The following is a 71145-nucleotide window of genomic DNA, read 5'->3' as shown; positions in this document are numbered from 1 at the left end:
CTAGGGCTAAGGGAGGTATTGGGATAAGGGGGGTATAGGGATAAGGGGGTATTGGGATAAGGGGGTATTGGGATAAGGGGGGTATTGGGATAAGGGGGGTATTGGGATAAGGGGGTATTGGGATAAGGGGGTATTGGGATATGGGGGTATTGGGATAAGGGGGTATTGGGATAAGGGGGGTATTGGGATAAGGGGGTATTGGGATTCTGTGCTGCCTGCTCTCTGTAGCCTACGGGATCCGTTGGGTAAAATGGATTAATAAAAATTTAAAAAGCTATTAATTTGCGTTAATTTAATTAACACATTAAATTTAGCATTACTTATTTATTTAATTAAACATGTTAAATTGGCCAGCCCAATATCACGAGGAAAACTTCGAATAGATAAGTATAGGCACTTGTTGTAACGGCTTAGATTCACGTTTTAGCCATGCTTAAATGTAGAATTCACACGTTTTTCAAATGTGAAATAGCAGCAGAAATCAGAGTTATATCAGTCCAGCTAGACCTTTCTCCAGCACCAGCACAGCGTAAAAGAAGTGTGGAGAAATATTACATCTATATTATAAAGCTATGCAGTAATGTTAACATTTGCACTACATCATTTAGCTAACATCAGTCAGTCAGATGAATGTGGAGGCTACATGTAACCTAGTTGTAGGCCTACCTGTGTGTGGAGACATCGCGATATTAGGCTACACGTTACACAACGAAAGTAGATGTATAACGGCCAGAGCACCGATGCAGGGGTGTCAAATTCAAACTTACTTAACTTACTTTTCTTTTCTTTTTGCCTCTGCTTTTTATTAAATCAAATAATTATTAATTCATACTGTACACTGCACTGTAACTGTTTTATTTTTCCTGCATTTTGTTTTAAATGTCCTTTTTTGCATTTCGTTTTATATGTTCTTTTATGTGTTGCACTTTGTCTTGATGCTTTTAATGTCTCATGTAAAGCACTTTGAATTGCCTTGTTGCTGAAATGTGCTCTACAAATAAACTAGCCTTGCCTTGCCATGCTGATGGAATAAAATCCAGGCCAGAGGCCAGACATTTATTACAATGACTCTTTTTATTGAAGAAATATATGCAGGATAGTAACTGTGTTAAATAAAAAGATTGCATGTATGCAATTCATATTTTTTATTTATTTTTCCATGTTTGGATGGACTCCTGGGAGAGAAAGGTGTGACACAGCAGGGGGCTTCACCGTCCCAAGTGTGCTTTGCGTTTCAATCAATCAAAGCTTTATTTGCATAGCGCATTTCATACCCAGAGGCAACGCAACACGTTTCAAGTGTGCTGCCCAGACAGAGAGAAGTGTGTGTAGCGAGCCTTTCATGCTAGCTGCCCCCGGCGCCCTCTCCACAGCAGGCTTCAGCTGCCCCCGGCGCCCTCTCCACAGCAGGCTTCAGCTGCCCCCGGCGCCCTCTCCACAGCAGGCTTCAGCTGCCCCCGGCGCCCTCTCCACAGCAGGCTTCAGCTGCCCCCGGCGCCCTCTCCACAGCAGGCTTCAGCTGCCCCCGGCGCCCTCTCCACAGCAGGCTTCAGACACAGGTGAGATCAACATTCTGGTGCGGCGTCCCGGAGTAGCTGGGCTGCAGGACACGACACAGACAGCTGGGCTTCCACAGGACCACAACACATCCAGCTCAACTCTGTCATGGCAGCTTTGCTCTAATGTCCTCCTGGTTTTTGTTCTAAGGCTGTGCCCTTGACTTGAGGAGGATTTCACACACACACACACACACACACACACACACTCACGCTCACACTCACACTCACACTCACACTCTCTCTCTCTCTCTCTCTCTCTCTCTCTCTTTTGCTCTCTTCCTCCCCACCACACACACACATAAACACAAACAGACGCGCACACACACACACACTAGCTCTCTTCCACCCACTTCTCACTCACACACACACAAACACACACACTAAACCAATCATAACACCTGCACCTAAATTTCACATTTTCAACACGAAACGTTGTAAGCCTTTACTGTTGGCTAGATTTTATGATATTTCATACATGTATAACATTTTAACCCTTGCTTTCTTTTCTTATTTTTTCTACCCATATTGTGTGCTTATGAAACAGTGCTCCAGTCACAATAGGTGGTACGTGAGACCTACACAGCAGCCAGCTGCATCTCAGGCCTCTGAAAGAGCTGAGAGGAGATAGGATCCCATCTACTGAACACAAACCCATTTTCAATTACATAAAAATCCTCGCCGTGTGTATGTGAAGGATCACTCTAAAATGCAATTCCGGGGCGTCACGAATTCTTGTCCAATCTTTCGACAAATGGGAAAAGTACTCCTCAAGTTTTTATAACAGATTATGTTTACTGTAAGTGGTGTAAGAGTTGATTGGTGCTTTATTTTGATCAAGGAAAGCGGCATATAAGGTTAATGTTCTATGTCTAGCACATTTTAGTAATATTTAGTGAAAGAAATCGGAGGGCTTGGGAGCTACTGTATATGAATTCACTTTCAGAGTGGCATCTTAATACCAATCACAATTTTTTTTTTTACACAACTGCACTTTAACTAAGGCATGGTCGCAAGTGAGTCAATGCAGTCTTTATGGGTAGATTTAATATATCCGTTAAATTGTTTAATCCAGTCAAATCACAGTCATGTCAAAAGATGTGTAATTCTGAAAACAAAAGAAACGGTTTTAAAAGCATTAACAATCCTCTTTCAAGCCAGACCAATCATGACATTTGAGGTGGTGAGAAATCAATCTGGCTCGTCCTAGTGATGAATGTAGGCTGTGTGTCCTCTACAATGGAGCTCTCCATCATGGCACACATATGCAAATCGAGTTAGAGCGAACACATGCTGACTTTCAAACCGGATAATCCGACTAACACACACCATCACACATGCCTCCGTCAGTCCTGGCTGCTAGTTAGCAACACATCCATCAAGACATCCGACACTAGCCTCTTCCTGTACATCCGACGCTAGCCTCTTCCTGTACATCCATCACTAGCCTCTTCCTGTACATCCAACACTAGCCTCTTCCTGTACATCCATCACTAGCCTCTTCCTGTACATTCATCACTAGCCTCTTCCTGTACATCCATCACTAGCCTCTTCCTGTACATCCGACGCTAGCCTCTTCCTGTACATCCAACACTACAGTAGCCTCTTCCTGTACATCCAACCCTAGCCTCTTCCTGTACATCCAACACTACAGTAGCCTCTTCCTGTACATCCAACACTACAGTAGCCTCTTCCTGTACATCCAACACTACAGTAGCCTCTTCCTGTACATCCAACACTACAGTAGCCTCTTCCTGTACATCCGACCCTAGCCTCTTCCTGTACATCCAACACTACACTAGCCTCTTCCTGTACATCCAACCCTAGCCTCTTCCTCTGTGCCACTGTCCATCCAGCCAGCCAGCACACCAAGCACTCTCCTCAGAGAATTGCACACAACATGAATAGAAGCTGTCCAGCACTTACAGGCCTTGGGGGACGTGTGTGTATCTTATCCCAGGCTTGATAAACACAAATCAAAGCTCCATTAGTTCACACTCCCCAGGGGCCAGCATGACTGGATGCTTTGTCCATCCTGTCTGACCTGTCTGGGTGATATGAGGCCTTGAGCTCCATCTGCTTTCTGCACTGTGAAGAGTGAGGTGGCAACGTCACTACAGGATAGATTGTGTGTGTGTGTGTGTGTGTGTGTGTGTGTGTGTGTGTGTGTGTGTGTGTGTGTGTGTGTGTGTGTGTGTGTGTGTGTGTGTGTGTGTGTGTGTGTGTGCGTGTGTGTGTGTGTGTTCATGTGTGTATGTGTGTGTACTGCATGTGTAGCGTAAATTAGTTCCATGTTGTACACATGCTCCAGAGCAGATTGTGTGATAAGGGTGTAAAGCTTTACTACAGACAGACAGATAAACACGCAGAAACTAGACCCTGAGGGGAGATATCAGCAGAGATATCAGCAGAGGCAGTCGGTCTGACCTATCAGAAGGCTCTGAGAAGGCTAATCCTTCGGTCTACACCGGCTCAATGCTTCAGCTCTTCACAAACTGCTTCTACAGTTATATCCTCAGAGAACTGGTTGGGAACAGAAAAATCCTCATTTGCTACTTTATGCTCTTGCTTAAATAAGTCTGCTACAATGTGAATTGTAGTGTATTAATTATCAACAATGTTGTTTTAGAAATGCAGGGGACTGCACAGCTTGTTTCTTTTCCATGAGGGGAAGAATGAGGGGCCACTACAGTTTTGGGGGCTGGAGGCCATTTCTCCGGCTGCTCTGAGTCTGGTGGGACATCATACTGGGATTAGCTCCAATCAAAACTTCAAATCCATCCTTAGTCTTTAGTTTAATTTGGTTTAATTAGCTTTTCGTTTAATTAGTGCTCAGCAGATGCTGAGGCCTAAAGACAGAGAGAGGAGAAGGAGAGGTGACGGAGGTGTGAGAGGGAAACACGGCCTCTCATGAGCGAGCGGGATAATAACCGTTCTTCTGCCTCCCGCTTTAGATTTTTCAGGTGAGCGGCTTACGTCGATGCCGCATGACTTGAATGTGGGTTGGGCTGATCTGAGTTAAACTCTTAATAAGCCCTGTTTCGTGGCGCGCAGCCGCGAGATTAGATCTGACAGGCGAGGCGTGAGTCAGCAGCGAGACAGCGGCTCCCGGGGCTTCGGAAAAGTTTCAAAAGCCCCACTAACCTATCAGAGGTGGGGGGGTGGCGAGGGGAAGGGGGTCCTGAAACGTGGATCGAGGTAGCGACGTCTCCTGAATTGCCTATCGACCCCCTTTAACCCCCCCCCCCCCCCCCCCCCCCCCCCGGCAGACGTCATGGTCAGAGAGGATCAGAGAGGGGGGGGTCTGGTGGAATACCCACAGCTCCATTTTGACTTCCGACTGGCTTGGCGGAATACATTTTGGCCATATTTGGCAATCCTCCTACCCAGTCCTGTCAGATTAACAGAGGAGCCATGGCGGAGGGTACGCGTCAGACAGCTGATTTGGGACTCGGGATGAGTCATCACGTCCCGATGAGGCCTGAGAGGAGATCGGCGGGTGGAGAGGAGGCCAGGGAGGCGGGGCAGGAAATGCAAGGGAAGGTGAGCTCTCTTGGCTGACATATGGCTTCCAGGGGGCTTATTAGGCTCTGAGCTGGACCAGCACCACTGGGGAAGTCACTGACATTATGGATGTTGGTGATTTTTTACCAGTAATAGCAAGACCCGGAACAAGCCGGAACGAAGGAAGCTCTATAGCAGCTCTCGTTGGCATCCATGAATCTAAAAAGGAAAAATAAAACAAAAAGACTTATTGGCTCTAACGTTAATGTCAACATGGTGACTTCCGGCCCGTAGGCAGGAGGGGATCGGAGGGTGCGAACGAACCCGCCCCCACGGCCAAAGGTCCAGAATTTAAGTCTTTTTTTCTTTTCTTTTTAAAAGAGTGTCCCCTATTAAATACCGATTCCCAATCATTCTAAAATAATCCAAAATAAAAAATCTAAACCAAATCGAAGCCCGAATCTTGTTATTGATTGTGTTAGGAATTGGCACGTGAGATGTGACAACGCACTGTAGGCCTCGCAAACGCAACTCGCAAACGGAGACAAACAGCGGCCTCTTTCTCTCAAAATATTGAACAAATGTTCAGAAAAAGAGCCAAATAGGGTAAGGTTGTTATATTTAGTACCTAGCTAGTTGAGATAGCTAACGTTAGCTACATTATTAGCATGCTAGTGCTAACGTTAGCTAGCTAGCTGCCGTGTGTCTCCTAAAGTTTTCATGTTACACGGACATATTGTACATCAAAATGTTCACATGATTGTGCTGATTTGCAATGATTTCCTTTCATCATGATGATGAAAGGAAATGAGACGGCAGAATACAAAGAGAGGAGGAGTGAAATAGGGAGGAGCTGAGAGAGAACAGAGCTGTGTGTATAGCCTACAGATGAGTAAAAATACTGTAACTTAAATGAAATAGAACAATGTGGACATTGTAGTTTTAAAAAATTATAAATATAAATACAAATGAGTGAGAATTGCAAACAATACAAAAATGTACAAATGTATTTAAATGTACAGTATCTGTTTTATTTGTACAGATCGTGCAGAGGTACAAATGGCTGACCATCTTTATGGTTGTTGTGTTCCATTGGACATCCTTTCCCTGTCACAACTACTCACAACTGCTCGCTGGGTTTGCACCTTGCTGTAATTAACCCAGCAGATATGAACGTTTTTTGTTATTAGCTATGTTTTCAAAATCTTTTTGGGTGTTTGTATCAGTGGGAAGTATGTGTCTGATGTCCTGGTACAGGTGGCAGGTAGTTAAAATGTGTAGCTCTTTTTGTGTGCAGTGGGTGCACGGCTCCTCACGCGGGCTGTGCTCGCTGAGGCTGTACACCTAACTTCTTTAGTTTTGGGTCGGTCACGCTCGTATTCTGCCACTGTGTATTCTGTGTTTTTCTGGTGATTTTTTTTCCAATGTGTCAGATATGTAGTTTTCTTTTTGTTGACTTATAATTTGCTTTAGTCTAGTGGGGTTTCTGTCTGGGGGCTGTGCTTGTGTTTGAGTCCCAGATCCAGCTGTCTGAGCAGGCATCTCTCTGTAGGTGAGGGGCTTTGTTATGGAGCGTGACCGGGTCCCTTTCTTTTAGGCGATTATAACATTTAAATGCTCTCTTTTGAATTTTGAATGTTAATGAGTCTTCTCTCTCTCCCTCCCTCCCTTTTCAACGGTGCATGCACAATGAATAATCTGGTTTTCTACATAAGGAATAAACCAATGCAGTTACAGTATGTCTCAATACAACTCAATACTCAGCTAAACCATTACATCTGAATACTTGTATCAACTCTGTTTTAGCTCTAACACATCATGGGCCAACATCTAATCGGTTTATACATCTATCTCATTACACTGTTTTCCAGAGAGACCCTTACTTTCATTTAAATCATACACAATTTAAAGTTTTGTAGCTGACCAGAGAAAAAACATTTCCCACATTGTGGATAATAAAGTCAATCTAATCTAATCTCAGTGGATTTGCCCAAATCCCCCATTTCCCCACATATCAACCATGTTGAATGATGATTTCAGACCACTACTGCTAGTGCACAAGTCAACATAAGTGACAAATACATTTAAAGTGTGATTTGTGGTCTCCACAGTGCCCCGATGCAGATTAACCATGTGTATATATTGCCCCCATGTGGTTGTATAAGGTAACTGCACACAACTGACCGTATAGGACGTACTGTAATTGATCAGAATCAGGTTTATTTAGCCAGGTAGGATTTTAGAGGAATTTGCTTTGGACTGGTGTATAAATACACAACAATAGACAAGGTAAAAGGACAAGACAGGATAGTGCAAAATATAATAGCACAAAAAGCATTAGGGCAAATACAATATGATCCTATATGCAACGTTATCTGCACCAGGACAGCAGATGGTCAATCTCCCACCTGTAGGTGGACTCATCCCCCTCAGAAATGAGCCCAATGAGGGTGGTGTCGACTGCAAACTTCAGGAACTTCACAGATTTTACTGTATTCATTGCACTGGCATTGATTGATTTATTCAGATGTGCATTGTACATGTAGAAGAAAATGTCTGAACACCAAGGTGAAAGATGAATATCCATAAAGAAACATTCTGCTGTGTTATTTCATCTCAACCCATGTGTCTGTCCAGGACCGGGGAGTTGACCACAGCTGTATCCCCTGCTGTTTGCTCCTCTGAAGACCTGTACTGAAGGAACAGTCAGAACTCTAGTTCCCATCCTCTCTGGGGCCTCTAGGCCTCTCTAGCAGCAGTCCAGTTCCCATTCTCCTTGGGCGTATGGGCTGCTCCAGCAGCTGTCTAGTTCCCATCATCTCTGGGGCCCCCCAAGCCCCTCTAGCAGCAGTCTAGATCCCATCCTCTCTGGGGCCTACCAACGCTGTAAGAGCAGCAACGCTTCATTACCTCACGCGCTGCAGCAGTGAAAAGTGTGTGTAGCACAGCAGTCCCCTCAGGCTGTGAGCTGAGTGTAAGTGAGAGGTCGAGGCCTCAGAGGGGAGCCAGGGGCACTCAGGAGGAGTGTGTTTTCCTGACTCTACGCACTCTCCGGTCTGTGAGAATCACAGTGAAACAACCCGCCGACTCATTCAACATCCCACTCTGATGTAACTGAAGAATTACAGATTTCTAAGGCCCTTTGAATAAGGGGTAATTAAAATGGTCTGACATAAAAAATAAAAACATAAAAAATAAAAGCTTTTCACCCGAGCATTCAAGGTGAACCACACAACTTTTTTTTTTATTCATTTTTATTTTATTCTGAGAAATGGTGTTTGGGGGTGAATTATCATGTGTTTGGACTCTGCTGCTGAGGTACTCTCGAAGTGAGAAGATAATCTCACATAATCTCCCACATGGCCGCTGGCATTGGCAGACTAAGCGATCGCATCCTACGAGGTACCGTGTGAGCGAATAGCAAGAACAGGTAGGCGGGACATGCATGCACATTTGGGGGCGTGGCTAGTGCTTGGCCTACATGGAATACACTTACCAGATCTTGGAGTAAAATCCAAAATATTGGTCATCAATATTAAAAAAAAGTCACCCAAAGTGCCAGAACTGGGCCTGGTCAAGCATAGGCTACATGCTGCAATTTAGGCTAGGCTGGTTCCACCAGGCGAGGTTTGACTGCACTGATCTTGAGGTTAACATGAGAAAACGGTCTGCCTGTTCCGGATGGAGAAAGAAGGTGAGAGAAGATATCCCAGTGCAAATATTTAGACTCCATAAATCACATGACAGTCGAACGTCAAGAGCGGAATTTAGCTCCAAAGGCACTTTTGAGGTCACAAGTAATATGGTTAAATAGAATCTTCTATTTGAATAGAATATTTTCATTCGTATGGTATTTTCATATGTATGTTATTTGTTTGGTAAAAATGAATCCTCTGTGAGTCTCACGTTATATTTTTTTTGTATTTTCCTCATGGTTGTTGATTAGTAATAATACTGAATAGATTATTGATTTGCTCATGCATCATCGCTGCAGGAAAAGGTTGTTAGAAAACATTCTCCATGTCTTTCTATGGTAGTACGTTGGGCTGTTAGTAATCCCTTCCACTAGGCTCGGATAGTGTCACCAAGAAAATAATTACACTTTACAATTACAAAGCTGTTCAGAAACAACACAGAGACCGAACACAGACCGACCAAATCATTCTGAAATGCAGCAGTCTTTCCTTCAGTGTATTAATCTTTACGGCATCACCGATAAAGAGAACAGGCTTTACATCTTAGTTTTCATCTGGATAAACAGTAGAAGCGAACAGATCACAGTTGGTTGAATCCCCCCGGGATCTCTTACATCTACCGTAGGCCACCGTCACTTGACCCAAATTGATGTCCTTGTGTAGCTAACAATCCCTGCTCTGAGAAATAGGCCTACACCGTAACAACAAGAGGAGGGGGGATGGGGGGGGTCGTCCTCCTGGTCTTCATCATGCTCATTGATACATGCTCATTGATACCTACTCAAGAGGCACAAAGGTTTCAACAGGCAGCCATCATTAGACAGGTATCTGTTAATGAGCTGATAAATTAAAAGAGTCAAACATTTTTTCAACTTAAAGATTTGTCACTCAGCATGTCCCAATTCAGATCAATTCAGAAGAAGAACATTTAGCAAGCAAGTCAGCTAAGCTTGTGAGGGATTCAATAATGGCAGATGGAGGCCTATAGCGGCCAATAATAGCATAGGAGCATTTGCAACAACTATCTGTTCAACTAAAAACGCAAACTGACATGGAATAGAGACACAATGGAGAACAGACCCTTGAAATCTGTCAGCAACATATATCGCAACACCCCCCAGCCCTGCCCTTGTGATCGCTTCCAAACACATTATAACCAAGAATACAAATGACATCATTTGGGATAGACGGTTTTAGCTAGATCTCAGAAACCACAACAAACTCGTGCATACATGCGACCGGGTCCTGCACGCACTGCTCATTTCTCGCCTCCATTTTGTCCCACGTTCCACATGCTTCCTCTCGGCTTCGTTTAGGTCGGCCAGGGCGTTGGGAGCCGCCCGGATCTGGCCCACAATTGTTCACATTTCTGGAGTGCACCAGCAGCTGCTTCTCATTCTGGAGGATGGAGAGCAAGACACACTTCATTTTGCACACTTCATGTGTCACAGGCCATAGTGGAGTAAGGGTTGCCTGTGACGGACTGAATAATGTTAGTACAAAGGGAGATGACCTGATCAGCAGGGAGTGCTGTCAGCATTGGCCAGACGTCAGGCAGCCAACCGTCCACACCTGTTGTTGTCGTACAGTATGCTATGATCCATGACAGCACGGTGTGCAGAGAGCTGATATACTCATCCCAGCTGCAGATATGGACTGGATTCTTGGGAGAGACTGGTATCTTTCAGAATCTCAATCCTGCTGTAACACAACATAATGCAAGGCCCAAATGGTGTAAAAAAATAAAATAAAATATATATATATATATGGCTGTCAGCCACATGAAATCGCTATCCCAAACGGACTTCAGTGTGGCCCCTTATGTTCAGAGATGTTACCTTGCCTGGCTGTAAATCAGAATATCAGTTTCTAACCCTTTAAGCCAGGGGTTTTGTCCCCCCCCCCCCCCCCTCCCATCAGGTGTTCAGTAAGTTATGGTACAATGAAGTGGTTCGCCAGTGTAGCAGTAATATTAATGTTGACATGATTCATAGTCTCAGATTAATTTGTTGAATTTATATGTTATTCTAGTGTCATAAATATTGAAGGTTTTTTGGCCCCTCATCAGACATAATTATGTATTTAGTTTAAATTGCTGTGTGAATGTCAATAACATGATTCTTTGACAAATATTTGTCTAGCTAATATATAGGCCTCAAATTGTCTGAGGCCTGGCGCCCCCCTTGCGATCGTTGGCTCCCCCCTAAGGGGGGCCCGGACCCCAGGTTGGGAAACCCTGCTTTAAGCTATAGTGAACTCATCAGCCTTTGATACATAATTATGTAGTTCCGTTTCCCCACATCATTTTCTGCTGAATCATCTGAAAATGTCTTCAAAGACAGGCAGGGATTCCCACGACACCTCATTAACAGTCCCACTAGATTTAATCCTGCTAAGATCGGTAGTGATACCCTAGTGATAGACATGCTCCCTTGAAAAAAGTTAGAATAAAAAATAGGGCTAATCCTTGGTTCTCCAGTGACTTAGCTGAAGCTCTTTTTGCCCGCAATAAACAATGGGCCAGAAAGTTGTTGACTTTCACGTGACAAGTCAACAGCTAGCCAAGTACTCAACGTCACTCAGTACATTGAGGACAGCTATGAGGAAGGGATGGTAACTGGTGTGGTGGTTGTTGACCTTTCAGCTGCTTATGACAGAGTCAACCACAGACGTCTCCTTAGTAAGATCCTGGAGATAACGAAAGACACCTGTCTGACAGAGCTGTTTGAAAGCATGCTTGAAAACAGCCACTTTTTTGTTGAGCTAGGAGGAAAGAAAAGCAGATGGCAAAGACTCAAGAATGGCCTCCCACAAGGAAGTGTGCTTGCACCACTTCTCTTTAATCTCACACAATCTAACATCTACACCAACGACCAACCAAAAAGTGCAGACACCCGTTGCTTCATCTATGCAGACGATCTTGGTATAGGTGCACAAGCTACCCATTTCAAAGTTGTGGTAAACAGACTCTCCAACGCTCTGGAAGAGCTAACACCTTACTATGAATAGAACCACCTACGTGCAAATCCATCCAAGACACAGGTGTGTGTGTGTGTGCATATATATATATATATATATATATATATATATATATATAAACTAATTAGACGTGGGTGCCCCGTGCACAGCTCGCTCAGTCCTTGGTGCAGGTGAAATCAGGATAATCCGATAATTCAAGTAGGAAGGAGTCACCGCGACACAAGGCTGGTAATTCCGTACTTTTATTAATAAAAGTACGGAATTACCAGCCTTGTGTCGCGGTGACTCCTTCCTACTTGAATATATATATATATATATATATATACACACAATAGATAGATAGATAGATAGATAGATAGATAGATAGATAGATAGATAGATAGATAGATAGATAGATAGATAGATAGATAGTTAGATTATTTTGAAGTATAATTAGTTCTTTTCATACATTCAATTATTTTATTGTAAAAGATCCTTATGGAGGTTATTTGTTTAAAGTACAGCAGTACTAAGGTAAATGGGTTTTGACATTAACATATTCTCAGTGTACATAATTATGAAATGATCCCCAAAACATAAATTGTCATTACTAAACCATTCATATTTGGTAGGCGTAATTATAATAGCTATAGATCCTTCCTTACATACAATTGTAAAAATGGCAAAGGCCAAACACCACATCTTCCTGTTAAAAGTTATGTTTTTTTTCTACTGGATGGTGGCTGTCTTAGATTTCTGTGTCAAAATTATGTCATAACGTCAAACATGTCACAATCAGAATCCTCGTGGTTTTGTGACTTACAGCACATGAAAAAGTGTCTTCATACATGATTATAGGTGCTCTGGTTCAAAGGTTAAGTTTTAAAGATGGGTGCCAGCTGGTATTTTGGATATGGCCCACTGGAAAAAAGATGCTGGGATTTTGGAAAGTGACCTGGGAGCTACATTTTTAATAAAAGGTTAATAGAATCAATCATCAAAACATCTTAGCCAGAGAATGGTCACGGAATTGAGGTTCTGGGCTCTACTACTAGGTAGCTGGTCGGGGTCCAGACATTCGAATTTGCCTACTCCACCGAGGCGTCTTGATTCTTGAAGATCTCAAAGGAGTGTAACGAGTTGACATTCTGTCTGATATCGGCTGTTAGGTAGGTAGGTAGGTAGGTAGGTCCCTATTGCTCCCCTGGGTAAAAAACAAGATCCAATAAGGTCTCTGAGTTCCACTGAAGAGCTAATCAGATCCCTCTAGAGACTCTCTACACGGTCATCCTGACCTAGTTGCCTGGCGACCTAATCATTGCTATCAAAACAAACGCTCCTGACCTATTTTACCCTAATCCTCACTGTGCTGATCGTGGTCGATTCTCCATCACCTGAATAAGCAGGAACAGAAAGACACATTTCTTGCTTCAGAAAATGTAGACTTTCTACAAGATCTGAATATGCTTTCTGTCAGCTAAGGGAGGGGAATGAATGTGTGGAGATTCTCCACAGCTCAGTGCATCCTACGAGAGGGTCCTGAGGAGGGTTGGATAACTCATGATGTCAGGTTCCATCCCTGAGATGTGGCCAGTTAGGGGAAAGGGCTTGGCAGGAGTCTGGGTATTGGAGTGGACAGAGGCCCAGTGGGACTCTAACACAGCAGCCAGCTTTTCACACGGGGTTGGATACACCTCACACCCTGCATCCTGCCAAGACAGGGACACTCTGTGTGGGATAGGCTACCAAGTACATAAATAAATGAATGAATGAATGAATGAATGAATGAATGAATGAATGAATGAATGAATGAATGAATGAATGAATGAACAATGATTTTAGTGAATTCTGCTTTGACATGAGCTTGAACAGATGATTCAGACACAAATAAATAGGTATCTCAGTGTATGGTTGTCATTGTTTTATAATAATGAGTTTCTTAAGTTCAACAGATAAGAGTAGATTTTTGACTAATCAAAATGCCTCTTAGCAATATAAGGCACACATGTTGCATGAAACCTGACCCCGTGGTGAAACCACAGATATCCATTACTGGCTAGGGCTAGGCCAAGAAACAACCAGATGCATCAAACAGTTACCATGGAAATGCTCTGTGCATAAGGACACTTCAACAGCGTCATCAAAATGAGATGAAATTGTCTTGAGTCTAAGTGAGGCTAAAGTGTTGATCTACCGACATGTCTTTCAAAGATCATCACATCTCCGATGTGTGAGAATACAATACTTTCATAGGCCTAGTGGGGTCAATGAGGTACTATATGTGCAGGACGTGACAAGAAGGTGGAATAAAAGCATCCCTGAATTCTATGATCTCCTCACCTCACTCTGCTCCACCTCAACCAACATTATTATCCTCAACCAACATTATTATCTGCAGGGATTTCAACATTCATGTCGACTCTCCTTCAGGTGATTTTGTTGCAGACTTTCTGAGCTCGCTAAATGACCTTGGTGTTTCTGACTAAAAGGCTGTTAAAATTTACCTGACTTTCCTGCCTCCGCTGGAGTCCAATCATTATATGCATTTCCGTACCTGGAAAAACATCCGCCCAGCCAGCCTGTTAGAGCTCTCCCCACCAGCCTTCTCATTAGTAGATGAAACTATTATATTCTACAATGAATCCCTGAGTGGCGACCTTCGGAGTGCTGTAGCTGTGCGTTGTCCCTGGTGTTTCCTGCGCCATCTTGTAAGTTTGTAAGCTTCGTCTTTTGTTCTCCACTTGTTGAGTATGTACCTTGGTTAAATTGTTAATGACTTTGTGATTGTTTCAGCACTTGATTGTTTTCACAATTAAATTAAAAGTGTTTTATAACTAAAACTATATTATTATTATTATCATTATTGTTTTTGTTGTTATTATTGTTGTTGTTGTTTTTTGTTGTTGCCACCCAATGCATACTATACTTATTTGGAATTCTGTAGAAGAATGAAGGAGAAATGGACAAAGCCTACCCTTGTCCCAGGCTGTTTCAATCTTCTAATACTGTTTAACATTAATATCGCCTATTACAGCAGCCTATGGTTTTGTGTATTTTGTGAAAGGGACATTATCTTCTCAGTAGCTATGTCGTGCAGCGCGCCATCTAGCGTCTCCCGTGTTCATTACGTGTCACGTGACAGCTCTGACCCATGGCTCACTGACGTCGTAAAAACTGAAACTCAGCAGTGAGCAGTCATACCGGTGATGTTTGCTTCCATTCCATACGATATATTGTAGTTAATACGTCGTATAATGTATGCATTAACTTGTCTAAAAGTCAGTGCGTCCCTAAGGTTTTTTATACCCTACACCCTAATCAAGGGAATTACATTCAGCTGTGAGGGGACTTCAAAACGGAGTGCACTAGGTGATTGAGTGCGGGGGGGGGGGGGGGGGGAGGGAGAGAGAGAGAGAGAGAGAGAGAGAGAGAGAGAGAGAGAGAGAGAGAGAGAGAGAGAGACTGGATTCAGAAAGGGGCGTGACCGAGCTGCAGCTTGCTTTCACGCGAGATTCGTGTGTTTACTTTTCCGGGGTTGCTAGGAAACTGCCTCGTAGGTAGTTAGCTAGCTAAGTAGGTCAGCTGCAACCATATAACGTCCCCTCATCCGTCACTTGAGATTTGTTTCTCGGTTAATTTTTGAGGGTGTTTCTGAGGTATCATGGATGGCGGACGCTGTCGAATGAATGGCGGAGACGGTGGGGATAGTATCGGGGGTGAACCTGAACCCAGACCCGGAATGATCACACTGGAAGACTTGGAATCGTGGGATCCGGAGGAGGATCTGGACGGAGGACCAGATGGGGAGAACGAGGCTACGGAGGATGATCAAGATCAAGACCGACTCTTGAGTTATTGGCAGGATATCGGCAGAGGACATCGGGTTGATGTACCCCCGGGTAAGAAAGGGGATTGTTATTCTGTGGCTGTTGGTTTAGAAAGGCCATATGACAACTGTGCCTAGGCCTACAATGGGCACCCCAATTCAGGGTTGCTGCTAGCTTTAGTTGACAGCACTGCTCTAAAGAAAAGAAGCCGTAACCCAGGCATCAATTTAGTGTTTGTTCAAGTTAACTGTACATGTTTGGATAATGTTCGCCTCATTTGAGCGTACAATTGTGTCTGTACTCAGTGGCTACTAGTAGTACACTCTACGGGTAAATATGACAAGACACTGACAACCTGTGGAGGTTGGAAAAAAGGTGTGTTGTCCTATAGCCTACAGTAGAAAGGTATTTCACTTGTATTATTTGTATTTCCTTTAACTTTGCTGAAAGTTGTGCAAAGTAGTAAATGAGGACAAGTCATTGCACCATACAGATCTATAGTGTCTAATCAGACAGATTTGCCTAAATACTTGATACTTCATCTTAAGTAGTCTCGCTAGTAGGCTACTTACCATTTGTCCTGTCTAGCCTACATGTAGTCAAAACATCAATCAATCAATCAATCAATCAAAGCTTTATTTATATAGCGCATTTCATACCCAGAGGCAACACAATGCGCTTTACAGAGAACAAGGGAGGTGGGCAGACATCCCACCCCTACATATTCCAGAGGGAAGCAAAAAAACAGTAATCACCCGGGGGCCAGATAAGTGAGCTGTAAAAATTCTTCCCTGACCCCTCTCAACGAGGCGATCGAGCAAGCTCCTGGAGTATGTTTGTCTACCAAAACATGGGCTCATAATGGCAAATTCTTGCTTTATCCGATTTGCGTTTATCCATTCTGTATTTTCCCAACAAGAACAATCCCTCTCTGTGTCATTTTTAAGTTGTTAAAAGACCAGAGAGATTGGTCGAGTTGTAGAAGATGAATCTCAACATTATATTGTGCACCATGCGCTCACTATTGCCCTAGATTCCACATCGCTGTTCACACAAGTTGACCGTCTGTAAACTTAGCTGACATGCTGAATCTTTGAAACAGAGGTCTGGTTGTTGGCCTATAGCCTACATTTCCTGATCCTCATGTGTGCATTGGTACTTCACGTAGAAGGATGCCATTTAAACTGGTAACGCACTTCTCTCACCCAGGCAGACACAGCCCAAATCAAGAACACTGGAGCACGTGGCCTGTATGGGAGACTAACTTGTCTTTCCTCTGTCGTCTCTGCAGACATGGCCCAGCCTATCCAGCAGCTGGCCAGCACACCTGACAGGGAGAAAGTCCCTTTCACACTTGTCACCCGTAAAGAGAAGGTAGGCCATTGCTGTACCCCCCCCCCCCCCCCCCTCCCCTCTCTCCCTCCCACCCTATATCCTATAGGAAGAAGATACTGTAAAAAATAAAGCCAGTAAGAGGATTAGCCTATCTGGTCACTGGAACTGGACTGTGTCAAACTAGCAATAGGTCTGTCTCTCTTGTTATGCGTGTCTTTTTTTCGTACTGACTGGCTTCTGACTTACTCCAAGAGGAATTAATGGAATTCTACAATATTTCAATCACTTTTTTGTCCTTCAGTAAACTTGCATGCCTTTCTATTTGTTGGTGACGCATTTCCATTCCATTGCTCCTTGGACAAAATTGCCAGAGAAGCATGAACAAAGTCTCGTTGGCTCACTGTATACACTAGCTCCTTCAGCAATCCTGAACATGTCCAGAGTATGTCCAGAGTATGTCCAGAGTATGTCCAGAGTATGTCCAGAGCATATCCAGAGTACAGGGTTTTTCCTGACTCAGAATGGGTCTTTGGGGGTTGATGCGCACACAATTTTGGGGGGAAACTTCCGTTTTATGCCGAGTAGCCTGCCAGCATATATAGGTCTATATCATGGGTGTCAAACTCTGGCCTGCGGGCCAAATTTGGCCCGCAGTGTAATTATATTTGGCCCGCGAGGCAATACCAAATGACTACTAGAGCTGGCCCGCCAGTATTATACAGCGCATTCACCGCTAATACTACAAATCCCATAATGCTCTGCTGTTGTTTTGGCGCGTCAATCAAGACAGGACCCAGAAACGCCCTCTCTTCTGTGACAGTAGTCATAGCAATCTCATACTACAACTGTAACCGTGTTACCCCTTCTTAAAAATGGCGAAAAGAAAGGCAGAAAACCGAAGCTTTCTGGACAGGTGGGGGGCAGAATATCTGTTTACATATGTAAAAGATAGACCTGTTTGCCTTGTTTGTGGAGCCAACGTGGCTATAACTAAGGAGTACAACATTAGACGACACTATGAAACGAAACACCACGACAAGTAGCCTACAAGGACCTGGACATGATTCATTTATTATTGTTATTTTATTTTTTAAATTTAATAGCCTGTGAAAAAAGTTTATTTTGATATTTAAATCAGAAGGCTGCAAATAGAAAAGAGGCATACAATTTTTATTAAAATTTTATTTTATAAATGAATAACATTGATGTGTTTTTTATTTGCAATTCGATTTTGCATGTCTGCACTATTAAGTTATATATTGTATGGTAATAAGCGTTGCTTGTTCCATATTCAATGTTAAAGCAAAACTTGTTTGGGTCCATATTAAAATATTCATTTGTTCAATGTTGGCCCGCGACTTTGTTCAAGTTTTAAATTTTGTCCCACTGTGTATTTGAGTTTGATACCCCTGGTCTATATTCTTTTCTGTCGTTCTGACTGAGCTCACTTTTCACAATCGCGGGAAATCTCCTGACATGATACAAAATGGATATGAAGACAAAATATTTAAGATACTGATAACCTGTCTGTTAATTATCTTGATTACTAGTGGTCCAAACCATGGACAATGCAAAAAAGAGGGATGGGCTGCACTTGAAACAAGCTATCAAACACATTTTGAGAGGATTTGAATTGCTATTTTTATTCTCAACTTTTGAAGCATTTTGGCACTGGTGATTTCCCTTTGGCTCTGGCTAAAATCTCTTTGGGGGGGGGGGGCGCCAAAAAATCCTCTATGCAGGAAAAACCCCTGGAATACATTGACACCTTCCAGTCTGCTTATCCTCCAACCTGCTCTGTGCATTTCCTCAGTGTGGCGATGTGCTGTATGAGAAGCGCGTCTACGAGAAGGCCGTCTGGGCCTGCGTCGCCGTGCGGGAGGACACGTACGAGCAGAGCATCTGTGCCGGCTTCATGAAGCTCATGAGATATATCTGCCAGCAGAATACCTCAGGTGAGCGTCGGGGAGCGTAGCGGGCGAAACCCAGTCCTGCTGTGGTTGGTTGTTTTGCGCCTGGCTAGCAGGCCCCTCTTATCTCTAGTCAGCATGTCAAACCGTAGCATGGCGGCAGGAGCACACTGTTCAGAGAACATACACTGAAGATAATAGTTTGGCGGTATATCACTCCCAGACCTTTAGACGGGCTGTCATGCGACGTTGACCTTAATCTATATCTTTTCCAAAGCAACATCCACTGAAGTTTATTTATTTAAACAGGGACACTGCACATTAATCAATAGTAAAACTATAAATGAGCCAGATTTGGCTCCAATGGCTAATTCCCGCCTGCTGTCCCTCGCCAGATGTTTAAAAGGCAACCTGTAAAAAAAAAAAAAACACTTTGATGGAAGTTTGGTGACCAGTACCTAAAGCGCTGAATCTGCCCCGTTGTCTGACAGGAAGTTACCTGGGAATGACGGTTCCTGTAGTGACGGTGGTGCGGACAGATGAGGCTCGTACCACTCTGTCCAGAGACGTGACAGTGGCATACTACCTTCCCCATCAGCACCAGGACCAGCCCCCCATGCCCGTTGACCCTGACATCAACCTGGAAACATGGCCTGCCACATTTGTCTATAGCAGGTAGATTGAAGTGGGTGTGTGCGTATGTGGATGTTTATGTAAATAAATAAAAAATACTATATCTCTGTCATACATGATACAGGTACCATGTACAATGAAATACTGCACCCGGTGTGGGGCTTGAACCTATGACCCTGAGATTAAGAGTCTAGTGCTCTACTGACTGAGCTGGCCACGCAGCCCATGCATACATGTGTGAGAGCTTGCATTCACACTTGCATTTGTGTGTGCTTGCCTGAGTAAGTAGCAGTATCTGTGTATATTTCTACATATTTTGTCTCTCTCTCTGTGTCTCCGTCTCAGGTCGTTCAACGGTACAACCAATGAGATCATCATCCTCGGGGAGATCAACGCGTTCTCGGAGGTCCTGGACTCTCCAGAGATGCGTATGGGTGACTCCTTCATCATAGCGGGATACAACAACCCAGGCGCCACCCACAGGACCAACGAAATCTGGTTCCTGGAGCGCCAATGAGGCCCGGGGGGGCTAACTCTCTCACTGTCTGTCTGTTTTCGGAACTTCGTAGTCCGAATTAGCCCATTTTATTTGGTCTAAAACATAGTAAATGTAACTTCTAGCTGCCTGATGGGACCAGTGACAATGGATGCTAAAGGTTATTAATCAAATTGTAATTCTATTGCAATATTTTTTCGAATGTATTTGCCGCAAAATACCACTTTACCTCTACTGTCTATGTACAGTATCACTAGTGAATTTGCGTCATGTGTCCTTGAGGACTTCTCACTCATCAGACCAAAACTCAAAGCAATAGTAACCAAATTAATGTAGCAGTATTACTCTAGTCTAAAGACTGGCTGTGAACAGGGCTCTCAGCTAAACATGCTTTTTAAAAATGTATTAAACCTTTATTTAACCAGGTAAGAAGCTCAACTCGACTACAAGTCTTTATCACATACAGAGAGACAGACAGACAGAGTAAAAATAGAGTAGAATACTTGTTTGTGAAGGATGTTGCCTGTCCTGGATCACAATCCTCTGCTTGTGATCATATTCACTGTGTCATATTCATTGTGTCATATTCATATTGTGTTTCTACAAGGAGGCAAGATTTCTCTGTACGTTTGGTGTTAGCTATGGTGTCGCACTTGAGTGGTTATGATTTTCTTCATAAGAACACACTTACAGTAAAGTGATCCCTTGACATAACTTAGGAAATATTCATGTTTATGAACACGGATATTTTCAATATTTGAGTAGGTTGTAATGTTGTCATGAGCAAATGCTGTTTTTAAGAAATGAACAGGGTATTGGTAAATGGTCTATACAGGTAACCCTTACCCTAAATCTAATGTCTAATGTAGGCTATGTTGTATAATTCATGTTTCAGGGATGGTTCTCGTTATAGTTTATAAATGTATGATGTATAAATGTATTTCTAAACTAAATATGGAATCTCTATATTATTATATCAAGCAATGGTGTTTTCCTCCTATAACCCTGGGTAAGCCTGGCTTGCCCACAAATGATAAATTGATTTTTTTTAAAATGAATTACTTATTTTCAGTGTTAGTTTTTTTTTTTTTACTTATGTCAAGTCCTCCAGTCCTCCTCTCAATTTTGTCAGCAATCACAATGGCCCCTGTTTGGCCTTGTTTTTCATTAGTAGCCAAAGAGACACATTTACTAAACCATGAACTACCCTCAAGTAAATTAAAGTGATTGGTCAAATGACTAAAAAAAATGGCAATGGAAGCTATTTGAATAAAGGGTGTCTCCCCACTCAAATCAGCCAGAAGCCAGCTTTCCAAATTTCTTTCCAGTCAAATCTTGTACCTATATGTTTATCATGTTATCCAACATTAGTCAGCTACTTGGCAGTAGCAGCGAGTTACATCTACACTTGAAAAAAGTCCACGTGGAAAATGTCATATAGTTGACGGTGTGCACATGAGGCACTGGCCAATGTAGTTGTTTGTTTTTTTATCAGGCGGAGGCCTTTCATGTATATTATGTCAATAGGGGGCCAAGTACAAAAGTGCGAGGCACCCTATTGTAATTGCTATTATTATTTTTAGTAGTAGTAGTAGTAGTATTTTTCCGCAATGGAAGTCTGTGGCAGCACCTATAGCCGACTGGTCACTTTTTACAAACCTTTGCACAATATCTCAGGCCCTGTTTGATTTAGTCAAGTCAAGTCCAATTTTATTTATAAAGCACATTTAAAAAACGACTGATCGAGCCAAAGTGCTGTACACAAAATACAATAAACATTAAAAGCTAGGCTACAATAACAGCAACAGTGCAGAAATAAAAACACAGAATACCAGGGTGTCGTGATCAACTACAGTTGAAGGCCAGGGAGAAGAAATGGGTTTTTAAGAGAGATTTAAAAGACCCTAGGATCTGAGCCGATCTGATGTGGATGGGTAGACTATTCCAGAGCCGAGGGCCAGCGGCTGCAAATTTAGTCATTTGTTACAAGGAACAAATTTGCCTCTAGAACCCATAATTTCTGGTTATGTAGATTTTCCGCCATTTTTCATTTTTAGAAAAATGCTTCAAATCTACCTCCTCCTGGGAAGTTTCACCAATCTGCATGAAGCTCAGTACACAATCTAGGGACCAATATTTAAAGTTCCATCTTGGCAAAAGTTAAAAGACGGAGCTAATATGAGCCAATGAATATTGCAGAGGGTGTGGTTTCTCACATAACTGTATAACGTCTGAACAGTTGGACAGAATACCACATTACTTTGTAAACATATCACCACACATAACCAGAGGCCAGTCCTCCACTGTTGGCCCAATCAAACTAAATGGCGGCACTCAAGCGCTCATTTACAGTTTAGGCCTAACTACCCCGATAGCAAGCGGATGTGTAATAATTCTGGGCCATATATGGGCCGGAACTAAGCCACAAGGGCCAGATCTGGCCTGTATATGGCCCAGATCCGCTTGCTATTGGGGTACCATGCCGATTTTTACTAAACTTGGTACAGTCGCTAAACACAGATCTTTTTTTGACACTGTAAACCAGTGGGCTGGTGAGGTGGGCATGGAGCGCTCAATCATTTCATATTGTCATAGGACAATTTCAAAAGTCATAGGACCTGGGCTCCGGTGCCCTTCTGGTTAATGCAGGAGCAGGGCGTTAACCTGACCTTCTTAGAAGAGGTAGAAAAGGAAGTGCCTGGTCTCTGGTGGCGATGAGTCGGCCTACAGGGAGGAAGTGGCCACCCTGGAACAGTGGTGTGCCGACAACCATCTCTCCCTGAATGTCAAGAAAACCAAGGAGATTGTTATCGACTACAGGAAGAAGAAGGACGAGCCTCCCCTCCCACCTGTTACCATCAATGGCTCAGTAGTGGAGAGGGTGGGCACCCTCAAATATCTCGGGGTGAACATCCAGACGGACCTGACCTGGGACTGCCACGTCACTGGGGTCGTTAAAAAGGCCCAACAGCGCCTTTACGGACTCGGACGTCTGAAGAAGTTCGGCCTGAGACCCCACACCATCAAAGACTTCTACAGAGGCACCATAGAGAGCCTCCTGACAGGCAGCTTCACATCCTGGTACGGCAGCTGTATGGACAGAGACCGCAAGGCGCTGAGGAGGGTCGTCCGTACCACCGAGCACATCCCCGGGTGCGAGCTGCCTAGTCTGGAGGACCTCTACACCCAGCGCTGCCTCACCAAATCCCGGAGGATCATCAGGGACCCCACCCACCCCCCACAAAAGCCTGTTCACCCCTCTACAGTCCCAAAGGGTGAAGGGGTACAAGATCCTCAAAGCACGCACCAGCAGGCTGAAGAACAGCTTCTTCCCACGAGCCATCAGACTCCTAAACATCAAGAAGGACTAACTGTGCAATAACCCAAATTGTTTTTATTGTCTTATTGAGTACTTGAGGTTTTTAAGTAGTGATGTTTATTGGTTTTTATTGAACGGAGCTTCCGAGAACAAGCATGTCACATGCATGTACAAACCAGTGCATCTAAGTGACAAATAAAGAACCTAAATCTGAATCTGAAGGAGACGTTTCTTACAGGTGAAATGGTGACACATTTGGGGATTTTCACAGATGGGTCCAGGGATCCAGAAAGTGGGAGGGCAGGGTTTGGGGGTCTATGTGGCCCAGTTGGACCTTCCATCGAGGCTGCGTATCTCTAACGGCAGCTATGTCTTTGTGACAGGATTGCTGGCTATCCTCTGGGCCTTGTGGTGGGTTGAAGATGTGCAACCAGAACAGGTGCTCATATGCTCAGATTCCGCAGCTGCATTGATAGCTTTAAGAGAGGGCAGATCAGAAGCACGGCCCGATCTTATCCATGAGATAATGATTGTTCTGTACAGAATTTGCGAAGGCCGGCTGTGAGGTGAAGTTCTGCTGCGTCCCAGGTCATGCTGGAATAGTGGGGAATGAAATAGTGGACTCCGTTGTGCTCTAGGTACAGAGGAAATCGATCTGTCTATACCCCTGGGAAGAGTGGAGCTGAGGGAACTAATCAAGGAGGGAGTTATGAAAGACTGGCAGGGAATGTGGGACAGGGAGACCAAGGGGAGACACTGTTATATCCATCCTTCTGTTGAAACGAGGGCCTCTCCTTCTGTGGGACCAAGGAAAGACTATGTTAAAATGTGCAGGTTGAGGTTAGGTCACTGTGGGCTTCATCAGTCTCTTTTTATTGTGTGAAAACATTGCACTGGGTTGTGTGAGTGTGGGAGCCCTGAAACGGTGAAGCATGTTTTTATGGAATGTGCTCGGTACAGAGAGCAGAGACAGTCCTTTTACAGATCACTGACTGCATTAGGAGTCTGTTCATTCTCCCTTCAATCGTTCTTTGACCTGAGTGAGAACCACCAGCTGATCACAGAAGCAGTGCTACAATTCCTGCACAACACGGGACTGTATGATAGAATATAAAGTGCTGCTCTACCTAGGTAATCAGTACAACTCCTGACCGGTGGAGGGCAGTAATACGCCTCGACGCGTCTACACTGCCGGAAACGCAACAGAAGAGGAAGACGGGTTCCTGGGGGTTTTGAGCGAGCGACGCGCGAAGCAGAGAACGAACAGAGTGATTTTGAGAGAGCTGATTTTGTTCAAAGTGGAAAGAAGCAGGTCAGGACGAACAATTAGGCTACCCTAGCGTTTTCTGGAGATGGACGCGGATGAGTATGACAGCCAGTGTCTCAAATGCTATGTAACCTAACGTTAGGCTATCCTGTACATACTTTCTATGCATCATGTTTGGCGTTTCTGAGTTGTTGTTTTTTTGTGGGGACAAGTCAACATTGCTGCTGTGGGCTTGTTATCCACACAGACATACATTTGATTTTGTGTCAGTGCTGATAGCTAGCTGCATGATTAGAATATCACCTCAACGTGTGTGTGTGTGTGTGTGTGTGTGTGTGTGTGTGTGTGTGTGTGTGTGTGTGTGTGTGTGTGTGTGTGTGTGTGTGTGTGTGTGTGAGTGAGTGAGAAAGCAGGGATACATCTGTGATTTCTAGCAACTATTACTTCTTTTGACCCTCTACAGTGAATGTAGGCCTAGTTATTGTAAGTCACTTTGGATAAGTTTCTGCTAAATGACTAATATAGTAGTAAATGAAAATATGTGTGTGTGTGTGTGTTCAGAATCATAAAAACTAGAGTAGATTTCACTTGTTTATGGTTTTCTCTATTACTCTCAGTGTGGTTTCTGAGGAGGAGGATCCATCCCTGTGTGGTCCCAGCCAGGGTCAGAGACGGGGGCGTGGGCTCCGTCGTGGGAGAGGGAGAGGCGGTGCTGGAGATGCATGCCGAAGCCGCTCATGTTCAGGACGGAAGACGGAGGCAGATCCAGACGATCAGGTCCCTCAACGGCTGAGGTTCAACCCCAAGCGTACCCCAGGCGTGCAGCCCCCTCTCACTGTGGGGAAGCCGACACCTGATGAGATCTTCTCCAGGTTCTTCGACGCTGAGGTTCTCCAGGCCATGTGTGCTAACACCAACCACTGTGCAGCTAAGAGGCTGGAGGCTGGGAACAAGTTCATGTGGATGGATGTCACCCCAAAGGAGATGAGGCGCTACATAGGTCTGCTGCTCTACATGTCTGTGGTCCATCTCCCAAAGATCTCTGACTACTGGCGGCAGAACAACATCTTCAGCGTGCCCTTCCCTGCCACCTTCATGCCCCGAGAGCGGTTCCAGGCCATCTCCTCCAACATCAAGCTCAGCGACCCAGAAGAGGATGCCGTGAATGACCAGTGTATGGACACTGACGACCATGACCTCCTCCAGCAGGTCAGACCTCTTCTGGAGATGCTGAGGATCCGGTGCATGTCTCTGTACCACCCCAGACAGCACATCTCGGTGGATGAGAGGATGGTTCCCACCAAGGCTAGGATCCGGATCAAGCAGTACATGAGGGCCAAGCCGACTAAGTGGGGGCTGAAGTTTTTTGTGCTGGCAGATGCCAACGGCTACACAGTTGACTTCAAGCTGTACCATGGGAAGTCGACGGAGGCGTCGGAGAAGGGGCTGTCCATTGATGTGGTGTCACAGCTCGTCAACAAGGACTTCCTCGGGTCTGGGTACATCGTCTACTGTGACAACTTTTACACCTCTCCACAGCTCTTCCGTCATCTGAGCGAGCCGGGCCTGTGGCACCTACAGGCAGGGGAGAGTGGGCGTTGCTACCACGCAGGTCCCCAGACCAACGGTTGTGTCGGAGTACAATAAGTACATGGGCGGCGTCGATACATCCAACCTAATGCTGGGCACCAACTCTGTCCACAGGAAGACCATGAGATGGCCGGTCACCGTCTTCCAGCACTGCGTGGACATCGCTGTGACAAACAGCTACATCCTGTACAGAGAGCTGTATCCTGAGCAGAGGCACACGCGTCAGGCCTTCCAGGAGGAGCTCTCTGCTCAGCTCCTCGGAGTTCCCCTCACCAGCACGCCTCTGACCACCCCCAGCCAGGACCACCTCGCTGTGCCCATCAGCACTGGACAGTCAAGGGCCGTGTCCGAAATGCATACTACCTGCTACTTGCTATATAGTAGGCACTATATAGTAGGCATACTACATACTATATAGTACCTACTGTTCCACAAAACGCGTGTAGTATGCGAGAAAATACAGCATGCTACTCGAGTCATCCAGCGGAAGTGACGGGATACGATACTGTTTACTCCCGCGAAGCTGTGGTACAATTATCCGGTGTTTTCTGTGATCATTTTGTGTATTATCCACAAAAATGTAGCCTTTTCCTGGCATGGGATGTGCGGCTGCTGCTGCCGCCAGGAGAAGTCGTGTTAACGCTGCAAGGAGAAGAGCCGTCATGAGATCTTCTCGACATGCTTGTAGTTGAGGTAAATATTGAACGTTAGCTTGCTAGCTACGCTAGTTAGCTAGGTTAGTTGATAGCCCCGCATGTGCTGGCTTGGGGCTAGCTATACTGTTACATTTGTACCAGGGATGTTATATTAAATAGATTCTGAGGGGCAGGTAAACAAAACAATAAAACTCAACTCATTTTAAAGAGGTGGGTAAACTGAGTTTACCTGGGTTTACTCATCACTACACGCCTGCTTTGTAATGTTTGTAACATTTTAGCTCTACAGATAATGACATCTATCTATTATCATATTGTAAAGACAAGTATATGCCATACGCACAAATGAGTTAAAGTTTGCCCTAATAATATTCCCCCTGTAGGCTCACATGGAAGACAGAGGTCCTCACCAAGTCAACCTCCACGTCCCTGCTGAGGACCAATTTTGATGGCGCGGACACAAGGAGGGACTTCAGATTGTCAAAATGGACACAGAGGAACCTTGGTGATGGTCAGGAGGATGGGGCAAGACCATGGAGGTGCTAATAATAGCAATAACAATAATAATAATTCATTGCATTTAGAGCTTTTCTCAGTACTCACCCTTTACAATGGTCTTGTCATTCACAGACAGGTGCTAGTCTTTGGAGGTAACATTACATCAGTCATTTAGCAGACACTTTTGTCCAGCATTACCTTAGTCATTTATTTAGCAGACACTTTTGTGTGTCTGCTAAGCGACTTACAGTAGGCCTAATTGCATTTAACCATTTAAAGGTTGAAGACCTTGATGGTGGCCATGGTCCTGCTGCTGCAGATCATCCCAACCCTGGAGATGGCCTCAGAAAGTGTCTCGCAGCATCAGCACCAGCACAAGCTGCCTGGATCGCAGCTCTTGGTGAGCACGACTACCCCATCCTGCCATAAGTAGTCAGTCTATCAGTTCATGAGTGTGCTTTGCCTTGTTCCTTATAGACAGCCTTGAGGCTTTAAACACCGATCAGTTGGTTATAGGCAGCCTTGAGGCATTTGTTTAAATGTATTTGTATTTAAATGTATGTGTAACACTGTACATAGTAATCAGTTTAAGTATTTTGGGGGGAGACAACAGATCAGCGTTCTCCTGTCAGTACCTTTTGCAAGGAAAGCTAATGATCTGACCAAATATAAACAAGTCAAAAGTATATTTGAAGACCATTGTGTAATAAAAATATCCAAGAAATGTTTATGGTTGTGTTTCTTCCATTATACATGTAAAGGTTACTTCTTCAGTGATGAAAATGTCACTATACTTTTAGGTATAGTGACATTTGTTCTTTGACTGGGAATACATTACAAGGAATGACACACAAACACCAATTTAATTCAAGAAAATACATTTAATAAAAAATAACAAAAACAATAATGGAACAAGATACGTTTTTTTTGACTGAGGCTTCTAGAAGCAACATCAGCCTGTCCTCCCTCTCCTTAAACAACCCCCTTTCCTCCCTCCACTCAGCCTTCATCTCTGCCTTCTCTCTCCCCCATTCAACATCAGCCGGTCAGACGGCCAACTCTTCCCTGTTTACGGGGAAGAGAAACACCACGCTGAAAGGCTTGGAGTAAGTTAACTAACGTATGCATTGTTGTTCAGAAGCAATCCAGCGGTCTGTTTACTTTGGATATTGATTTATGTAGGACCTACATCTTAGAAGCTGGGCTGCAGGGGACGACGGAGACAGCCTGGATAAAGCACACAGAGAACCTTGTAGCCATGTACAAGGTGATTTTGATCTACAGGCTACATGATAGCAAAGATATTGATAGGGACTCACAGTTTGTATGACACTAGAAAACTGTTATCTAACCTCATAGGACCTAAAGAGCCCCAGAACTGGGGTCAGCACAGAGGGAGGGGAGGCCACAGCCGCTTCGTGGAAGTGGTAAGGGGTCTTGGAAGAGGCGATGGGGGCCACCCATGCGGTTACACCGTAAACGGAGGAGTTGGCCGTCCTCCAGAGGATCATCGTCCCTGGTGTGGTCGTTGGTCCCTGAAATACATCCAGAAGTATTATGGGACAATGAATACTAATATATTAATATATGATATATGAACAGTTGAACTCGTTTAAATCATGGAATGAACAGACAATTGTTTAAACAACTTCAAGTAACGTTAGGCTCGGTGGCTTTGGTTAGCCATTTAACAACTCATCACAATTTCGACATTTCTTATACATTTCTTAAGCAATCATGGTCATATTACATGGAAATGTTACTCTGTCTTGATTCTAGCTATAATAACATTTAAGCTATGACATTAATACGTTTTGAGCAAGAGCCGTCTGAACACCTGTAACGTTAGTAGCCTATTAACGTTAGCTGGGCTAACTAGCTAACGTAACGTCCACCACAGAGATCAATGCAAGCAGCTAGCTATCATGACGTTCTTTTTCGAAATGTCATTTCTACCCCACCTATATACACAAAACTGCATTTGTAGCTCTGTGTCGTTATAACTAAGATATCTGTCAGAAAAAATATTTTTTTCATCGACAAATTAAGTCAATACTTACATTTGAAAACTCCCGCTGCGGTCCCGGTGACCTCTTCGTTCGCCATCTTTTTTTATTTTTCTCACAGCCCAGTGACGTATCACGTCTCGACTTCCGGAACAGTATGCTCTGGACTATGCTACATTTTCGGCCATTTTTTCGCCGATTTCGCCTACTATATAGTACCTACTATATAGTAGGCGAAATACAGTATGCACAGTTTTGATGCAGCCTATGTAATCCTATTTACTCTATGACATCACTCAGTTTGTCATTATGACTGAATCCATGTCACAGGACAAGGACAAAGTGAGTGACATTATGATGTCATTAGTCAAGGACCAGTCAAGAAAATTGCCAGAGTGACATAAAAGTAATTACTAAAACTTACCTACCAGGTAATATTGATTTTTTAGCACAACAACAAAAAAACTAAATGGAATTACTCAACTAAGAAAGGATTTTTCAACAAAATGGATCCTGTAATCCATCGGCACCATGTAGATTGTTCAGGTATGTACAGTACAACACCACTCCCATTTGTGCTGTAGTGTAGGCTGTATTTAAAGTTTTTCAATAAAGAAGAGTCAATAGCATACAGTAAATAAAAGATTATTATACAAAGTGTTAGACACCGCTTGAAATTAATCACAATGTGTAGGCTATACCATACCATATCGTTTTGCTTATACAGTAGTCATGGTCCTGGCATGGAAACATTTTGTTCAGACTAACTTAGATTAAATGGATTAAAGAGTGGAATGAAGCTCTTTGTGGGAAATGCAATAGAAAACCAGTAGCAGAAAGGATGGGCACTGCTATTCTAATAGGCCTCAACACCCACCAGAACTGTAAGTCCAGGTTACTGTGTTTGTTTGATGGGTGTACTGCAGTTGGTCTACCCTGTGAGAACATGTATTTATAATCAGGTTGCTATCTACAACCACCTTTCAATGATGGTACCTTAAATCAGTGTGCATTGATTTTACTGCCAAACAGCATGGGAGCAGAAATGAACAGTCTAAATATTTTCTTCACGCTTTGCATTACTTGTCTGCTGTACTCAAACTGCCAAGTTTACAGCTGTTGTGACCTGAGAGGTGAGCAAAACAGAGTAGATATGGAGCAAGAGGTCACTGAGAGAAATCTAGTGTAATTAAAATGTGTCCCATTAAACTCCATACTCTAAACCACTTACATATGTATACTGTATGTTCTCCTGACAAAATAAAAAATATTGAGCCTGCATGCTTTTAACTCATCACACATTCTTTCTTTTTTTTGACAGAGTGCAGGCAAAATCGAGGGTGTGCTCAACACACTACTACACCAAACAACTCTGATCCTGCTTCTCTTCATAGCCATTGTTGTAACAATTTGGATCCCAGCTGCAAGCATCCTGTCGGATATTCCCTGCACCAGCTAGACAACAATGCTGCACCTGACCAAACACAGGAGAGACCTACAGGTGATACCTCCAGAATAAAAACAACCTCAAGGCCTGTTGCACCTGCCTGTCTGACCTCCACAGAAAGCCCGTCCGGACTGGACACACGTTTCCCTTTTCTATTTCTGGATGGTGAAAATCCTGAAGACATGCTCACTGTTGATCTCTGGCTAGAACACCCACAGAAGGACGGTCTCTCTCCCCTTACACCCACAGGGATGGAGATGAGTGACCCCCCCTATGTGGAGGCACTGGAGGAGCTTGAGGAAGAGGAATGTCTTTCTCCCGCCTCAGTCTACATGGACTGCTTTGAAGAACTTGACTCGTCTTCATCGGAAGGATCTCCTCAATTCCCAAACAGCCCCCTGGCTTCATCTTCTTCTTGTATTGTGGAGAGTGATGTCTACATGGACTGCTTTGAAGAACTTGACTCGTCTTCATCGGAAGGATCTCCTCAATTCCCAAACAGCCCCCTGGCTTCATCTTCTTCTTGTATTGTGGAGAGTGATGAAGAAAATCAGGACTCAATGTCTGATGTCTCTCCACAACCTCCAGCCCTCGAGTGCAAGGGCAGCGAACACCACGGCACTCTATCACTGGGAGAAGGAATTTCAAATGAAACCAAAAAACAGCAGGGAACTGAAACATGCCTAGAGAGTGAAGGTATGGAGATGCCCCCCTGTTCCTGGGAAGTGTTGGAGGTATCCACTCTGCCCGAAGCACAGACTGAGCTGAAACAGACTGAAGAGAATCCTGTACCCTACACAGGGACTAAGCCTTCCACAGAACACCATCAAGGAATTGAGGTACTGGCCAAGCAAGAGGATAGGCATGAGTCATCCCTTGACCACAACAGATGCACAGAGACCACTTCAATCTCTTCACAATTATTTGATATGTCCCGTGTGCTTGAGCAACCTGCTACCCCGTGTGAAAAGTCTGAAGCAGAGCTCAAGTATTCTCCAGACGCCTGGCAAGAGATGGAATCCTCTGACCAATGGCCAGAGATTGGGCCTTTTCCCAAAAGCAAACAAGGGATTGAAGTGTTACCTATCTATCAAGAGGTCGATGTATCTACTGAGTGCAGACTGACAAAGCAATCATCTCCAAAAACCACACACTGTACAGAACACCAACACTGTACTAAGCAATATCCAATCTCCTGGGAAGTTTCTGAAATGCCCAGCAAGTCTGAGCAAGAATCTCCATCTGCAATGTCAGTAGAACCTCAAGATGTGATCAAGCAATCACAAGAGAGTGATCATTGTTCTGAGCACATGCAACTGATAGAATTAGAAAATGAATGGAAAGCTGTTAGTGATTCCGGTGAGCCTGAACAACATGTTGAGCCAGTTCAAGAGTCCCATGGAGAATTCAAGCCACATCTCACATCGAAGCAAAGTGTGTGTTCCACAGGGTGCATGGATGGGATTGGGCAGTTTCAGGATTCCTATCCAAACACTGAGGTAGGATTTGAAATTTCCATTAAGATCGAACACCAACCGTATGTTTCTCCAGATCCCGACCAAGGCACTCAGTTTTCCCCAGAGCCCACTCCAGGGATGGAGTTAACTCCTGAAGTTCCCCCAGAACCCACTCCAGGGATGGAGTTATCTCCTGAAGTTTCCCCAGAACCCACTCCAGGGATGGAGTTATCTCCTGAAGTTCCCCCAGAACCCACTCCAGGGATAGAGTTATCTCCTGAAGTTTCCCCAGAACCCACTCCAGGGACAGAGTTATCTCCTGAAGTTTCCCCAGAACCCACTCCAGGGATGGAGTTATCTCCTAAAGTTTCCTCAGAACCCACTCCAGGGATAGAGTTATCTCCTGAAGTTCCCCCAGAACCCACTCCAGGGATGGAGTTATCTCCTGATGTTTCCCCAGAACCCACTCCAGGGATGGAGTTATCTCCTAAACAAGATCAAGTGGTTGAGTCATCTCTTGAGCCATCTTGCGAGTCAGGACGAACAACTGAACTTTCGGTTGAACATCAGCAATGGACTGAGCACTGCTCTGATTCCGGCCAAGGAATTAGTCAGCAGCATGTGCGGTGTCTCAAGAACAAACGGTGGCTTAAAAGGAATCTGGACGCCACTGCTCCGCCAAGTGAAAATAGTGAATCTGCTCAAGAGGCAGACAGCATTTTAAAAATTCCTCTCCCACCAAAAAGCGCTTCAAAACCGTCTTCTGGACACACTGAAAGGGTTAAGCTGTGCTGTGGACCCATGCAAAGGACTGACGTGTGCTCAAGACCTGTTGAGCCCAAATATATCGAGGAGCTCCTTCAATCCCCCCAAGAGTCTCTGGCATCTCAAAACACATGGCATGTATTTGAAAGGCCTACAATGACCAGACAAGGGACTAGGTTGCCAACAGAGACCCATGGCGTTTTTCAGCCACCTATTAAACACCAGCAAATGAATGAGAGGTATCCTGAGCATGATCATGGGATTGAACCGAGTCTGAAGACCCACAATGGTTCTGAGGTCTCTCCTCAGCCGAAACCACAGACTGAGCTGACCCAAGAACCTCAGGTAGTGTTCAAGGTGCCTTTACCCCCAAGAAGAAGGGCAAGGCTATCTTCTGTGCACAGAGAAAGGATTGAGATGTCCAATAAACCTATACAACACAGTAGGGCCTTAGCAAACTCTGTAGAAGAGTTTAAAATGCCTACAGAATCCAAAAAGGCTGAGCAAAGGTTTGGTGTTTTCCCTGCACCTGTGCAACTGACTGAACCACCATCAACAGTGCCTCAAGGAAAGTCCAAGATGCTTTCCACACCCAGGCAATGGTCTGATGAAGATCCCCGCCGCTCCTTCGAGAGGGGCAAGGTTTTTCAAAAGGACAGAAGCGTAACCCCATACACTTACCAAATATTAACTGGGGACGATGAAGAGGAGACAGACAAGAGGAATCTGCATCGAGTAGAAGATTCAATTGATGAGTCCAATGCCAAGGAACAGCAGGCGGACTTCCCCTGTGATGGTAGGGCCCACTGCCCCCTAAAAACAAGCTCAGCGACGAGCACCTTTTCAAGGGCATTTGGACATGATACAGCCATAGTACCATCCACACATCAAGGCATTCTTAGTTCTGTAAATATGACCAAGCAGTCCAGAAAAGCACTTAATTTTTCCTTCCAGAGTCGCAAGGAGAGTAACGACAAACTGGATATGCCTGGAAGAAGCTGCACAGAAACCCGACGCACCAGTGCGATATTCTTTCCCCCTCAGACACCCGAGGCCACTACTTTTGGTCAATGCACTTGTAAAGTGGTGAGCACCACCTTAAAACGCCACTACAGCTATGAGGCACAGGAGGAGAATGAGCATAATGGCAGCAAGACTTTGAAGAGTCGAAGAATCTATAAACCCTCCCTATCCATTCCCATATATTATTCAGGCAAGTGTGTACCTTCCAATGTGCCTGCTCTCCCAATGCCAAGTGATTCATATTCTATACTTGAGGGAGAGCTTAATGATGGCCTTAGTTCTGAAACTGAAGGTGCCCGGTTGAGCTCATCCAGCCACATCCTGGGCGAGGCAAGTTTCTCAGGCAAAAGGAGCAGGAGCGGAACGATGATGAGGGGAAAAGAGAAGCCAGCAACCAGCTCAGAGACAGAGACAGGCAAACCACTTCGTAAGAGAAGGAAGGAGACAAACACGAAAGCCCCATCAGAGGAGAGAGACTCAGATCATGGGATTGAACCGAGTCTGAAGACCCACAATGGTTCTGAGGTCTCTCCTCAGCCGAAACCACAGACTGAGCTGACCCAAGAACCTCAGGTAGTGTTCAAGGTGCCTTTACCCCCAAGAAGAAGGGCAAGGCTATCTTCTGTGCACAGAGAAAGGATTGAGATGTCCAATAAACCTATACAACACAGTAGGGCCTTAGCAAACTCTGTAGAAGAGTTTAAAATGCCTACAGAATCCAAAAAGGCTGAGCAAAGGTTTGGTGTTTTCCCTGCACCTGTGCAACTGACTGAACCACCATCAACAGTGCCTCAAGGAAAGTCCAAGATGCTTTCCACACCCAGGCAATGGTCTGATGAAGATCCCCGCCGCTCCTTCGAGAGGGGCAAGGTTTTTCAAAAGGACAGAAGCGTAACCCCATACACTTACCAAATATTAACTGGGGACGATGAAGAGGAGACAGACAAGAGGAATCTGCATCGAGTAGAAGATTCAATTGATGAGTCCAATGCCAAGGAACAGCAGGCGGACTTCCCCTGTGATGGTAGGGCCCACTGCCCCCTAAAAACAAGCTCAGCGACGAGCACCTTTTCAAGGGCATTTGGACATGATACAGCCATAGTACCATCCACACATCAAGGCATTCTTAGTTCGGTAAATATGACCAAGCAGTCCAGAAAAGCACTTAATTTTTCCTTCCAGAGTCGCAAGGAGAGTAACGACAAACTGGATATGCCTGGAAGAAGCTGCATAGAAACCCGACGCACCAGTGCGATATTCTTTCCCCCTCAGACACCCGAGGCCACTACTTTTGGTCAATGCACTTGTAAAGTGGTGAGCACCACCTTAAAACGCCACTACAGCTATGAGGCACAGGAGGAGAATGAGCATAATGGCAGCAAGACTTTGAAGAGTCGAAGAATCTATAAACCCTCCCTATCCATTCCCATATATTATTCAGGCAAGTGTGTACCTTCCAATGTGCCTGCTCTCCCAATGCCAAGTGATTCATATTCTATACTTGAGGGAGAGCTTAATGATGGCCTTAGTTCTGAAACTGAAGGTGCCCGGTTGAGCTCATCCAGCCACATCCTGGGCGAGGCAAGTTTCTCAGGCAAAAGGAGCAGGAGCGGAACGATGATGAGGGGAAAAGAGAAGCCAGCAACCAGCTCAGAGACAGAGACAGGCAAACCACTTCGTAAGAGAAGGAAGGAGACAAACACGAAAGCCCCATCAGAGGAGAGAGACTCAGATCATGGGATTGAACCGAGTCTGAAGACCCACAATGGTTCTGAGGTCTCTCCTCAGCCAAAACCACAGACTGAGCTGACCCAAGAACCTCAGGTAGTGTTCAAGGTGCCTTTACCCCCAAGAAGAAGGGCAAGGCTATCTTCTGTGCACAGAGAAAGGATTGAGATGTCCAATAAACCTATACAACACAGTAGGGCCTTAGCAAACTCTGTAGAAGAGTTTAAAATGCCTACAGAATCCAAAAAGGCTGAGCAAAGGTTTGGTGTTTTCCCTGCACCTGTGCAACTGACTGAACCACCATCAACAGTGCCTCAAGGAAAGTCCAAGATGCTTTCCACACCCAGGCAATGGTCTGATGAAGATCCCCGCTGCTCCTTCGAGAGGGGCAAGGTTTTTCAAAAGGACAGAAGCGTAACCCCATACACTTACCAAATATTAACTGGGGACGATGAAGAGGAGACAGACAAGAGGAATCTGCATCGAGTAGAAGATTCAATTGATGAGTCCAATGCCAAGGAACAGCAGGCGGACTTCCCCTGTGATGGTAAGGCCCACTGCCCCCTAAAAACAAGCTCAGCGAAGAGCACCTTTTCAAGGGCATTTGGACATGATACAGCCATAGTACCATCCACACATCAAGGCATTCTTAGTTCGGTAAATATGACCAAGCAGTCCAGAAAAGCACTTAATTTTTCCTTCCAGAGTCGCAAGGAGAGTAACGACAAACTGGATATGCCTGGAAGTAGCTGCACAGAAACCCGACGCACCAGTGCGATATTCTTTCCCCCTCAGACACCCGAGGCCACTACTTTTGGTCAATGCACTTGTAAAGTGGTGAGCACCACCTTAAAACGCTACTACAGCTATGAGGCACAGGAGGAGAATGAGCATAATGGCAGCAAGACTTTGAAGAGTCGAAGAATCTATAAACCCTCCCTATCAATTCCCATATATTATTCAGGCGAGGGTGTACCTTCCAATGTACCTGCCCTCCCAATGCCAAGTGATTCATATTCTATACTTGAGGGAGAGCTTAGTGATGGCCTTATTTCTGAAACTGAATGTGCCCGGTTGAGCTCGTCCAGCCACATCCTGGGCGAGGCAAGTTTCTCGGGCAAAAGGAGCAGGAGCGGAACGATGATGATGGGAAAAGAGAAGCCAGCAACCAGCTCAGAGACAGAGACAGGCAAACCACTTCGTAAGAGAAGGAAGGAGACAAACACGAAAGCCCCATCAGAGGAGAGAGATTCAGATTTGTAGAGTTAATTTCCCATCACTACTTTGCAACTTCTCTTGTATTACTATGCAACTTGTCTTGTATTATTTTATTCAAACCCATACATTCTGATGTTGAACGAAAATTAAAATAAAATATACAGCATGGTAATCCTCTGTAGCATCATAATAATCTGTGTTGAAGTTAATTGGTATATCTATTGCTGATGACTATTTGATGGATCAATAGAACAGAATCAACCTGTGAAGCATCAATAGAATACAAGAAAAATTCACAAGCGTGTGTTTCCAGGTGAGATATTTAAGCAATTGACCACGAGAGGCAGTGGGTTACAGGGAATTTTACCACAGCTACGGGGCGTTGTTAGGCCCGACGCGATAGCGGAGATGAGATTGACGGCGCATTAATACTAATTGTTATGCAGTCGCAGCCGTGGGTTACAGAGTATTTTACCAAAGCTGCTAGCCAATCAGAATCAAGTATCCAAACTCTCCGTTGTAGAATTGCACATTAATCCCATGTGGTCACCAACCTGCGATGTGGTTCAGCCGGCTGTAGAACAGACCTCCACTGCTCCTCTGTGCTGTTGGACGATGTTAGACCTCCACTGCTCCCGAAGCCCCGTCGCTGAGTGAGCGTGTGTCCAGCAGACCTCAGGTCCTCCAGACGAGACTCGGCCTCAGACATCACACTCAGCACGGCCTGCACAGCACAACAAAGGGTAGGGGGTGATACATTTAAAATAACAAACTAATAAATAAATAAATAAATGAATGAATGAATGAATGAATGAATGAATGAATGAATGAATGAATAATAAAAGTATAATAATAATAACACTAATAATAACAACAATAATAATAATAATAATAATAACATGCAATTATTACTTTTTGTTATTATTTTGCCATGGGCCATTTAGAATATTTTGAAGAAAATGCACATACTGTAGAAGGACCAAATACCTTAGTATTGTGTTACTAATATTTAAAGACTCATTGTTGCTTACATTAAGTGCCATTGGTAGCCAGAGGCCTCCCTTCACCATAAAACAGGTCTATGGTTACTAATGATCCCTGGGATGAGCTCCCTCACCTGGGCCGTGAGTAGTTTCTGTTCAGCCTGGCTACGGGTGGCCGAACCATCATCGACTACAGAGTCAACCTGTTGTCGCAGGGCCGTAAACCAGGCGCCGGTGTCTCTTGCCAGCGTCTGGAAGACCTGGGTCTCAGCAGCAAGAGATCTCTGATCGGCTTCGGAGGCGAGTATGATGGTCTGGAGATCGCGGAAGCGCTCCAGTAGCCTGCCAGCGTGCTGAAGGAAGGACGCCTCCTTGAGTGTGCTTCTGTGTAACGATGTCACCAGATCAACAAGGGCCTCCGCCTGCTCACTGCAAGGGGAATTGAAGATGGTCAAGTCTGTGTGTGAGGAGGCCATACAATCTTGCAATGTGTGACTAGTATCATTACGATTCTCATATTATTTTCATCACAGGATATACATGCGTGATGTAGGATATGCATAAAATATGAAATATGAGATGAGATATGAAAAGACTTTTGATAGATTGTTTACCTGTGCTCGAGTACTTCCTTTTGCAGACAACTAAGGTCCTCTCCTTCCTCTGCTTTCGGTTCTGACGCTTTCAACCACTGCTCTAGACTCTCACACTGCTTCTGCAGACTAGCACACGTGGGAATTCTCATTAGTCGACACACCCATTTACAAACAGCAGTGACATTCAGGTTGAGCGGAGAGATTAGGAAGAAGAATGCATCCTGAACTCGAGAGAGCAGGATTAACTTGTTTCACGACCCGTCATGCATGAAATGACATGGAACTGAACTTGAAGCAGTATGGTGTTATAGTCTGTGCAAAGTCTGCAGTCAGTGGCCATGTGCATATACTTAGAAGTATTTTTTTTTGAGAAAGTGAACAGCTGGAAAATTAGCATAACATTTCACATTTTTCACATAGGGTTTCCCAGGATAAAAATTGAAAAACATATTTTTGAATACATTAGACAAACAGATTTTGGAGTTAACCCCAAAATGGGTGTAAACCTGTGACTGTTAGTACCTCGCCATTCTCCAGACGTCCTCCTCAGCCTGCGCAGTCGTGAGAGCCAGAAGCTGCCGGGCTGCGCAGACGCTCTCCTGCAGACGCAGGCAGTCTGCAGCCAGGTCCTGCAGGCTCTGAGGGCCGGTCACGGAGGCCAGGAGACGCAGCTCCTCCATCAGGCCGTCCGCCTGCTCCGCCTGCGTCTGCAGCTGCGCAGACAGCTCCTACGCCGAGAGAGAAGACGTTTTTTATTTTGTAATTTTTTTTATTTTGTAATTTTGTATCTTTTGTTTTTAATTTTTTAATTTTTTAATTTTGTATCTTTTGTTTATTGTATATTTTATTGTCTTTTTTATCCTGTACGGTGACCTTGAGTGACTTAAAAGGCGCCTTATAGATAAAATGTATTATTATTATTATTATTATTATTACAACATTACTATGTGTAGATGTACTTCTCAATCTGAACAAAATATGAGGCCTTAGAAATGGCTTCTTTTTAAATTTTATTTTAAATGTACCTGGATTTGTGTACAGAGATCTGTGGGATCCGAGGCAGCGAGGCGGCCCAGTGCATCCTGGATCTTCTGGACAGACGACTCACACTCCGCCATCTTGGCGGTCACCTGTCCCTTAGCTGCCACCAACTGCCTGTGGATTTCCCCCGTCTCCGAGAAGAACTCGTTCACCTGATCGATCTTCTTCCTCATTTGGGTCCCGATAACCTGGAAGAGGAGGATGAGGAGAGTCAACTCTATATGCATAGCACTTATGTAATGTAAAGGGTGCGATAAAATTGACTTTCACAAAAATAAATGAGCAAAAACAGCTAAAATGGTGCCTACTGCAAGGTAACAGAAATGGTGGACTGTTAGACCAAGAATTGTATTATTTTATTTTTATATTATTCCAGACTCTCCTATTTCCCATTCTTCCGCCCGAGGCTGACCCGCGTCTCACCCACCTGGAGTTCCAGAGGGGGCTCCTGGCTCTGCAGCAGCGCCTGGATCTCAGAGGCCCTCCGCTGGAAGCGCTCCAGGTTGTCCTCCTGGGCCTGGAGCTCATTCTGGGGAAGGACCAGAGATCAGGAGAGGTAGGGACGGGTTAACTAAACTACTCTGTAAGCTTCACAACCCAGCATGAAGTGAAAGACACATTTCACTGAGAATTCAACAATTCAGCCGGAGGATCTTTGCCTTAATTATTATAATTTATTATTATTGAATATTGTATTTGTTCTGTTGTTATTTGTGTATTTGTGTGAACTCGTCAACACTGTAAATGAGGGAAACCTCAGTGCTTTACGAGTATAAATAAAGGTTTGAAATGAAATGAAAATCAACCGTATGAAATCACACACTGCAAAAAACGCAGAGGATGGCCGGGTGACTTTACCTGCATGGCCGTGACCTCCTCCTCACTCTGGAAGAGGTGTGACTGGGCAAAGGAGGCCATTTTATTGGTGGTCCAGTTCTCCACCTCCTCGCCCAGCTGGAGAAGCCCCTCCCACAGAGCCAGCCCCACACGCAGGTTGTCCAGGTGGGAGTCCGTTCTCTCCGTGACCTTGGGGGAGAACATCTGATTTAGGCTTACAGTGTCAAATCAAATCGAATCAAATTAAACTTTATTTGTATAGCGTGTCGGAATTGGTATGACATTCATCAACACATGAATCTCATTTCCCATTTACACTGGCTGTGATATTTCTGTTCACTGTTTTTTTAATCCGATCTATATTCCACGTTAGAGAACTGTCTTTCTAACAACTTAAATTCCAAGGTACAGTAGCCACCCTGTAGCCACCAAGTAATTCCACGGCCATTTCCTCTAACATCCTGGTAACTTGTCCCCCGTTAACCAAAGTATTATATTGACAGTTACATCTGGAACAACACTCAGCGGCTCAAACTTGCACAAACATACTACAAAATATAAACAAACAACATACAAACTGGCAAAAAAAGCGCAACTGACAAGGCTGTAAGACATTACATTACAGTCATTTAGCAGACGCTTTTATCCAAAGCGACTAACAATAATTGCATTTAACGTAGGAAAAGCCAACGTTCTACTACTCACCAGAACTCACAAGTGCATCTCCTCTCTAAAACAAGTGACTAAGAGCATAATCTAGTGCTGAAGGCAAAGTGCAAGAATAGCAATCTAAAATACAGTAGGTGCTTAAGAGAGTAAGAGAGTAAGTGAGAGAGAGAAGGTGTCAGGGTCCAGGGTGTGGTGGGGCGGGGCGGGGCAGGATGGGGCGGGGCAGGGCGGGGCGAGGCGGGGCGGGGCGAACTCACATCCAGCCAGCGGTCCATGAGCGCGGCCGCCTCGCCCTTGAAGGGGGCGTCTGCGCAGTCGGGGATCTTGCGCAGCTGAGTCTGCAGTTGTCTGCAGATGCTGCGGATCTCCTCCACCCCGTCTCCAAGTTCACATAGCTCCGCCTTGCTGGCATGCACCTGAACAAAAACAAGCGCTCATAAATAGACACATACATTGATACATACCTATCAAACTAACAAAGTGAGCACATTCACACACATAAAGTAATGCCCACTCAGGCATACACATTTCCACAAAAAAAAAAAGTTATTATTTAGGAAAAAGAAAATGAGAGTGCTGCCATCTAGTGGTCGCAACTGGATACAGCACGTTAACACCATGAGTGTTCTCCACAGTGGTCACACTTCACTGAGGATGTTAACTATCAGCTTGTAGATCCACGACATGTTCCTGCTCTGAGAATCCTTATCATCAGAGTCCACACAACGGCGAATGACTTAGTTAAAGGAGTAGTAAAGGCAAAATGCATGTTTAACCCTGTTTTAAGGTTACTTATGATCATATACAATGGTTCAGATCAAAACGTTGACAAAACTAGCACTTTTGAGAGTTCTGATAATTGCTCTACCACTGTTTTGGATGTGGGTGGGCACCGTGAAAAATCATTCAAAAAACATAAACTCTCAATTTCAAAGACTCATAAGTAACCTTAAAACAGGGCTAAACATGCATTTTCCCTTGACTACTCCTTTAATGAAAGTGAACGCTACCTTAGTGAGGAGTCTCTGCAGGTTGTCTTTGCCCATGTAGGAGGCCTGTTGAGCGATGGTGCGCTCTGCCCTCTGTAAGGTGCTGCTCAGGTCACTACGGACGCTCTGGAACCTCTTCAGCAGCTCTGCCAGGTCCCGGCACTGGGCCAGCCTCCATAGAGAACACACACCGTGAGATTAGAGGCTGATCTTATCATACACAAGCAAATAAACACACACACACACACACACACACACACACAAATTACATTATTAAATACACACACGGACAGTCATCACACAGTTATTTATTTTACTAATGATTATGTACCAATGATTTAGAGGTGACATCGATTTTATAAGCCCTTAGGGGTTTTCTAGATGTTCACCTGCAAATAAATGAATCTAAAATCTAAATCCAAAACATAAACACCCATGGAAGAGCAAGTACATGAATAAACAAGCACACACAACAGCAAACGAGTGGAGTCAAATATACTGTAGTTCAGTGACTAAGTGTGATTGAAGATATTAGATCAATGTAATCTCTGAGCTGAGCTGACACTCACTGAGTAACCTTGAGTTGCTTTTACATCTGTTAATCATACGTCTCCAGGCAGTATGAAGCTGCTGTTTTTTTGCTTCCCTCTGGAATATGTAGAGGTGGGTCGTATGCCCACCTCCCTTGTTCTCTGTAAAGCGCATTGTGTTGCCTCTGGGTATGAAATGCGCTATACAAATAAAGCTTTGATTGATTGATTGATTGATTGTGATAGGCTCATTACAGCGCTGGTATTCATTTCTGCAGAAACTCAAATAAGCTGTGATCTGTGATTTCTATAAGCCTGTGGTTACTTCTCTTGTCTGGTAATTACCTCCGCCCCAGAGACAGCGCAGGGTGAGAGGTCATGTTTTCTGTAGCGTGTGTTCTTGTGTTTGTTTATTTGTTAGCAGGATTATGGAAAAACTACTCGACCGATTTTCACGAATCTTGAAGGAAGGGTGTAGCATGATTCAACTTAGAATCCATTAAATCTTGGAGTGGGTCTGAATCACGGGGCGGGACCACGAGAGGTTTCTTGGTTGTTTGTTTGTTTGTTAGCAGGATTATGCAAAAGTCTCAGTCTCAGTATGCTCTCCTGTGCTATCAAGAGCCAAATGTTGAATCAAAGGTACCATTCGAAACAGAACTTTTCTGCTGTAAACTTCACTTTCACTTCTGCACTAGTCCTAGTTGGAGATGGGGGGGCGCTGCTTGAAAAGCAGCTGATCACAATTAGGCTACAAATCCTGACCTCACGTTGGAGTTCACTAGCTTGCTCACTACTACTAGATCAACCAGGATAGATTTTCTCAAAAGTAAATGAATTATATGTACAGAGAGTGACATTAGACACTATTGTTGCACCTACTCTGTACACAATATTAAAATGTTTAATTTCATAACATGCAGGTAGGCTATTATAAACTAAAGATGCTAATAACTTTTGTTATTGCATTTCATAACAACAAAATGTAGTTATTACTGCCATAGTAATAATATATAGGTCTCTGTCAGCCACCGAAGGGCGACGACGCTGCATCCTGTGCAAGAGGCTGACACCCTGGAAGTGCGAGGCATGCCATCAGGTCCTCTGTCACCAGGTGGACAGGAACTGTTTTAGGGACTATCACAAGGGTGCAACTGTGTGACTGAGTCCAACCCCCCCCCCCCCCCCCCCACCCAACTATATATTGGTATATAGTTTGTAATCTTTGTATATAGTTTGTTTATAGTTTGTACGTAGTTCTCATTTTGGCTCTAACCTTTTTGTACTGATGTTTCATTTACATTAAAGTCATTTAGCAGATGCTTTTGTCCAAAGCGACAATAATTGCATTTGACATAGAAAAAGCCAATGTACTACTATTTGCCAGAACTCTGTGCATCTCCTTTCTAAAACAAGTGACAGAGCATAATCTAGTGCTGAATCTAGTGCTGAATCAAGTGCTGGGCAAAGTGCAAAAATATAAAATATCTCAATTTTAAATTGACACCTGACAGTAGTCACTTTGTTGCCATTTTCACTCTTTCATTGTATTCGAAGCAGCTACGCTTTGTTGTTTCTGTTTTACTCATTTTTTGGTTTATTACTCAGGCAGGAATCAATCCAAAAGTGTTTGTTTATTTGAATGCATGTTATTTTCATTAAAGCATATGGTAAATAAAATAAATCTTGGTCGTCCTTTAATTAAGCTACAGTGTAGATGACTCGTGGACCGTGGACGTTTTGAAGAAAGTTCCCAGACAGCGGCATGGTTGAACCTCGCTAGCCTACTTGTTTGATAGCTCGCCCTATGGGAGGTAGTTTGGTAGTTTTCCCCGGGCTCACCACAAGATGGTAGCAGAGATTTAAGAGATTTTCATTGATTAATATGTTTGTTTTGTTTTACTAGCAAATTCAATATTGTAGGCTATTGCGCCAAATAAACTAATCTGGCGTTCACTTCTTCTTGTTTAAATAATTATTCATTAAATTGTCAGTAAAATTATTATTCGTTATTTTCTAGGTATAGGTCTTCCATTGCCCGCGGTCCAAATTGAGAGAATAATATAACTTATTGGGGCCATGGAGGTGATTGGGGCTCAATATGGGAAACCATGGTACGAAACCCATTTTGAGAAACCATTTCGATTGGTCCCTCCGCAGTGAGTTGAAGGTTCAGTAGCAGTGCGCCGTTTAAAATGGCGGAAGGACCTACCAGAGAGTGGAGCGATGAACAGCTCAAAAATGATGATCTGCCTAAAAAAGACGTCATTAAATTCATTCAAGACAATGCAGCCCACTCGGTATGTTTTATGCTTGAACCATGCGGATTATGGCATGTAAATCATGTTGAAGTGCCTTTGCTCACTTTCATGCAGCACGGGACGCATGGCACCTAGCTTGCTAACGTTAGCTAGCTTTATTAGTTATCCCGCATTGATGGACTATTGCCAATTTACCTTGCCAGCATAGGCTAGCAAAGTAAATTTACATAGCTAACATTCTACGCCAAGTATGTCATCATTTCTGGAAGTTTCTGTCTGAGTGCTTGAAGGAACATCGATTATAGATGTGTGGGTTGCCAGGTTGAAATAAATAACCTAATACACTGGCAAAGGATTCTCCCACACTTCTCATTCAGGTCCCTTTCCTCTTTTTTACAGTTTCTCGCTGAACACAAGTTGATGGGAAATATCAAGAGTGTGGCTAAAACAGCAAAGAAAGAACAACTGCTAATTATCTACAATGACCTGTTTGAAAGCAAAGTAGGTGGACCAAGCTATATATCTTGAATATGAACACATTGAATGCACAGATGTTGATAATAACTACTGATGAACTGAAAGTGTTATTTGTGTTATATTAAACAGAGATTTAAGGGCACAGAACCCATTGAAGATGTAACAGAGCAGGTGAAATCTGTGAAGATTGATGACAAGCCCAAAGAAGACAAGACGGAGGCTGTTGATGAGGTACAGTAACAATTTATTGTTGCAGACAGCAGCACTGACACAAAATCAAATGTATGTCTGTGTGGATGGAAAAGGGTTTCTAATGCTGAGTATAACCTTTGTGATATGAGGTTGGACTACAAAATTTGCACTGTTCACCTTCCGTGTCCTATTAGTATGCTACTTTAAGATATTTGATACTAATCTTGAATCACTTGATTTCTTAGGGTCCTCCCAGATTTACCAAGGCTGTTTTGAAGAAAGGAGACAAGACTAACTTCCCAAAGAAGGGTGACACTGTGAGCTGTTGGTACACAGGATCCCTGGAGGATGGCACTGTGTTCGACACCAATATCCCTGCCAGTAAGGATCCCTTTGATTTCTCATCCTCTCTCCTTTCACTTGATAACATTTGGAGGATGAATTCCTACACAGGAATCAAACAAACACTGAAGTAGTTAAAAGGTTTTCAAATAGTAATTTGACCCAGGTCTGAATGGTTCAGTAAGAATATGGGTTTCCACATTGAATTGAAACAACTTTCTGCCCCGCCTCTCGTGTTGCTCTTTAGCTGCCAGGAAGAAGAAGCAGAGCAAACCGCTGAGCTTCAAGGTTGGCCTTGGCAGAGTTATCAGAGGAGTACGTGATCTCTCCACTTCCCCTTTGTCTCTGATGTACAGCTGCATGTTCGTTGTTGCTGTTATGGTACTAGAGCGCATTAACATAGGCCTAGATGCAATATTAAATGGTAAATGGACTGCACTTATATAGCGCTTTTCCACCTTAGCGGCACTCAAAGCGCTTTACAATGGCCTCTCATTCACCCATTCACACACACATTCACACACCAATTCAGTAGCTGCCATGCAAGGTGCTAACCTGCTCATTGGGAGCAATTTGCTTGCTCAAGGAAACTTCGACATGTGGACAGTTGGAGCTGGGATTCGAACCACTGACCCTTCTATCACTGAACAACCCGCTCTACCAACTGAGCTACAGCCGCCCCACATATTACTGACAAACTGTATTTGTTTCCACAGTGGGATGAGGGCATTCTAACGATGAGCAGGGGTGAAACCTCAAGACTGACGATCGAGCCTGAATGGGCCTACGGCAGGAAGGGTCTTCCTGATTCCAAGTATCCTTTCTTTGTTTCAATCATGGCAATCATTAACAATATTGTTATTGTCATCAACGGGGTATGCAGTCTTTTGTTCTTGCAAGCACTACAATCACTAACTTTTTTTGATTAGTTAAAATGTTTGGTTCAAGTGTTTCAGTGCTGTGCTGGACCAAAGGCTTGAACACCATGTTCTCCTGCTTCTGTGCTACGTCCCGTGTCTTCCCCTTAACCCACCCTCCACCAGAATCCCTCCAAATGCAAAGCTGTTTTTCGAGGTTGAGCTGGTGGCCGTCGATTAACGAAAGGCAACTCCGGCAGCATGCACTTCGCCCAAAGGATGGAGAAATGCAGGAGTCACTAGACAGCCATGCTTGGAAGGACAAAAGTCATCAGGAATTATGAGCAAATACTTGTATTTTGTCTTATTTAGTCTGGGGGTTGGGGGTTGTCAGATTGTATCTGCTTTACCCAACTGATGTCATAGGTGTTATGGTTTGCATGTTGGCTAAAGCAGAAATGGATTGACAACTTCTTTAGAGTTGGGTTTAAGCCACACCTGGAGTGTTCGAGGAAGCCGTACTTCTGTCCTTCCCAGCATGCCCAGCTAGTGATGACTGGGCAGCACTGTACAGACGGGGCACCCTGACAACCGTTACCAAGACCACAGAGGGATGTCTCTTTCATGATGTTTTATTCCTGCCTTTTGTTTTGTTCTTTTGCATGTATGTGATTGTTAAAGTGAATAAACCAATTTTGGTTACGAAATTGAAATAGAGGTTTGAGTTTTTTTTTTTACATCAATGCTTTGTGACTGTTCCAATTATCCAACATACTTCTGCATGTTCATGAAAAATAAATAGTTCCTCACGTCATTCAAAGGTTTGAGTCAGTAGTCATGTTGCCATCTAAAACTAAAGTGAAGTAGATAATTAATTCCTATGGCATTTTAACTGCATATTTTTACATCCTGTTCCAGCCTTATGCCATAAAGGTGGGAATTTGTCTGGAGATCTGATGGCTGAGTTCCCATCAGTAATTACCCTCATGCTCTTGCGTAAGGCTCCTCACCTCAATACCAATGACATCCAGCACTACTCATACTGAATAATAAGTCATGCTCCCCCCCTGGCCAACCAAAATGAAAACAAGTGACTTGGTTTACAGATTGGCCCCACAAACTTAAATATGAACATATAAAGGTTAATTTGACTCCCCTGTTCATTGAACATTGGGTAGTGACATTGAAAGGCTGATATAGTGCAGATTGTATAGGTCTAGGAAACATCAGCTGTTACAAGAAAAACTCCTCTCTGCCTGCCACATCAAACAATACCTATGGCCCATCACCATAAGTATTGTGACTGACCACTCAGGTTCCTAAAACATTTATCCCCACAATTATCACATACCAAAAACATTTGATATTCAAGTCAATCACTAAACACGTATCTCCTTTTGTCCAAGCCAAATTTTTATTCTGTACAGAAGGATAACATCTAACTTGGTAAAAACGAAAGGGATGTCATGAAGTATCTCCCGATGGGGCAAAAGCTCTTAGGAGTTAGCATTGGGTCCCTTCTTCTTTCCGAAGGTGGGCACCACATTGACGAAGCGCCTGTTGTACTGGATGCGACGCTTAGCACGGCCAGTCTTCTTCTTCTTCTTCTCCTGCTTGTCAACCTGGACGAAGAGACATGATAACATGGTAATTTCTCATAAACTCTTGCTTCTTATCACTGTATTTGAGCAGTTGCTCTGCTATAGAGGCTCTGACAATCATGATTCTGATAAATCTTAACTGAACAGTAATAGTTCAAATTGTAGAAAAAAGTACAGTCGGGCCTACGGTGAGCATCAGAGATCTCTACTGACCTTGGGTGTCTGTCCCCGAACTTTTCCAGCACGGGCCAGAGAGCCGTGGACTTTACCTGGGACAGAGAGAACGCAAAGGGAGGTTAAAACATCACATCTTCGAAAGTATTGATTCATGCCTTTTTATTTAGAGACACAAACTGTACAGTTTAAGTCATCTGATTGAAGGCATCAGTGTTTCCCGTATTAGTTCTGGGTGGTTAACAGGGAGAAGACGGAGATTTATGGGTGGCCAATGACGGGACACTCATCCTAAAGAGCTAAATCTAAGCCCTGACCGATTATCTTGACTGTGTCTACTGACCTCCCAGCAGTCTGCCTGCCACCTCCAAGGTGCAGTGCTCGGACACTCCACAGGCTGCCAGAATGGAGTCATCCTCCAGGGGGGAGCCAGCCAGCATCAGCACCTGGTCCTCAACCAGGAGACCCTCCACAGCCTGGACATGGGCCTATACCACACACAACCATAACCACTGGTTAGATTACATGCACTAGATAAATGTGAGCAAATACCGTGAAATGAGCATGGTTAGCTAGTCAACAAGGTTCATCAGATCCGCAGGTGATGAGACAGGCTTTACCTTGATGTCTCCGACAGTCTCCTGACCAGTCACCTCGAGGGTGTGGGTATTCTGGGCACGCAAGAAGAGCTGCATCTTGGCTGGGGGCATTAACAAAGAAAGTGTAAGATAAGAGTCTCAAAGAAACGCACGTGCACATTGGCTATCTGAGGTCAGATTGTCAGGCCGGGGAGCTGGAGGAAACCAGCTGCTTCAAATGTGTAACTTTGCTTGTTCGATTGTCAAAAGGCCAGCGAGCGAGTTAGCTAGCTAACGTTACCTAGTTCAAACCAAGACGGGCCACGCCGGGTTTATACATTATTTAACGTGTACAGTCTGGAGGGAGCTAATTGGTCAATTTTACGCAACACTCCAAAAAGCTGTTCAATTCGACTGAATATCGCCATCTTCTTGACAACAACCAGGAAGAAAAGCTAAAAGGTAGCTAGCTGAGAGCTAAATCACGATAGCCAGCTAATGCTAGCTAGCCACATGGGGCATGCGTTCTTAAAAAGTCGCATAAAATGGATCAAATAAATGGGTAAAGATCAAAATAATGCTTGTTTTTAATAGTCAATAGTTTACGAACACTACTAATATGTCGTTTGTTGTCATTAAAGGGTGATACATTGAGTATTTTGACTAAATGTATCAAGGCCTCACCTCGTTTGATGCTAGTCGTTCAACACTAGGCAAGAAAGGACTTGGGTTCCGTCGGCAGAGCGCATGTGCCAGTTTACGTAAACCGGGAAGACGTACTGGTGGCCACTCCCACTCATCCAATGTGGCTCCTTAACCCTTTACCACACGCTGAGTATTTATTAATGTTTATGGAAGGTCCCTTTATCTGCTCTTTATTTAATACGCTCTGGCCTTATCGAGCTATCTTTCTGTGTCGGCTACAAATACGATTCCATCAAAATATAACTCTTCACATACTCCTCATTGCAGCTACCGGTATATAAAATACGAATAAACAGCACTAAAGCATGAACTACATCAAACATTGTCAGATTAATTCATCATCTATTAAGTGAATGGAATGTTGCACAACAGTATCCATAGGTTTCAATCTCACTGAAATGATTCACTTGCATTGAGCAATTTCAAAGGGTTCATTTGGCAAGTAAGAGAGGTCAATGAAGGATATCAATCTCTTTATTATGAAATTAAGTCAAAATAAAAAAAGAATCTTTTGAATTTTTTTCTCAGGAAAAAAAAACTTTAAATCTTAAAAAGCTCATTTGGGAAAGCAGATATTGGCTGTGGTGCAGAGGTTTACCACTGCCTCCATACAAATCTAAATTTAAATTTTCTTCATCAAACAAAACCAATTTCCCCAGAGAGAGAATACAGTTTGTTGTCCAATCTAAAAATTACAAACATGTTTGCGCTTTTTCACAGAGGGAAAATAAAACGAATCTGAAGTCTGCAACAACACACATGCGTAAGAACACAAAGCAGCCAGCCAATTGTGGCGGTGATGATGACGGTATCAATGGCCTCGAAATAATAAATGACATCAAAGAAGAGGGAAGTCTAAAGCAGTTGGGGCTGGGTAGACGGGATGCTTCCTCGGTGAATCTCTTTCTTCGTGCGAGGACTGGGCCCATCATGTAGGGGGAGGTGGGTAGTATTGGTTGTATTGGTTATACTGGGCATACTGGTTGTACTGGCCCCAGGAATTTTGACCCCAGTTGTTGTACTGTTGCTAGATAGAAAGAAGGAAAAAAGAGGGATTAGTTGAATAAAATTGATCAACTTTTTACACTACGCAGATGCACCTGAAGTGACATAATTGTGTCCAGTGGCTCACCTGGTACCAGTTGTAGTTGTAGGCAGCGTTGTTTCCCTGCATGTCTGGCATCATGTTCCCTGAGCCCGAGTTCTCATCCATACGCTGTCTCTTAGTCTCAGGCTCCTGTGAGCTGCAAGCAGACAAAACACAGGTTTGTCAGTCAGTCAGTCAATCAATCAAAGCTTTATTTGTATAGCACATTTCATACACAGAGGCAACACAATGCGCTTGTGTCAGTCAAGGGCACCATAGTTTAGTTCAGGCACCACATCAAAAGTTGAGCTCACAAAGGAGCATTCTGATTCCGCTTGTTGATACGAAACTTGAATCTTTGAATAGTTATCTTGAATATTCAATTCAATTCTTTATTTCGGACCCAGGGGGATGCATATCACAATAAAAACACAGTAAAATACAGCACATTAAAAATATAATAAACAAATAAAAAAAGCCCTCCACATAGCTCAATTTCTGACATGCAGGCTTGTTCGCCAATGGTTCCAGAGGCTGGAAGAGAATCTGAATCCATCAATGATCGTCACAAACCACGGAGGGCATCAAACTGTAGACTTACCCATTCTCCGCTTTCCTCTTTGTTGAGTCAATCTCTTTCTGGAGCTTCTGGTGTTCTTCATAAGCAGCCACCAGCCTGAGAATACATGGTAGAGATTAAACATGGTAAGAGGGAAGCCATGTGGTTACACTGTCATTCCTTACCATCTTTACTGAAATTGTTAAGATCATCTGTGCTAGTGAATGTTGCTCAAGAGTTTATTGTGTTAATGTTTCGTGTTTTTTTCTCTCTCACAAAAATAACATCTCCGGGCAAGTGTTAATGACAGTGGGTTGAGGTAAGCACCTTTTACTTAGAGGTTCCAACAAATTCAAGGGGTACTCACGTGTTGACGTCGCTGCCGAAGTCCTCCAAGAACTCGACCTTGCGTTGAGAGAAGGTGAGGCGAGACTCGAGGGGCAGCTGGCTGTTTAGGGCTCGGTCAAAGCAGGCCAGGATCTCAGCCTCATTTTGCTGCACATCTCCACTGTACTCCAGCTCCAACAGGTTCAGGAACAGCTTTGGACTTGTCTGCAGGCAGACACAGACACACAATACTGGTCTCAGAACGACTCCCCATTTAATTACAGCTAAATAAATTAAGACTTCAAAAAGATCTGCTTTCCCAACTATCTGCTTTTAATCACACCTAATTTCAAGGTAATTTCATGACCAGAGAAAGACCATCTAGTCCCCTAACCACCCCTCTGATCTGGTCCTTCCAGCCATGTGTAAATGGTAAAGGATATCTGCACACTGGACTACAGCTCCCAACACTGTATTTAAGCAACGTTTCGACCCCACAGGCATTTCCATTTATAGATTCACATTTTTTATTTTTTATCCTGCACCTGGCCTAAAGTACAGGTTGGATGTGGACAGTCACTTCACTTTGCTGTCCTTCCAGCCAAGTCCTCACTCGACTGGAGCTCTGGTCTCTCATCTGGTCCTTCTGACTAGTCCCCTGACTGGAGCTATAGGGTGTGTTAAGTAGCTGAGAGCTCAGTCAGCGCTCAGTGATCAGAATTCACTTAACGGGTTGCTCACTCTAACTGAGCTGCTCAGGTCACAAGTGAGCAGTTTTGAACTATGATCTGTTTGAGCCAACCACCACGTCATAATCATCATCACTTAACAAAAAAATAAAATAAAGATGGATGCCGAAAAGATGCTGGTACGCCTGTCGGATGGCAAAATAAATGCATCCGTTTTTTTTAACCGAAGACAACAGGTGGTGATTAAAGTTCTCGTCTCCTAGCAACTCAGCGCTGTTAGAGCATACCGTTAAGTGGAAGAAAAAATAAAACGCTCAGCTACTTAACGCACCCATAGTCTCGCACCTGGTACTTCTGACTATCTAGTCCTCTGACTGGAGCTGTAGTTTCTCACCTGGTCCTTCTATCTAGTCCCCTGACTGGAGCTCTAGTCTCTCACCTGGTCCTTCTATCTAGTCCCCTGACTGGAGCACTAGTCTCTCACCTGGTCCTTCTATCTAGTCCCCTGACTGGAGCTCTAGTCTCTCACCTGGTCCTTCTATCTAGTCCTCTGACTGGAGCTCTAGTCTCTCACCTGGTCCCCTGACTGGAGCTCGTCTCTCACCTGGTCCTTCCATCTAGTCCCCTGACTGGAGCTCGTCTCTCACCTGGTCCTTCTATCTAGTCCCCTGACTGGAGCTCTAGTCTCTCACCTGGTCCCCTGACTGGAGCTCTAGTCTCTCACCTGGTCCTTCTATCTAGTCCCCTGACTGGAGCTCTAGTCTCTCACCTGGTCCTTCTATCTAGTCCCCTGACTGGAGCTCTAGTCTCTCACCTGGTCCTTCTATCTAGTCCCCTGACTGGAGCTCTAGTCTCTCACCTGGTCCTTCTATCTAGTCCCCTGACTGGAGCTCTAGTCTCTCACCTGGTTCTTCTATCTAGTCTCCTGACTGGAGCTCTAGTCTCTCACCTGGTCCCCTGACTGGAGCTCTAGTCTCTCACCTGGTCCTTCTATCTAGTCCCCTGACTGGAGCTCTAGTCTCTCACCTGGTTCTTCTATCTAGTCCCCTGACTGGAGCTCGTCTCTCACCTGGTCCTTCTATCTAGTCCCCTGACTGGAGCTCTAGTCTCTCACCTGGTCCTTCTATCTAGTCCCCTGACTGGAGCTCGTCTCTCACCTGGTCCTTCTATCTAGTCCCCTGACTGGAGCTCTAGTCTCTCACCTGGTCCTTTGATCTAGTCCCCTGACTGGAGCTCTATTCTCTCACCTGGTCCCCTGACTGGAGCTCTAGTCTCTCACCTGGTCCTTCTATCTAGTCCCCTGACTGGAGCTCTAGTCTCTCACCTGGTCCTTCTCGATGGCGTCGAGCAGCACCTTCCGGGCCTTGCTGAGGCTCCTCTGCACCTTCAGCAGCTGCCTCGCCAGCTTCACCACATAGAACGAGGTTTCGCCCGCATTCTTCCCAGAGTCCATGGCGTCTCTAAGCAGAGCCTCCGCCTCCTCCAGGTTACCGTGACGACGCTCCAGGCTGACTCTGCGCAGACGCACCATGGCCAGGGCGGGGACAGCCTCCTCCAGCCCCTTCAGGATCCTGCGTGCCTCGTCCACGTTCCCTAAGGGGCGCGACATTTTGAAAAGACGCAGTCAGTTCCACATTCAGGTCAAGTGATCAGTGTCCATTCTGGGTATTCCACGTTGATTCTAGTAACAGCAGCAGGAGTGGTAGAGTTGGCTGTGTCTTTATCTGTTCCAAGTGCCTAAGGCTGTGTTCACACCGGGTGAAAAGAAACGTTCATAGAAAGTCAATACAATTCGCGCGAACTGGGCCACGGGCGGCGCGAATCACGCAAACCGGATTCGAACACGGCATTAGTTGCGTCCAAGCGCACTCAGGACTTGATAATGCAACCCAGGAGTTGATAATGACTCACCCTGCTGCTCCTCGAAAGCTGCCCACAGCAGGTGGATAGGAGGCTTCTTGGGCAGGTGGACAGTACACGCCTTCTTGTAGACATGCCTTACCCCCTCTATGCTGTATCCTTCTAGATATTTTGCATACTTGAGTGGAAAGAGAGAGAGAGAGAGAAAGAGAGATAGGGAGAGGGGAGGTTGGGGGGGGGTTAGAAGAAGAGGAGAGGGGCAGGTAGAGTAGAAGGCAGAAAGAGAGAGGCGAGGGGGACAGACAACATTTTTGAACCTTAATTTCCTGTTCACTCGACCAGGGAATTTCTTCATTGACAAGATCGTTTTTTTAGAAATTTTCTTTGTAAACCCATCAGCACCTTCATGGAACCAATAAGATAAGTTTCTGTAAGGTAGTGGGAGACGGAGAAGATGCAACGTAGTAGTTGGCAAATGCTGGAGTCAAATCTTGTGTGGCAAGCTGGCCATCCCCTAATACAACAGATACAGTCACATATCAACGTTACACGCAAAGAGAGAGTGCAGGACGATTTACTGTGAGGATGTGATATCATCGTTGATGGAGGGGGAGGGGAGTGCGGGGGGTTCATTTGGGGGAAAAGGGGAGGCGAGACTTTAGGGTTAAAGTTCAGTTTACCTTGGTCCAGAATTCCTCATAGAGGGCGCAGGCGATGAGACAGCGCTCGAACAAAACGACCACGCGCTCCGGAGTCCCGTTCTCCATCTCGAAGTCCAGGTACTCCTTCCAATTGCTCAGCTGGGTCTTCTCCAGGGCTTTGACGTGGAAGTACGGCCGCTTGATCTGGAAGGGGGGCGAAGGAACCAAAACAATCAATACACTAACAAACGGCAAATCGGTTAGCTTTGTACTGTTTGCTTGATGTCACTCAAAAAAAAAAAAGAAAGAGTACTCACCCCTTCTTCAAAGGTCCAGCGCTTGCTGACCTCGTGCTCGTTGTGGTTGAACACTTCCTGGCGGGACTCGATCACCTTGTGGCGCATGTTCTCGATCTCCGTCACCCTCTACACAGAACACAAAAGGCACAAACTGTCAACTCCCCTATGCACGACCAAAACAAGACACACATCTCATTCTCCACTGATGTGCGAACTGCATGCCCAGCTGCCAACAAGTTACATCACCATGAGCTTCCCAGAGACAAGAAGCCTGTTGAGGAGCACGCATGTATGCACCCTGCATATCAGCCTGCTGTGGCCAGCGCTGGAAACTGGTGCTGCGGAGGGGCAGGGGAGTCACTCGGCCACGGTCGATCCTGACCCAGTTTAAGCCAAGCCCCTGACTGGATGCCAACTTGAATCCGTCAGGCATTCATTGGTTTGGGCTGCTGATGGAAAGACACCTCTTCAAACCAGATTGTCTCCCTCTATCTCCATGGAAGAAAAAAAACGAGGGATTCCTAAACCCTGGCATGTTTGTTATTTCTTATAGGCGGGGAGAGGAAGAGTCGCACCTTGGCGGGGTCCGGGAGGTCCTCGATGCCGGGTGGGAGCTCCTCCGCGGGCGCATCTCCGTCATCGCCGACTATGTTGGCTTTGGACAGCTCCACCCTGAGCGACACAAACTCCTCCTCAGACAGGAAGTGTTTGGGGTTGTTGTTCTGCACATGGTCTTTGAACCTGTAGAAATAAGGAAAGTCAAAAACTATCCGTCAGTGTCACGTTTCCATAGGTAGAGACGCACCAATCCAACATCAAAGAACTTAACGCGACGAAGGGCAACTTGCCTCACGTCACCTGTATTGTGGAATTTTTTTTAGCTAAGTTTCACTTAAAAACACCGGTCTGACAACAGCTAAGCAGCATCTAGCGCGTACGTTCAACACCTGTGTGTTAGGAAATAACTCTCCATACCAGCAGTAGCCTGCAGACTATCATCAAAAAAAGGGAATAAAGTTATTGTGTTATCACTATGTTTCTTGCGGTTTTTAATCTTAAGTTATTTTGTAGGGTCAGGGATTTGGGACTAGACCTCAGCACCTTGAGACAGAATCGTGTCTGGCTCGACAGAGCCTCTTTTCCGTGCGAGTCAAAACGATGACATTTTGTACGTCAATCAAATGAAAAATGTACAGAGAGGTGTGTGGGTGAGAAGGCTGTCCCTGAATATCATTTTACAGGCTAGTCTTTGGTGTGAACGAGTGAATACCGAATACTATTCGTTCTCAACCCCTAGGTGGCAGCACTGGGAGCTGAGCAATGCCCCAGTCATATTCCTTTGTCCAACTTTTGCCTCCTGCTACTTGTGGATTGTACGCTTGCTAGATTGTTTAGCTTAGCTAGCTGAGTATTTGTTCATGATTTAATCATTTGAGTTTATTTTATCATGGCTTGTGTCAATTTGCCAAAGTTTAGGTTTTACTCTGACAAGTAGGTTTCATTTTCCTGCTCTGGCTACATCCATAAACTCTAGAAAACCACTTCCAATTCGGTTTTATACAAATCTTATTTTGTAGCATAATATATAGCATATTTCTATAGCATGATATATAGCATATTTCTATAGCATAATATATTTGCTTAGTTCCTATCCCTAGTATATTAGGCTATATGAGCTGTTACTGTAGCCTACATGTTACCGTATATATAGGCCCTATTTCTGTTCTTTCAAGCAGCCTACTGTTTCAATACTAGGAGTAATAGGCTTGTGCAAGTCACTCCCGTAACTTCTGTAACAGCCAATTAGATCGCCCTCTCGCTCCAATGCCAATTCGACATGTCAAATGTCCTGACTCATCCCAAAACTCTCCCGACGTAGCCAACGGTGCGGGACACACACCGCACCAACTCGGGCCACCAACATTCACGATGCTCACGGATGTTCACAACGGCCAAATATCGGCTTGGTGTGTCAGGGGCTTATGAGAAGAAAGAAGAACTATAGAATAGATGCTGTGGCATTTGTTTCAGGTGTAGACTACAGTGAGAAACTTCCCCTAAAAAAAATCACATGCAAACTTCTAAAAGGGAATGAGGAACCAGCTGTTTTTTTTTCTTATACAACAATAAGGTCATTGTCTAACTGCAGATATTCAGGGTCATATTCTTGGCCTCTCACCCCAACCGCCCCCATCCACCTACCTCTGGAAGTGCTGGGAGTATAGCTGGGTGGGGATTCCCAAGACGCGGTCGTAGATGGTAGTGACGTTGCCCAGTTTCTCCAGCTCCGTCTCCCAGTTGGCGTAGGCCTCCCACAGCCTGTCAGAGCGGAAGTCCGTGCCCGCAGCAAGCACGGCATGTTCGTAAGCACTGTGGGAGAGAATACGGGTTATGAGGCTGAGAGATGAGGCTACACAATAGGGATGTCACGGTGTGATTTTTTCCCACCGACTAATAAACTCATGACAACACCGGTGTTACCGGTAACGCCGTCTAGCCTACAATAAGAGAGCGCTTAATTTCATTTTTGGCGTTAGTCGCTTGCCTTAGGCTACTTTGAACAGCACTGTTGTGTAGCCTATTTGAATTTGGTGTTGCATGCCTCCACGGCTTGCCTGCAAATGCACGATCAGAGTAAGGTAAGATATAAACGTTACTCGGTCCTGTGCTTCTTTATAATCACAATTTGTTTACTGCCATGCAGTTTTTCAACATAGCCTAGTACTAGCAATATGCACCATGCCTGAAGCAAATTCCTAGTATCTTGAAAAACTACATGGCAATAAACTAAAGGTTTTAGTAACACTAACCGAATCGATATTGAATTGAATCGTGATAATCGATTCTGAATCGGAATCAATTCTTGAAATTCGACTCGATACCCAGCCCTAGGTGCTGATATACGAAAATTAACTAAATGGATAAAACGACGGTGGGTGCGGACCACCACGGTGGGTGGTGTTTAAGTACTGCCTCGGTGGGGCGCCCCGATAGCTCACTGGGTAAGTCCCCTCACCGGGTAAGTCCCCTCTCTCTCTCCCACGTTTCCTGTCTCTCTCAAACTGTCCTGTCCCATTCAAGCTGAAAAGCCCTAAAAAAGATATATTTAAGTACTGCCTCGGTGAAAACACCGAGCCACACCGGTAAGACCCACAATCGTGACGAGCCTACTACGCAATCATGTCTCCATACGCCAGCACATCTAGAAAACACTGTCTCCGTACAGGGTCTTTATACTGAACACCAGGCCTTGCCTCCCTACAACAAGACAAGGGTACGAATGCAACATACTGTAGTACGCCAGAAAAGCATCAGGAAACAAAGAGAGAGGAGGAGACTAATGTCGGGTGAAAGAGAAGGGCAGTCTTGTCGTCACTCACGCTCTTATGCGGCCCTCCGTCTCTGGATCGCTGAGGTCTGCGTTCTCTTTGATGAAAGACAGGTAGTGCAGCCACAGGTCCACGCTGAGGGGGATCGCCTGCACGCCCCGCCGGTAGACCTGGGGACAGGACGCAAACCGCACTGTCAAAACAACTGTCGCAACACCGACCTAGACAACTAGTTGAAACTGCTACAGCGTAATGCTGTGTTCACACCGGGCGTGGCGAGAAAATTTGCACGGGATCAATGGGTCCTGGCTGATTCGCGCCGCCCGCCGCCCAGTTTGCGCAAATTGTATTGACTTTCTATGTAAACTCGCCGCGCCGCAGGAAAAATTTGCACCCGGTGTGAACACAGCATTACACACTAACACGCCCTGTTCACACTGAGATAAAAAAGACAGGTGACTTCCGACCATAAGAACAGGAGAAGACAGGTGACTCGAGACAGGGTCCTTCTTTCACAAGCTTACCTCTTCAGCCACCTGAGTGTTGCCATGTTTCTTCTCAATGTCTGCATACTTCTTCCAGTAGCCGTAGCAGTAGGGGTAACGTAGGAAAAACTCATCAAAAGAGCTCCTCACAGCCGGCAGGTTGTTCTGAGGAAAGGATAAGAGATGAATGAATGAATAAATGAATGAATGAGGAATAAACCAAGAAAATAATTTAAGACGTTTCGGATGGCACAAACGCAGATGTTTTTCTTCTCACCTCTTGCTCTACATACTGCAGCAGATAGACCCATCCATTGAAGTCTTCTGGGTTGTCCTCACAGCCTTTGAAGAGCTTTTCAAACTCTGAGGGAGCCTCTGGCTCAGCAGGGACAGCGATTTCCTCGGCCTCCGTCGTCTCTTTGGATGCATCCTCCAGCTCCATGTTAGCAGGACTTCCATCCTCTGCTGCCTGTGGGGGCTGCTCTTCCTCTGGCCCTGCACCCTCTGGCGTCTGCTGCGGCTCCTGGCTCAGTTTCAGAGACTCAGTCAACTCTTCCGCCTCCTGGAACTGCTCCGCCTGCTGCTCCTGCTCCGGTTCTTGGAAGAGCTGGGCACTGGCGATCTGGAAGTGCTCCACCGCCCTCTCGACCGAGCCCAGATCAGAGGGCTCCATCTGCTCGTGCTGCTCCTCAAGATCTTCCTGGGACTGGTCAGAGTCCTCGGGCTCAGGCAGGACAGTGGTGAGCGTGTCTGGAGGCACCTGGTCCATGGACCAATCAGCGGCAGGGGTGAGGACGGGGAGGTCAGGGAGGAAGCCATCCCCGTTGCCCTCCATGACAGGAGAGTCCCCGCTGTCTGGGGAGTCCGAGTCCAGCATTCCCGTCATGGGCTCGTCAGAGTGATGGAGGTCTGTGTAAAGGGGGAATGATGAGTTTTTGGTCGCAATGACAATAATATTGCACTGGAATGACAAGGCTTTAGTTAGAAATAGCTTGAGATCGGTCAGACTGACATCACATTCACAGGGAAGGGGGTAGAAATTGCCATTTAATACGGATATGGGGAATTGATGTGGACAAAGATAAAACGCCAGGCAATTTAGACATAAACCGCCCACATGAACCATGTCAAATGGTGCATTGACAATTCAGTGTCAAACTGAAGAAAAAAGTCACTCCAGTGCCTCAGAGTTTCGCATTCATCGTTATCTAACTTGGTCCGCATTACCTAAAGTTAGTTAGCTAACGGTTACGTATCATCTAAACGGATAGACACGACAGTGAGTCAAAAGCAATTCGGTGAATCTGCAGCTGTTCCACTCGTCGTTACTCAGAATTTTTTTTTTTTTTTTTTTTTCTCAGAATGGTATATCGTGACATCAGTAAACTGCTCTCAACAACATAGCCAACATGTTTGCTAACTTTATATAGTGAAATTACCCGGAAAGACGTAGCTAGGAAACGTCAAGGTAGCTAGCTGCCGTCTCGGTATGTTCAGCAACTTGGCTAACGTTAGCTACCTAGCCAACAGAGAATCGGTGGCTATTTAAAAATCGTATTTTTAGGATAATTCATTTGGCTAAGTTACGTTAGCTATATATCTAGACATGACTAGCTAGGTTGCACCGCATTGTGGCCATATTTAAAGTTCAACTATGGTTCAACCTTGCTAGCAACCGTGTTTGAGGCCTGGTGGTGTGTCCTCGCTAGCTAGCCAGAACAGCCACGCAACGTTTGGCTAGCTGGCTGTTTACCGTGCCCTAGCTAGCTGGCTGTTTACCGTGCCCTAGCTAGCTAGCTGTTTACCGTGCCCTAGCTAGCCAGCCAGTCTTGCCCGCTTCCCTTCCGTTGAACAGCCACGCAACGTTTGGCTAGCTCGCTGTTTACCGTGCCGTAGCTAGCTAGCAACCATTTCCCGTCGTGTTCGTTGGCAAGAGAGCTGGAAGGTTCGTCATAGATACTAGAATATTTTACTGAGAAACAGAGGTTGCCGCACAATCTTACCAGTATAGTCCATGAAATTTAGATCAGACGAAAATGTTTTTCAGCTACTTTCAATTTAACTAGCGAACAACATGCAGCCGCGCTTCTACTCTCATTCTCCACCACAACTTCGAGGCTTCGGAAGGGCAGCTAATTAGTGCGCATGCGTTGTACACAGTTTGAGAGGGGGCGGTTCTACTGATACAATGTAACCAAGAAAGGTTGCACTGTAAATATCTCAGCTTGCTATGTACATAGTATCCCACTATAGTCAATGTATGACTTCAATAGAGTGACTTCTATCAGACCCTGTAGACGGGTTGCATCATGTCTGCAGCCCCAAAGCTTTATCTGGGAACCACAGTCACTATTCACATGTGGCCACACATGCACAGTTTCACAATGAATGGACATATTCTATCTTATATGAGCTGTCATTGATAAAGTGTAGGCAATAGGACAAGAATGCAGCCTCCACTTGCCTGCCCACACACTCAAAGCTCCATATGGCTTCACCTGAAGCCTAGAGTTGCTGTCATGGTAGGCTACTTGTCAGAATCAGATTTATTTAGCCAGGTAGGTATTCACACATACTAGGAACTGGTGTATACAATAAATAGACAACAATAGACAGGGTGCAGAACAAGATAGGACAGTGCAAGAAGTAAAGAGCAATGGTAGTACACCATGGCGCTGCCACAGCCAAAGACAAGGCTAGACTGCAACGGGGCATCCGTTCTGCTGAGAGGGAGATTGGCTGCAACCTGCCATTCCTCCAGGACCTGCACGCCTCCATGGCCCTGAAGAGGGCAAGGACGATTGTGGCAGACCCCTCCCACCCCGGACACAAAGTCTTTGAACCACTTCCCTCTAGCAGGAGGCTGCAGTCCATTAGGACCAAAACTTCTCACCACAAAAGCAGTTTCTTCCTGACTACTACCAGCCTCATCAACAAGGCCTGTGTCCCCCACTGGCTCTGACTCTGCAGCACTACTTACTGTACACATGACTCTTAATTGTATTGTACATAGGGCCACACTCCACATAAGTACATAATACATCACACATATATGGTATATAAATATTGTATAGGCCTATATATAATCGTATATAAACATTTGCATTGCAGAACGTCACATTGCACATATATTGTGTATAAACACATTGCACATCGATGAAGCAGGTGAGAAGTGTACCATCATTGTCTTTGGCAGGTTGAACTTCTTCCACTTATGTGCCACTAGAGTAGCCTATCTGAAAAGGGGGAAGTATGCAGGCCATGTCTCAGGATCACATACTCTAGTCTAGAATGTCCAGATCCACATTCAGAAACTATATGCTCAACCATTTCCTGTACATAATGTAGTTAACTTGATGCTCAACCACTAATGTAATGCCAGTATAGATAACAGAGAAGGGAACTTGTGTGGGAGAACTTGGGGTGGTTGAACACCAGGCGAGCAGCAGCTTTCTGGACAAGCTCCAGAGGTTTAATGAATGAATGAATTTATATTGGGCTTATTGGGAAGACCATGGGGAGAACAGTGCCAACATTGTCCCAAGTGAGAATTGAACCCAGGACCTTCTTGCTGTGAGGCGACAATGCAACAGTTTGTCAAGTGGTCTGGCCCAGGCCTTGAATTGGACAGATGCTCCAACCACTATAGTAGGCCTACCGTGCACAAGAGAACGCATATAGGCCAACCCCCACCACACACACACACACACACACACACTTAACACCATGCACATGACGGATTGAAAGCTTTTTTTTTTTTTTTATGTCATGTGTAATTCAAATAGCCTAATGACTTTTCTTTTCCTTTTTTTTCACCATATAAGAGTGCTTTATTTTTATTGTGGGTTTCTATATTTTAACTAGGCTAGTCTAAGTCATAGACAAAGATGTTTTGCAACAACGAACTCAAAACAGCTATAAAAATATAGGCTACTTTGTGAATGGTGCAAAAAGTAGCATAAACTGGGCCCCAAAAATTCCAAATGTTGTGGCTGTGTAGGCTAGTGACACTTTGGAGTGTATTTGTATTATTAGCATATTCCTAGTGTTGGACTTTAGGCTAGGCAGCATCATTTGAATACAGTTAGAACATCCAGTGGACAATCACAACGTCATTATGACTCGCCTTAACAAATGACGTAGGTCTGTCGATAACGGTTCGGATTTTTAGAACAAACACAAAATAATACATTCAAACCCCTCAATTCAATCCACAATAATTACACAAAAGTATAAAAAACAACCAACCACATTTATTACTTTGAATTTGAGACAGATAAAACGCGGATCCATACCGGGACCCGAATGGCGTCCATTTCAACTATCATACGATCGACTCGCTGTTCAGTCAATCGGCGTGCGCAAGCCAAATGGCGTAGTGCATGAGCAATCTAGAGGAAGTGGCGGCTGATCTGGGTCCGCACCTTTTCCTGTAACACAGCACCGCCACCGCTGTGACTGAACGACTGGGGAAGCGAGAGAGAGAGAGCGGCAAGAGCGGGGAGAATTAACCTGGGGACCGGGGGGTTGCCGCAGTTGCAGGTAGGCTACTGATCACACCGTCTAACGTTTGGTGTTTTACTGTTATGTTTGAGCATGTATTGTGCTCAAATCTCATTCAAAAGCTGACCGTGATAGACTGAAGGGTGGCCGATTAAAGTTGTGCTCTTTCTGACACCCCTCCCTTTTCCGTACCGCTCTTGTTTCAGGGAGAGAACCGAGAGGAACAGCGGAGAGTCGGATGAATCAATGACCTTTTGAGCGGTGTAGTTCTGTCTGTCCCGGTGCGGATACTGGCGAGTGATCTAATTTGTCGCTGAGCGATGAACTCCCGAAGCCAATCGTGCTTTTGAATCCAAGGACTGGAATAAAAGGGCAAGTGGACACCCGGTAGACAAGGAGGAAGTCGGAACTACCACGGGCTTTTGAGAAGGCCTATTTCTAAGAGCAACTGTAACATTTTTGTAACCCGCTCTACATGACTGAAAATACCAAGGTAGGCTCATTATACCGACGTGTGGGTTTTAAATGAAATCGGTGCCCAAAACAGTTTTCAAATAGTCGTTGGTAAATCGTAGGCTAGTGCATAAGAAAATATTTCCCCACCCCTTTCCCCGTGCACCTTTAGCTACGTTATCAAGCACTTCTATTATTGCCTATGCTTTGAATATCTGCCCTGTCGCGGCCAGCGCAGCAGAATGAGAGTTGTAAATGTAATATTGTTGACCTGATAGTTTAGCCTTGCGTTTAAGGACAAGTGTAGGCTGCTAGGCATGCCTGGAGCAAAGTTTTGAAACTAACTACCGCCGTCTAAATGTGATAGCTGTGTTAACCCACAAGGCTGCTGACACTGTCACGTGGATGTCGAGTGTCAACTGCTTTACATGAAAGACCTAGTTCTGCTAATAACTACAATAATTTTAATAACTAGCCTACAATAACTACTTTCCTGTCTTGTAGGGACGTTTTTTATAAGGAAGTGAATATTTATGCACAGCCAACAAGATGGGGAAAATGCTCTCGAAGATCTTTGGCAACAAGGAGATGAGAATATTGATGCTTGGACTTGATGCGGCTGGCAAGACCACCATCCTGTACAAGCTCAAACTCGGACAGTCGGTTACCACTATCCCCACTGTTGGATTCAACGTCGAAACAGTCACCTACAAGAATGTGAAGTTCAACGTGTGGGACGTGGGTGGACAGGACAAGATCAGACCCCTGTGGAGGCACTACTACACTGGCACCCAGGGCCTGATTTTCGTGGTGGACTGCGCAGACAGGGACCGGATAGATGAGGCTAGGCAGGAACTCCACCGAATCATCAATGACCGGGAGATGAGGGATGCGATCATCCTGATCTTCGCCAACAAACAAGACCTACCTGACGCCATGAAACCGCACGAGATCCAGGAGAAGTTAGGTCTAACACGGATCAGAGATAGGAATTGGTACGTTCAGCCCTCTTGTGCTACGACTGGTGATGGACTATATGAGGGCCTGACCTGGCTCACCTCGAATTACAAATCCTAATGTCCCTCCCTGGTTAGCCTGGACTGTTTGATAGGCTACACGCAAAAAGAGTAAAGTGAGAAGAAGAGAAAAAATAGCCGACATGGTGAGGCGAATAATGAATAACTAACTTCTCTGATGAGCATATATCAAGGAGGAGTTTGATTATATTCCCCTTTTTCTTTTGACAATGATGACTTCCCTGTAACTCAAATTTTCTTTAAACAAAAAGACAATATTGTTTTGGCTGGCTTTCTTTTTCTAATTTGCTTTGGCACTGTAGTACTTCACTCACATTCTATCTAATAATCAGTACCATCTGAATACTTCATAAAATATTATTTTCAGAAGCTCTGCAGATTCTTTTTTTTTTTTCTTTGTATACTTTTCTGCTGGGGATTGTGGGCTAAGGCGTGCTTTTAAGTTTTCAAAGTCATATTCTGCCCTAATTTAGTTTTCATACAGTATGACCCAACTGGGCCCAAAGGATGAGAAAGGCCAATGACCTTTGAGGACATTGCTAGTTCATATCTGTACCGGACACCAAGGACAGCACCACATCAGTTTTTATGATTGCCCCACGGTTTTTAAGAATGTGTATTATGGACATGGTAGGACCTCATGAAGAAGTACTGTTTCCACTGTTGATTGTACAAGATTCCTGAAATTATATGTGGAAATGTGTTACTTAAATCCATGTAAACAGTGATTCCCATCCGTGATGCCTGTCAATGGCGGTTCTTTGCAAAGACGCTATATGGATACTGGATATTCGGACACTGTGATATGGATTTATTTTGTCTCTGGGTCAGAATCTGTTACCACTGACCTTGTTGCCTCTTTTCTTTCCAAGAGCTTCCATTACAGTTGAGTATTCGTAGTATCAGCTGCCTTGGTTAGGGCCTGTCTTACAGGTGCCCTGACAGACAGTCTAGTCAGACTGACAAAATGGCAGAAAGTATCCTCACAGCCGAGCCAGCACTGTGGGAGGGGACTACCCACGGTATGGTGGGAAAACAGAATAGCAGGACCTCTTGACTAAAGTGCATACTTGACTCTTTTCTGACTGACTTTTGGACCCCAGCGAGTGTTCACTGTAAAGCCAACCCCCACCCTTTCCATGGTGCTCGAGTGACTGGGTCCGTCCTCTCTCACGTGTGAGTCCACCAATATCGGCTGTACAGCTCATGTCATGACAGACAAACTTACTTTCTGTTCATAAGTTATAGATAAATGCTTTGTTTTATTTTTGTTCTATTTGCTATGCTGATGAAAAAAAAGAATAAAAAAAGATATATCCAGATCAACATGGAATCAGAGCTTTTTCAATAATTCAGTCCAGTCACGGAACGCTTCTGAATGTGCCACAGAGAATGTTTAAGCCAAACGTGAAAGAGGAAGTGAGTTTTAGGTGTTAAGAGTAGGCAAAACTGTTAACTATGAAGTGTTATTGGCCTGTTTCCGTTCCACTCTTGCATGTGTGAGTCACTGGCTGTGAATAAGTGATGACATCTCTAGTTTCGTGGTAGTGATCGTCAGACAGACCTCTACTTTCCTCAAGGACTACCTGTTTCATTAGTACACTCACTTCCCGTCATGATTTTGGGACAAGTATACTGTCTGATGGAACATGAGAAAGTCAAATGGGTCTGGCTGGAAGATTGGCCTGCAGCGGTCACAGACATTCACACAGTGGACCTGACTGTACCTGGGTGTTGTGCAAGGAGTTAATGACCCCACTGACATGAACCATTCAAACAAGGCTTTATCTTCAAGGACAAACAGCTATTCTGTTCAAAGTGTATGTAAATGGGCCTTAACTGTACAACTGTATCTTACTGTATCCTCAGGTAGCCAGGACATAAGCCTGATATCCCTGATATTCAAAGGATGTCAGTCAAACCTTTAGTGTGTTTTTAGCTGCACAAAATATATCAAAGTCAAGTTAATGCTACCCTACACTTCAGCTGAATAGAAGTATTCTTCCTTTCTTGCAAGTTACAGTAGGCACCCCGCAAGAATGCCAAATCAGTTGTCCAGTGATTTGAATTTGGGTTAACACCAATGAGAACTAGCTTGGCCCTAGATGAGTGAGTGATGTCATCGTTCATGCTCGTGTGACCAGTAGGGGTAGAGTGTCAGTCTCACAAAAGACCCAGACCAGCCTGGCAGCTAGCCCTGGGTAGAAGCCTTTTGCCCGTTAACAAAGATTCAGGATCAGTTTACCCTTCCGCACACCATGGGATGAGTACCTGCAAGACTGATCTTAGATCAGTGTATGGGAACTGTACTCTACCCTTTGATCACCCAGTGAATTATATGTATGAAGTGACATCACCAACTAGAGTGAGTCAGGAAATGCTGGAAGGAATAATGCATGTCTCTGTAATTGTTGTTTTAATTGTGGCTCGAACAGAGTACAAACACAGTCACCTGAGTGTGTGAAGATCCTATCTTTATAAACCGACTGTTAGACAATTGTATGTGGTGTATATCAACATTATAAGTAGCTATGAGACAGGGACACAACCCTGCTCCGTCTGTAGGGGAATGTCGCTTTCATCCCACCTGTCCACCTGCCTTGTCTTGGTGGTATTTGTTCTGCTGCTGTTGGTTTGGAGTTTGACCTGTCACTGTGTCAAAAGCAGCTCCTGGTGACTCAGTTCTGCTTTGGGAAGGAGCCAAAGGGGCTGTGCCTCGACACTTTTAATTCACTTTTTTTTTTTTTAAACCCTGTGGAAGCACAGATTCAATCTCCCAAAACTGGATCTTCCAGCTCAGAGGAGATGATGGAAAGGAGACGGGAAGAGGAAGCCATTTTGGAGTATATATTTGAGACGCCGGCCTGCCGGTGTTGCTCCAGCGAGGAGTTGGCTCTGAATCACATTTCTCTTTGTGCAGCTGTCACTGCACTCAGTAGCAGATGTAGTACACACAGCCCAAGTCATCTGCTGTCACTCTCACCTGTGGCCGTGTGTTATAACTCAGCACAAACTAGTTTGGGCCCTCTGGTCTGGCTGTTAAGATCACTTCTGAATGTTTTGTCCCCCTGGGTGGTTGTTTATTTTAAATACATTCGGTCAAATTAAATTTTTTATGATATAATTAAAAATACATATTTTCCTGTAGTGAATTACTCCATAATATGGTCTGTTGGTCAAAATGAGTTTGTTTGTTGGTCTTAAAAACTTATGAGTCAGTCACTTCCCACTAAAAAAAGGTTCATGGTGAAAGTTACAGGGAAGTAGCTAACTACATATTGTAGGTTAACCTGCACTGTTTTCAGTATTACTGGGTGGATTTAGCCATGAGCCGGTCCGTTGTGTACTCCGGGGTGGGGGTGGATCGTTCTATTGTGTTCATGATCCGGGGGTGGACTTAAACAATACTCTTTAATGGAGTCTGTTGCCAGTTCCTTGTAATTAGTTTACTCGGGCGTGCTTCCCATCTTTTAATCTCACCGCATTTCTTTCCTTAACAAAATAAGGTAACTGACAATGTATAAGGCTGCACGTCACATACTGAAATTCCTGTTCGCCTCTTTGACCCTCTTTCTCATACTGTAGGTTGGCCGGGAACACAGCTGTTTCTAAAATGTGAAACACTGAAATGGCGTGCGCAACACCAAGGAATTTTGCATTTTGTATAATCTCACGTTATTTCACAGCTACAAGCAGCAAAGCAATTGCATGAATCACGTTTATATCTGTGAGTGTGGATTTGCTCTTTTTGTTTGTATTTGGTGTTTATCTGTACTTGTGGGCACATGCTTCCGTTAGTATTTGAGTTTGAGGTGCTCTGTAGGCCTAAATATGAATGGCCTCTGTAAATGTGGAGTCAAGTTCTGCCAAAACAAACTGAAGTGGACCACCAACACTGATCAAACAGGCGGAGCTGCACTTAAATTACATTCATCAATCTCCATATACCCTGCTGCTAACGCACCAATGCCTCCAATTTCTCACTCACACTTGTATTCCATGTTGCTCTAATTATATTTGCGCAGTAACACTGTTATTACATTGTCCACATTAACAGAATTCAAGATTCAAGATCCGTTTTATTTGCCATGTACTGTATATGGTTCACATGACTATAAGGCATACGCTGTTGCAGACGACATAGGATAGGACAGTGCAAAGACATGACCGTGCAAATGCAGTAGAAAAAACAGTGCAAATACAAAATACAAAACATCTGTTTTATTGACAGGTAGGTTTTCTTTACATATACATGTCAGTTGGTGCATAACCGATTGGTAGACAACATTAGATAGGGTGCATGGACTAGACAGGACAGTGTAAAGACAAGACAGTGCAAATGACTAAAATAATTGCAAAATACAAAACTGTATAATGTGTTAATGTGTGTGCAGTGTTTTCATATAGAATATGTGTACCACTGTTATATGCGTGCATTAGGCAGTGATGGCTTATGTATAGAACAATCAGAGATCATGTGCAAGTTCAGCAGATACAAAGTCAGTGGGGGGAGGAGTCAGAGGGGGACACAGGCCTTATTGATGAGGCTGGTAGCAGTTGGGAAGAAGCTGCTTTTGTCATAAGCCTACTACCCCTCTGGTGTTCTTAACGTTGTCATGTACTTCAATGGTAAATGGACTGCACTTGTATAGCGCTTTTCCACCTTAGCGGCACTCAAAGCGCTTTACAATGGCCTCTCATTCACCCATTCACACACACATTCACACACCAATGGCGGTAGCTGCCAAGCAAGGTGCTAACCTGCTCATTGGGAGAAATTTGGGGTTAGGTGTCTTGCTCAAGGACACTATGGACAGTTGGAGCTGGGATTCGAACCACTGACCCTTCGATCACTGAACGACCCGCTCTACCAACTGAGCTACAGCCGCCCCCCTTCAATGAGAAGTGAGCAGGAGCAGTGGTGTAGGCCAGAGGTGACACCCCCGACTCACTGTGAGATTCTGTCTCTGAGACGGCCTATCGGTGAGTAAGCACCTGCCCCTTCCCTAATCTGACTTCCTCTCCAGCGACGTCCTGACATCACATAGCCTCTCCATGTCTGTGCTGATAGACGGGGCTAAGCTGCTCCTCAGAAGGGCCCACTGCCAGCTCATCAGTTGAGCTTGGTAGTATTTAAACAGCCTTGTTAAACCACATCAGACCTAAATAACACAGTCACTCAACCCCTCCGACTCTGTAGAAACTGTCACCAGGTGCTTCCGCCCCTGTGAATATGCTAACAATTAAGGAGGAGGGGCCCTGAGGGCTCTGTGCGTCTGGTGGGCGGGGGGGGGGGGGTGCTGAGGGAGGGAAGCATGCTGTGACGCCCTACAACAGGAAATGATGCGCGTTGCCAGGCGTAATGAATGACCCTTGTTGAAAGACAAAACTCTTTTTTTTTCGCCCCCGTCCTCCTCCAAGACTTCCCGGATTAGATGTGATTGGTTGGACGCAAGATGTATGATGGAACCCTTGCTTTTACCACCCCTGATTTTTAGATGACCTGAGTTTTAGATCCGTTTTTGAGACTGGTAGCGTTTTACACCAGCTACGTGTCAGCAGCCTCAAGTTGGGAAGTATTTGAATGAATGTGAAAGGAATGTTGTGTGTGTGTGTGCCGCTTAGTGCGACAGGAAGTGACATATGCTGCGCATTTCCTGTTTGACACGGTCAGGCCCATTAGAGAGCTGGGCATATTGTGAAAACAATCAGGAGCAGACACTCTCTTAGTCTAAGCTATTTGGGCTGAGAAATAAAACCAATAAAGACGCATTTAAGAATTATTGAAGGCTAAGTTGTTCGCTTATTAATCAGCAGAGCAACAGTTTTCCAGATTGAGTTTAGGAAGATTTTTTGCTGTGTAAGTGAAACGGTTGAATGGTGTAATCGGGCAGTAATCCTCACACATTGTCTGACCGTGTGCTGACCGTGAGTTAAGCCAGGGAGCGGGAGAGCGCGTGGGATCAGGAGGAAGAGGGCTTGTGCTTAATGGACAGTTCATAATACAATGTGGTATGACTCACCTCAGGGTCCCTCAGTTGCTCGACTACACCTATGAGGTCACTCTGCGGTCATCCTCGCCAATGTGGCAAACGTGATAGTTGGTAAAGGATATAGTGAGGTGGAGCCTCACTCAACAGTTTATTTTTTAAACAC

At 44.7% G+C, this 71145-nt stretch overlaps 5 protein-coding genes across 5 annotated transcripts; 3 read left to right on the top strand and 2 right to left on the bottom strand.

Moving 5' to 3' along the window:
• Window positions 1-15374: 15374 nt before the first annotated feature.
• soul3 (heme-binding protein soul3) lies at window positions 15375-19935 on the top strand (the record flags this gene model as incomplete). Its single annotated transcript, XM_084440111.1, has 5 exons — window positions 15375-15612; window positions 16832-16914; window positions 18689-18830; window positions 19277-19460; window positions 19764-19935. 5 exons carry the CDS (start codon window positions 15375-15377, stop codon window positions 19933-19935), a joined length of 819 nt encoding a protein of 272 aa, XP_084296237.1.
• A 24779-nt stretch (window positions 19936-44714) lies between these two features.
• On the top strand, window positions 44715-47357 carry fkbp3 (FKBP prolyl isomerase 3). Its single transcript, XM_084439482.1, has 7 exons — window positions 44715-44833; window positions 45194-45295; window positions 45401-45502; window positions 45709-45844; window positions 46053-46120; window positions 46522-46619; window positions 46849-47357. The coding sequence occupies exons 1-7, from the start codon at window positions 44729-44731 to the stop codon at window positions 46901-46903; spliced, it is 666 nt and encodes a 221-aa protein (XP_084295608.1). The 5' UTR covers window positions 44715-44728; the 3' UTR covers window positions 46904-47357.
• A 703-nt stretch (window positions 47358-48060) lies between these two features.
• Window positions 48061-49768, bottom strand: faua (FAU ubiquitin like and ribosomal protein S30 fusion a). Its single transcript, XM_084439536.1, has 5 exons — window positions 49700-49768; window positions 49058-49137; window positions 48781-48925; window positions 48477-48532; window positions 48061-48284 (listed from the first exon to the last, which is right to left on the bottom strand). Exons 2-5 carry the CDS (start codon window positions 49130-49132, stop codon window positions 48159-48161), a joined length of 402 nt encoding a protein of 133 aa, XP_084295662.1. The 5' UTR covers window positions 49133-49137; window positions 49700-49768; the 3' UTR covers window positions 48061-48158.
• A 410-nt stretch (window positions 49769-50178) lies between these two features.
• prpf39 (PRP39 pre-mRNA processing factor 39 homolog (yeast)) lies at window positions 50179-61118 on the bottom strand. Its single transcript, XM_084439897.1, has 14 exons — window positions 61000-61118; window positions 59274-59905; window positions 59036-59161; window positions 58563-58681; window positions 57385-57552; window positions 55758-55923; window positions 55201-55308; window positions 54923-55087; window positions 54294-54420; window positions 53707-53975; window positions 51734-51918; window positions 51409-51483; window positions 50853-50964; window positions 50179-50747 (listed from the first exon to the last, which is right to left on the bottom strand). Exons 1-14 carry the CDS (start codon window positions 61010-61012, stop codon window positions 50649-50651), a joined length of 2364 nt encoding a protein of 787 aa, XP_084296023.1. The 5' UTR covers window positions 61013-61118; the 3' UTR covers window positions 50179-50648.
• A 2280-nt stretch (window positions 61119-63398) lies between these two features.
• On the top strand, window positions 63399-66326 carry arf6a (ADP-ribosylation factor 6a). Its single transcript, XM_084439910.1, has 3 exons — window positions 63399-63538; window positions 63706-63992; window positions 64457-66326. The coding sequence occupies exon 3, from the start codon at window positions 64502-64504 to the stop codon at window positions 65027-65029; it is 528 nt and encodes a 175-aa protein (XP_084296036.1). The 5' UTR covers window positions 63399-63538; window positions 63706-63992; window positions 64457-64501; the 3' UTR covers window positions 65030-66326.
• The last annotated feature ends 4819 nt before the right edge of the window (window positions 66327-71145 follow it).

This window comes from Borostomias antarcticus (assembly GCF_949987555.1).
Source record: "Borostomias antarcticus genome assembly, chromosome: 6".
NCBI classification, from domain to species: Eukaryota; Metazoa; Chordata; class Actinopteri; order Stomiiformes; family Stomiidae; genus Borostomias; species Borostomias antarcticus.
The sequence above is the reverse complement of the archived record's forward strand: the minus strand, read 5'-3'. Positions and strand labels throughout refer to the sequence as shown.

Coding starts and splice junctions, on each gene's coding strand:
- prpf39 (XM_084439897.1), bottom strand. Junction 58,682..59,035: donor ACACTCAGGTGGCTGAAGAG/GTAAGCTTGTGA, acceptor TCCTGTCCCCAG/GTCTACCGGCGGGGCGTGCA. Junction 55,309..55,757: donor ACCTCCCGGACCCCGCCAAG/GTGCGACTCTTC, acceptor TGTTCTGTGTAG/AGGGTGACGGAGATCGAGAA.
- faua (XM_084439536.1), bottom strand. CDS start 49,132: ATGCAGCTCTTCTTGCGTGCCCAGAATACCCACACCCTCGAGGTGACT. Junction 48,533..48,780: donor GGCAGGCAGACTGCTGGGAG/GTCAGTAGACAC, acceptor TCTCTGTCCCAG/GTAAAGTCCACGGCTCTCTG. Junction 48,285..48,476: donor TTCGGGGACAGACACCCAAG/GTCAGTAGAGAT, acceptor CTCTTCGTCCAG/GTTGACAAGCAGGAGAAGAA.
- arf6a (XM_084439910.1), top strand. CDS start 64,502: ATGGGGAAAATGCTCTCGAAGATCTTTGGCAACAAGGAGATGAGAATA.
- fkbp3 (XM_084439482.1), top strand. CDS start 44,729: ATGGCGGAAGGACCTACCAGAGAGTGGAGCGATGAACAGCTCAAAAAT. Junction 44,834..45,193: donor AAGACAATGCAGCCCACTCG/GTATGTTTTATG, acceptor TCTTTTTTACAG/TTTCTCGCTGAACACAAGTT. Junction 46,620..46,848: donor AAGGGTCTTCCTGATTCCAA/GTATCCTTTCTT, acceptor ACCCTCCACCAG/AATCCCTCCAAATGCAAAGC.